Here is a 60,948-nt window from a genome sequence, read left to right as displayed (position 1 = left end):
TATGCTGATCTTGGATTGACACTCAAAAACTTGCAAAACGTGATCGCTTGTGGACATTTTGGGGAGGATGACAATGTAATAAAAAAACAAGAACTGTTTAAGAGACTGAAAGGAAAACAAACACATTAAGTTAATTTATTTTTATTTCTGTAAGCTAATTGTGATGAAAAATAATGCCAGATGAATGCAGCTATTTTTTTTACAAATGTAGTTCTGAACCCATTTATCTGGAAAACCTGAAAAGAACATTTACAACAAGACATCTTAGATGTTTGAACATTTGTTGTGTGTGGTGTAGTTGGTGGTCGAACACCTGGACGTTCCTCTTTTTGCTGCACACACACTTTACTGTACTGTCAGATGGTGCTTCAAAGGTGAAATGTGCAATGCATGTATAAAAGAAAAGCCCTTTGCTCTACACTTTTCTTCCTCTCATCTGTATTCAGGCACAATTCTGGATTCAGCCAGTGAATTTCTGCAGTCCTTTTCTTTCCATGAAAAGTGTCGGACGAGCATTTCCCAGAGATGCTCATCAATTAATTACTTTTTTTCAGGTGGAGGCCTGAAGTTTCATTAGAACATTTGCACAAAGACAACACTGTAACAGGAGCTGGAGTCCATGTTCCCTCAACCAACACATCACCAGCACACACACACACACACACATAGACACACATACACATACACACACACAAATAGCCAAGCTAAATATTGCCCCAGAGGTGCCACTGCTATCGGTGCTCTGCATCATAAAACTCACAAATTTCACTCCGGTCACAAGCTTCTTTAGGGAAGCAGGAACATCTTCAACCGAATGTGTGCCTCATGTGTCCACTCACCGTTGGTTCTGTTTAGTTATTTAATTCCAAAAAAACGTTTTTGAAGGCAACACCTAAAACACTCTCATACATCATATGAAATGGTATTGGACGATATATTCTGGTTTCAACCATCTGGAGTCCTGCTGACATCAAAGCAGGGTGAGAGTGAAAGGACCCGTCCTCATGCACCCAACCCAGAGGATGATGATGTCATCAGGACAAACACTGTTGTCTCACACAAAACACACACATACACACACACACACACACACTCACACACTCTGAGGTTCTTACCACTTCATCATCTGGGAAAATAAAAGAAAGAGAGTCCCATCCTCCTCCTCCTCCTCCTCCTCCTCCTCCTCCTCCTCCTCGCTCTCTGTTGTTTTTTGTTCAACAATGCACACAGTGCAGTATTTATTTAGTGTTTCTAGGAAGAGGCGCTTGTCTTGATCCTTGAACACAAACTCTTGAATGAAGCTTCAAGGCAAACATCCATCAAGCCTGTCTAGAGGATTCTATATAGAGTCGTTTTTTAGAAGACAATTCATCAACTTTTGTCATGAATACAATAAAATGGAACTGAAACTGTCTCCATCTAACTCGGTGCATTGTTAAAAATATTGTTTGTGTTACTCTAAAAATATTGTTTGTGTTACTCTTAGCAGATTTGTTGTATTTCCACAATACAGACGTATTTCGTGCAATAATTTTGCACGTCTTACATATGGCTTTGCTTTTGTCCGGCTCTTCTCTGTCTTCAGAGTTTTTAAATCTGTGAAACGCATCCAGACATTTGGGCTCGACAGTGCCTTCAGCAGCTGTTTTGATTCAACTGAGGTTCGCTGGTCTCACACGTAGTCAGATCTTGTCGTGCGAAGAACCAAAGGCTGACAAAAGCTTAAAGCTTCATGTATCCACTTAAAACATCCATCTCTGTATTTTTATGAATCTCACATGAAGATCGACTTGAATCAGAATTTTTTTTGCACACAGATTTTGTGGCATTCCCTAATTTTCATGTATTAAGAATGTTATGTTGTATGAATTATGTACAAAGAGTCTAAGTCACTCCACAATAAATTAAAAAAAATACTCACTTGACTTAAGAATCAAAAGGCCTTAATCTGAATGAATTTAGAGTTTAAATATTATATCAAAATGAATTAATAGTGATCTAAAATAGACTTTAATGTAGAATCACCTCTTTTATGGAACCGGCTTCCACTTTCAGTCCGGGGGGCAGACACAGTCACCTCATTCAAGAATAGACTTAAGACTTTTCTGTTTGATAGTGCTTATAGTTAGGGCTGAATCAGGTTTGTCCTGGTCGAGCCCCTTGATATGCTGCTATAGGCTTATAGGCTGCTGGGGGATGTTTTAGGATACACTGAGCACCTATCTCATCTTCTCTCTCTCCTTATGGATGAATTTACATCTCTCCATTGCACCTTATTAACTCTGCTTCCTCCCAGAGTCGTTGTGACTTCACGTCTCATAGGGTCCATTGGACCTGGAGGGGTCTGATGCCTGGTGAGCCGGCCTCCCGCCTTGGCCCTGCTGATCGCCCCGCCCCTCCTCCTCTCTACCTCCTTCTGTTTCATGGATTGGAGTTCCATTCATACATTGTCATATTCATGTAATGTGTTTATGTAACTTTGTAATGCTGTTCATTCTGTACACATGACATCTATTGCATCTGTCCATCCGGGGAGAGGGATCCTTCTCTGTTGCTCTCCTGAAGGTTTCTTCCCTTTTTTCCCCTGTTAAAGGTTATATTTTCTATTTTTTGGGGAGTTTTTCCTGATCCGATGTGAGGTCCTGGGACAGGGATGTGTTTCAGATTGTAAAGCCCTCTGAGGCAAATTTGTAATTTGTGATATTGGGCTATACAAAATAAACTGAATCATGACAGCCACTTTACTGAGATTACTATGGCCATATTTCTTAACAAAACCTCACAAACGCAAACCTCTTCAAACAAACTTCACGTACAAAATATGGACATTTTGGACAAAAGTATGAAAATGTTACTGCATGAGACCCAATGTTACTGGAAAGCAGAGGTGACTTTGAATATCATATTGTTCACAGCTTTGAAGAGGAGGATGTTTTACTGTAGTTTTAAAGTTAGATTGAGGTTAAGATCAGGATCAATTGAGGTGAGACCTGTAACTGTTATGGGTACGGTTTTGATCAGGAGCTATATTATGTCAATGTTTAAATAAAGGAACTGCCCCATCTTTGCATGAATCATTGCCTGGGCTCTGACACCAGCTGAACGGAGGAAGACATCTGAAAGTGTGTGTGTGCGCGCGTGTGTGTGTGTGTGTGTGTGTGTGTGTGTGTGTGTCCTTGGTTGCCATGTGCTGACCCAGTTCCTCTGCTGCGAGTTGGCATCACCTCAGATGCCCAGAGAGAGAGAGTCTTTCACACATCTGCAAACAGACAAAGACCAAAAAGCAGCAACGGGCGTGCATGCCTGCGTGCGTGCGTGCGTGCGTGCGTGCGTGCGTGCGTGCGTGCGTGCGTGCGTGCGTGCGTGCGTATTGACCTTGGCTGTCTGAAAGAGAGACTCAGCGCTCCTGGGTTGCCAGAAAGAGGCCATTTTCCAGCAGGTTTATCCAAAACACACACACTAAACTCCAACAATTTGGTGCTCTTTAGTCCTTAATGTTAATTCCGTTTGACTGTTGCTGAAGCGCCCCGCTCTTGTATGTTGTCTGAGTCATAGCTTTACATAGAATTTACATATTCATGGGGAAATTCCTAGAGGATGAATATTAAAATGATGCAGGAAGATCAAGTAGAAAAGGATTTTAGTCCACATTAAAATGCAAAATCAGACATTAATGTGAAGGAGAAACCAGGTTTTGACGTTAATACATTTAGTGAAATTGATGTTAAATGTTTAGTAGAATCCATTCAGGACCCAATCTTCATAGTGCATAAGTAAACATATCTTGTATCCAATACCTGACCATCTCTGTTGCAGCCAATTTCAAGCTTAAATACAACTTTAACATTTTAGAAACATCCTGAATCCCTAATGTTCCTCTTACAATTTCCCTTAACTAGTTGAAAAGGTGCCTTCGCCCTATGTCAGCTGGGATAGGCTCGACCCTAATGAGGATAAGCGGTATTGAAAATGGATGGATGGATGGATAGTTGAAAAGGTGCATCAAATAATATATGTATACACACATTTAAATGAAATGCTGTGACTGTATGTGAAGATGATGTACTGACAATCACCCTGATAATCAACTCTCCTCTCTGCACCTCCTTTGAACACCTTTTGCCTTCAGATTCAACAAGGTGTTGCAAACATTCCTCAGATTCTTGGTCCATATTGACATGACAGCAGCACGCAGTTGCTGCCGATTTGTCGGCTGCACATCCGTAACTCAAATCTCCCGTTCCACCACAAACCAAAGCTGCTCTATTGGATTGAGATTTGGGGACTGCGGCCCATCTGATTTAAGGTTTCAACGTGTTGTGTGTTCAGAGATGCTCTTCTTATCGAACCGGTCACTGAGATCATCTTTCTTCTATAGCTTCTGGATAAAATAAAAACTTAACAGCACAATATGTCCGTCCAAATGTTGAATGTAAAAAGATGCTAACTATGGATAGTTAATACTTTATGTGGAAAAAGGAAAGACAAAAGTTGTCTAATGGCTGTACAGGATGATCAAAAGCAGAAACGGACTGTGTGTCCCCTAGCAACACCGGCTCTCAGATGATAGTCAAACACGCTGTCTCCAATAACATGTCAAACCCGTTTGATCCTCTTTTGAAAAATGTCTACTTATGTGCGGTAACTGTAGTATCATTTGAGTTTAGTTTCGCAAAATTAGTTTGAATCTGGCTTCACCCAATGTTCAGATTTTTGTACTGGAACTGTATACAAATTAGCACATATTTAATAAGACAATGCCTTATTTGCACATAAAAAATAATTATTTCAGAAAACTCGATTTGTCTTAATGTAGGTAATCAACTGGGAAGTGTAATGGTGATATATATTACTAAAACAAAATCCCTTTTCATCTGCATGTCTCCCTTAAAATAAAGTGGATTTTTAACAATGTTGTGACCAAGACTAAACACAACCAGGTTTGCTTGTAAAAGTCTAATTACACTGCTCAAACAAAAACAGCATTCAGTAAAAGCTGGTCTTCTGTGACATGATGAAAAAACGGCTGAACATACAGAAAACAAGAAACAGGTGGGCGGTGACATACTCCAGGTAGAACAGGAAATGCAAGAACGTTGTTGTTGTGGAATAGAAGGTTGGCTTCCACAGAGCCTGATGTTAAAGCAATGTCTGCTACACACACATCCATCTCACCGCGCGTGTACTTTACATTAACAACAACATTCATTCACTGAACAATGTGAGGCGCACACGTTTGGAAGAGAATGAGTTGAAAGTGTTTGCATGACTTCTGTGTGTGTGTGTGTGTGTGTGTGTGTGTGTGTGTGTGTGTGTGTGTGTGTGTGTGTGTGTGTGTGTGTGTGTGTGCGTGCGTGCGTGTGTGTGTGTGTGTGTGTGTTTTCAGGCTTGCCGTCATTGTGCTTCTTTTGACTGCGGCTGCTGGTCGGTCAGTAAAACAGCGGCGGTTGGCTGCTAAACCGCCACAATGGTCATGTTGTCACAAAGCTGCAGTTACATCGCTGCCAAAAGACCGAAACAGTGTTCGGAGCACGAATCGTCAGGACAACGAGGCATGAGCACCCACTCCATCACCAGCTCCTTGGCGCTGCAGGAGATGGGCTTTTCCCTCAGTGAGATGTTTTGGACTGACAGCTTTATTTTTTAACCGTTTTTAGAATTTATGTTGTTCAAATTCTCATTTATTATATGATTGTTACATTCCTTTCTATCTGCTGGTGTAGAGTAACAATGCCTTGACATTTGCCCACTGTCCCTTTTCAGTATGTGGGGTTAACTAAGAATATACACCTCATATGGGTGTGGCTCTTGACAAACTCTGCAATTATATACCCAAGTTAGCGAGAGAAATTTAAATCCAGATTATTTGGGATTGATTTAGATTTAAGAAAGACAGATGAGGATGCGCATCCCACACCTTCACCTGATGAGTGCATGTTGTTGAAGGTTGGATGAGAAAGTGATCCTGAATCCGAGTCTGTCATTGGCGGGATTATATGTGAGGGCACAGTGAGAGCAGATTATTGTCTTCCAGAGCAAACCAACAAAGTCGTGTTTGGAAAGAAGAGTGTAAACCGAGGATACCGAAGATACAGTGGGTGGGTGCACAAGCTGTGACTGTGCACTCCGTCACGAGCAAGTCAGTGTGCCTGTCCTTAAATATGTGGTGCTTCAATGCATGCACATGATCCGGTTTCAGATGACTCAGATGAAACTATTTAGGAAGTCGGGAACTTTAATCATCACTCATCACTTCTTGCATCCAACCACAAAGGGGAACAGAGTCTGATGGCATGATCGTCATCCTTTCATGGCCTTGAAAGGCCTTTACACACCGGGGCTTTTCTTTTGTGTGATTTGCACTTCAGTATGTTTTTTTGAACTGTTTTACTTTCACACAGAATGAATGCAAACATTTCATGGTGAAAAATCATAATGATTTTTCAGAACGAGGAACATTTTTCTGAGCTTTTGCACCAACCAACCACATTGTGCAGAACTTCGTTGAGTTGCACCTATATTTAAGAAAAACAGTCCATAGTCCGGACCAAGAATTCAAACTATAAGTCTCATTTCAACCTTGACAAAGACCAGACCAGATCCAGTCCTTCCTTTCTTACCTTTTACATTAAAAAACATGTACATATAATATTCCTATACATGTTGCTGTGGGCCAGGGGTCAGATAACCCTGTCCGCTGGTAAAGACACATTGACCTAGAAGATAAAATCTGTAGCTTAAAGAACACCTTTTGGTTGTTGTGATATTTAGAACCAACATGCAGTTATATTGGTCACGTGTGTCAAAAGAAAAGAAAACCTATGATAATTGTCAAAACCCACAAAATTCTGCGCAATGTTTAAAACAAGGATATTTTCATCAAATCACAATTTCTTTTAAATATTTTTTTCACTGCTGTTGTGAGACGTACACACACACACACACACACACACACGCACACACCTCAAGGCAGTCCTTGAGTCTGGCATTCAAAGTGGGTCATGGGGGGGGGGGGGGGGGGGGGGGGGGGGGGGGGGGGGGGGGGGGGGGGGGGGGGGCCTCACTCTCCAGGTCTCTGGGGACAATTGAACCAGTTTACGTGAGTGTGATTCCTGGATTTATCCTGCTCCTCTTGGTTTTCTTTGTGTTGGCGAAATCCGTGGTGGAGCTGCTGACCTCCCCATCACCTTATAAGTGCACCATTTGTAAGGAAATACTTTGTTTTTTGGAAAACGCCCAAAACATCAAAGTCAGGTAAAAGGTACATCACTTCCTATCAAAGAAAATGTCGAGAGAACCTTCACCTTGACATATTTCATTTTAAACTGGTTTTCTTTTTTATTTCACTGCCTCCTCATCCTGTATATGATTCACTGTTTTTGTTTCATCGTGAAATCTTTCTTTTTGAGAAATATTTATTGATTAAAGTTTATGTTCTTTGAGCGTCTACAAAAAGCAACCAATAATGAACTAAGTAATAATGACCACCAAAGGAACACAGGCTTCATTCATCCAGAGATACTTCATATCACTGAATGAATGAATGGCTTCTTTCCTGTGCCACTCTTCTCCAGGGCTACGAAGCCAACAAGAGCCTTTCATTAGAGACCAGGTTCAGTCATCCATCTCCCATAAGATGGCATGATGCCGTTTGTTCGATCCCTATTAAAAACTTCAATAAGCAAAGTTTATTTCTTGAGAATACGCCACAGACAGGAATGACAGAGGTTATCTTTGAAATAAAGATGAATACAAATAGGAGTATAAAACTGTATATATGACTAAAAAAACACTGCATTGGGCAACAGCACGCCTGTCTACTTGATAATAATAAGTTCACTGTTCAGGTCGGAGTAGCGGCCGATGCAGTACGTGGAAATATTGGCTTTAAACTTTAGCTTTGCACAAAGGAAACATGTTATCATTCTGGGCAGACAAAACCTGTTAGATCATAAAAATATCTTTGAAGAGGTAGCCCACTTTTGGATAACAGGTCATAACCCTCACATTTAGATTTCCCCCTACAGTTAGCGTGGGAAGGCCACAAATGGCCCTACAGCAGTAACATCATGCATATACTGTATGCAAGATGCAACTTTATGCTTGTGACTGTGACTTGATTTGAGTATAAAATGAGTAAACACAAACAAACAACAAACAAAACAGGGACCCACATTTAACAAGATGCTCTGTGGTGTTAAAGGTGGTCATTAAGTGCCACATTACACTTTATAACATGTCTGAATGGGCTGTTAATTTACATGAAGTTGAGTTATTTGCATCACAAACACCAAATATGACCATTTCTATTATAGAATTGGGATTTTTTTCTCATGAGAACAAATTTAGTTTTGAGATAAGAAAGATGTTATCAAACTGGATATGTTATTTCAGTGGCACGCATTGTGTATTTTTAGTAAATCATTTTCAAAGGCATGTTTTTCTTCTTTCGGAGTGAAAGTCCTGCCCACCTATTTGACTGTGTCCCACCGATGCTGACAGCAGAGACATTGAACATTTGTTTGCCAACATGAAGTAGACTCAACAGAGCTACTGGTGTGTGTGTGTGTGTGTGTGTTTGTGTGAAATGAAATCACAGATGAAGCTCTGTCTCGCCCGGCAGAATCAAGTCCAGTGGGAGTGGGCGAGCAAAAGAGCCTGGTGATCAAAAGAAAAGCAGGGGGCTTGCTTTGAGGCGTGATGAGTTTCAGCCCAGCGACCCGCCTCCATGTTTTCATACAGAGCTTATTTGGTTCATGCCACACCCTCACATGCAGACATCAAACACACACCACTCCACACTGGTCCCCAGTCATCTGAAGTCATTTCTCACGTGTCTGCCCTGCTCTCAAGAGGTGGTTCAAAGGGTGCGTTTAGTCCAGGAGAGCAGGTATTAGGTGAACAAGTCACAATTTAGGTCAAATATTCTCAATGTTACACTATGAGTGTGGGTCCAGAAGAGCATGCAGTTTTCTGACAATGGAGATGCTTTGAAGTGACAGTGGGTGGCTTTGCACCGCAGTGGAAGTACATAATCTCTGTGTGTTTTTCCCTGATTTTGAGATGGATAACTTCTCAACATCTGGCCTTCTGTAAATGGATATGTTGCACGTTGAGCATTGCTTGCTTCTTTGCTGTCAACGAAGCATTTCCCCCGTCACATTCTTGCCGATTCATAACTGACTGCATTTCATTTCAAGGCCATTATGACAGGAATGGGTTGTTTTGAATACTGAAAAAAAAGAAGAAACATGTCCTTCCTCCTTTCAAAGCGATTTTTTTCTCGACCCTGATGAAATAAATGTTTTCAAGTTTGAGGAAAGCTGTAAAGAATAATTTATGAGGGAACATGTTAGGACAAGCAAACCACAGTGCGGAGAGAAGTTGGCTGAATGTATAAGGCAACATAAACATAACACTTGTTGTAAACCTTTTATATACAGCACATCCAAAATATAATGGACAAACAAATACTAAACACATATTTCAAAGAAATCCAAAAGCTCTTAAGACCATACCTCTGTACTGAACAACCATGCCAGTTTTCAAACTGAATGTAGCCTCATTCAATTAAAACTAAAGTAGAATATATAAGATGAAATAAACTACTCAGATGTTTTTATATTTGCATTTAAATGTATTTTTTTATTTTTTTTTATTTTTATTTTTTTAATTTTAACTTTGCTTCCATCTAAAGCTAGAAAAATGCAATAATCACTGTGAGACAGACACCTTTTTAATTAAAAATGTTATCCGTCAGCTATCAGGTAACACACCTTTTAGGTGTGGTTTTTGAAGCAAATCTGATAATAAACTAAAGGAAATATTTTCTTATTGTCCTATTGTCCTAGCCCCTCTCACCACTCTCTTTGTTTCATGCCCATTTTGTTCTTGGTTTACTCCTATAGTACAACTCTCTCTCACACACACATGCAGAGAGAGAGAGAGAGAGAGAGAGAGAGAGAGAGAGAGAGAGAGAGAGAGAGAAAGAGACCCCGGGGATGGGAAAGAGAGAAGCCAGGTCATACATTGATGGTGAATTTGAACACAGGAAGACATTTGAGCTGCAGCCAGGTTGCCTGTTTACTTTCTTACAAATACTTACTGTCTCTCTCACACAGGGGGGGTTATTGTTACGCTGTTTCTAAAGACACTAAAATAGTTCCAACATGTAAATCAAGCTAAATTCATTCATGTTTAAATTAATTCCTCCGTCTGTATGGGTTCACAAAACAAGAGACAACATAATTAATTAGCTTTATAGTTGTGTGTGTGTGTGTGTGTGTGTGTGTGTGTGTGTGTGTGTGTGTGTGTGTGTGTGTGTGTGCACATGCGTGAGGGGGTGATTTATTTATATTCTGACATGAGACAGATATTGATCCTCTCATCTCACTATTGTAAAGAATGTTACTCCCATATTTTCCAAAAAATGTTGAACTGTTCCTTTAATGAAGCAATAACAGATTGTAGATTGCTTTTGAAAACTTGAGTCTGCTGTAAATTGACAGGATTCTTTCCATGAAACCATGTATTTTCAATAGTGTGGAGCCTAACCCAGAATGCACTGGGGGTTCAACAGGACAGTCTGATGTTCAACCGAAGGAATCCTTCTCTTTGTGCTGATGTGTAACGCACCTGTAAATCCACACTTAATTATGAGTCGCTGTTTAGCCGAGTGGGACTGTCTCCTCTTCTCTTCATTGGTGGACTTTGTGTGTCCCTACTCAAGCAAACCCTTTGATGCAGTTGCTAGGCAACCTCAGCTCTCTCTCTCTCTCTCTCTTGCTGCCCTCCTTTCTCTCTGAGCAGCAGCTAGCTGTCTTGTCAGATGGAGTGAATGATGTAAGTCATCTGTAAGTGATTTGGAAACATGTGCACATCACACCGAGTGAAGCTCAGTGGTCATTCACCACATTAGCCTGAGATTTCTCATTTCCTTTTTTAAAGCATTAGAATTGAAAATAACAATATAGCTCTGGATGATGAGACCAATTTCTCACCCTTTTGGTAAGAAAACATGATGGCACATACTCTCCAGTTAATTAAGTACAACGATCAATGCAGTCCAGTTTATGATGTTCAGAGTCTATTGAATCTGGTTTAGAGAGGTATTTATTTAGCTTTAAGGTGTGGAGCCTACATTAAAAAGGACTTTTGTTTTAGCTACAAATGTGTTCTTAATAAACAATTCAGTGTTCATTGCAATGATAACTTATGGTGTCTGTGATACTATGTCTCTACTTCTAGAAGCCTATATTGCCATTAATAATATGTATCTACAACCTCCTGTATTTGTGGGTTTTTTCCTCCTGTTTGTTAGCCTGTATAATATAAATATATTATAATACAACGAGGCAGCCACAGCTTTAAGTCTAAGACAAAAATATCCATCAGCCAACATTTTCACTGGGTTCCTGAGCACTCCAGCATCAGATCCCATGCAAAATATACCGTAGTCACAAAGAAAAGAAAGACAATCAGTGGAATTGAATGATTAAATTGCACCGTGAAGAGAAGCAATCAAAGAAAAGAATTAATATATTTTTCATCTCCAGTCTCAATTTTGGTATTATTACAATCTTCCAAAAGGGCCATATATATATATATATATATATATATATATATATATATATATATATACTGTATATATACTGTATATAGCATATGCATATAGCATTTGAATGTTTTTATTTATTGTTCTTCTTTATTTCCTTCATAATAGATGAATAGGTCTGTATGAGCTTCCTGACATTTTCGTTTCTTGTACTGTTGTAAAATGCTAATCTTAAAAAAATAATTAAAAAACTGCTGCAGACAACAGTCCCAGTTTTGTTCGCTGTCTCTTGGTTTACTTTGTAAAACATATCATGGTGAACCCCTTACCCGCGTGAAGTTTACCAAAATGAAGCACGCACGTTCCGGTGATTGCCTTCAGAGTAAAAACACTAACGTGTATATATATATATATAATTTATTTGAAGAATTTGGCAAACACGATGGCATAATGTGGCGAACACAAACACACGTGCCGGGGTTTGCAACAACTATAAAATATCGCTTCGCACTTCCTTCTTGACACGCAAACTCTGCAGCGCAAATACCCCAACGCTCGTATTTTGAAATACAAATTAATCGCGGTTTCCGGCGATATTGTGTCAGAGGTCTCCTAGCTTGATGCAGGGGTGCTGTCGACAGCCTGCAGCTTGCAGAAAATTAATCAAGACTAATTCATCCCGGGTATCATTTAATCGTTGCGGAAGATGGTGGCTAAACAGAGGATCCGCATGGCCAACGAGAAACACAGCAAGAACATCACGCAGAGAGGAAACGTGGCCAAGACGCTGGTGAGCCGTTAACTGACAGCGAGATGCCAGCATGACATTAGCCCAGATAGGTGACGTTCACCCCGGTATGAAGACCGCAGCATGATGGTGACGGTGGTGGATAAGTGTGTCCTGCTTATCAAACATGTGTCATACAGCCGCGTCCTCCGTGATGTAGTCAGTGTGCGGCGTGACCCGCCGAGCGGAGCCGCTTCATTACGGTGTGATTGACTCTCTGCTCGTTACCGCCCTCCGCATTGTGTCACTTGACGTTACTTTGTTTGAGACAGTGAGAAGAGGAAAAGATGAGCAGGTTCTCGTGCAGGCTGGGGAATAACGGAAACCAGTGCTGCTGCTGGGTGTACTGGATGAAATACCAAATCGTAGTTGTGAAGCACTTAAACAATTTTTTTTTAAAGTACCCAGGTCAAGCGATTAATCGATCCAAAAGATTAACCAATGCCAATCAATCAATCAAGCATGATTTCAGACTCAGGGTCCAGATAAGACGGTACATTAAATAGAATAAAATACATCAAAAAGCACAATTAAAATACGAAACTGTGGATAGTTTCAATCATTTCTTAAAGCAAAAATGTCCCAAATGAGTATTTTTAAAAAATATTTCTACGATAGCAAATTGAGTACCTTTTTTATATTTTTTTGATGGTTATACAAAATAACATGAGCTCTGGACAATCATGATACAATTTGTTGCGAGTTATGTTTTAACAGAAATACTCATTAAACAAGTTTGTATCTATACAAACATACAGGCATACATATGAATTTATTAGCTGCTGTTTCATGGTTGTAATTGTGATGCGAACGTGTCCAGAGGATTTCAAATATGTCTTAGCTCGTGCTGAAACCATTATCAAGTAGTCAGTTGAGATAACATTGATATTTATGAACACTTAATTTCATTATTAAACCAGTTTGCCAAGCATTTACTGTTTGGATTTGCCGGTTCTATATGTTTTACATACTTGGAAACTGAATATCTTTAGGTTTTGGGAAATGCAATGCACATTTTTTCACTATTTTCAGACAATTGACTTAACAATCCCACTTTTGATTGTATCGACATTTGCTAGTTTATGTAATCTGCCGCTCATCTGAGCACTTTGAAGACATTTCATCCACGTTGGCTTAAAGTTTATGGTCCATTTACGAGCTGCTCTCATAGTTTCCAATCTAAAGAAAGGACGACTGAGGAGGATTGTGTGACGCAATCAAAGACTCCAGAGCGAACATTTATTTTCCCATTCATCTCTTCATGGAATATGAGACATCTTCTTCCTGAATCTGTTATTCATGGATGCACCTTCAATGTCGACATCTTTCTATTCTTAATACATGACCGAAAAAGAGGGTTCCTGCCAACTTCTCTGCTATAATGTTTCATCATAAGAAGAGAAGACATGTTTACTTTATGTAGGCATTATACTTCTTTTTTGTTCTTTACACAATATATAAAACCTATGTTTATAATATAATATAATATAATAATAAAGGATATTGTATTTAGTTGATTTAGACACTGCTTAATTAACCACAAATACACAGCAGTTATGTGGTTTTAACTCAAGAGTATTGATTGAGGGAGACTTTAATATGCTTGTTTATCCCTTTGCAATCCCAATTTGGCAATTTATTCCTCTATTACTAAATATAGTCAAAAAATCAGCTTAAACATCAAATATTGAGGCTGCTCAGGATCTGTTTTCCACCTCCTGCAGCATCATGGAGATCATCACTGACTTTAACAACTTCCCACAACGACAGCAGACAAACATGGTTAAGTATCCGAACAGATGATGTCATCTGATGGAAGCTGATAGATTCTCCCTAAATCTAGACTGTCTAGACTGACGACTCATGCTGTTCCACTCATCTTTTCCACATGAACCACAATTTGAAGGAGGAAAAAAAAGCTCTAGCTCTGCATAATTAGATACTTGGGTTAGTTCCGTGCAACCACAGAGTTGTTATTGTGGACATTTCGGTGAGAAACGACACAAACAAGACAATAATCTGCGGTGGCAGGTTTGAGGAGAAAGAGTGACCGACCAAAAAGCAACAAAGACACCTGAGCAGTGGTGTAGATGAGAAAGCTCCTTGTAAATCTATCCACGTTCAAGTTGTTGTACTTTTGCTCTGCGGAATCTGTCACGATTCTGTCGTATAGCAGTAATGCTAATGTGCTGACGCAATTTTGGAGAAGTTGGCAACCAGTTACCGTACCGGCCTTTAACAGCTAAACGTGACATCCAAAAATAATGTATTTGTTTGCATTAGTGATGTTTAAATACTGCTTGTTTGAATCGGCACAAAGATCCTACAAATACTCGATTTGAAAGGAAGAGAATGGGCGAACAAGCAGCCCCTGACTTGCTGGATGCATTTTGAGGGAACAGCTGCAAACTATAGGATTTTCGGGCCGGCACGTTAGCTGATAACCCCTCAGACTGAAATTGTGTAAAGTACCAGATAAAACAAAAAATACAAATAATTGTGAGATTACTGTAATAAAGCTGTTTTATGTTACATTATGAAACTCACCTATTATCTGAAATACTTTTAAAAGTTAATGTTAACCCCTGTTGTATATGTGTGTTTTCCCCCATAGCGACCACAAGAGGAGAAGTATCCTGTGGGTCCCTGGCTGCTCGCTCTCTTTGTATTCGTTGTGTGTGGATCAGGTATGCATCGTCTTTTTATATTATTGATAGTGAGCTAATGTAGTTAATATCTGGTTGATTACGCTAATATAGCAGTAAGACAATATGGTAGTAAGCAAGTGTCCCAGTAAGCTACGACAGGGTGAACTATACCAGGACCCTGATCATCTGAATGTCTTCTGAGGAACTGCCCCGTGCACATGCGCTGTTTTAAACACTTTGGTTTCCGTATTTCGGTTGTGCTCTCAGCCATATTTCAGATCATCCAGAGCATCCGTATGGGAATGTGATATATAAAGAGCGTCCGGACTCCCGTACCCCCCCCCCCCACACACACACACACACACACACACACACACACACACACACTCCCTCCCACATGCCCTCACTGAGCCTGGCTAGCCCCCACCTGCACACCCTCCACCCCCCTCCAGAGGCCCAGAGACTGACACCAAAGCATCGGATCCAGCAGACCTCAGAGAGAGAAACCCTCCCAGACCATCGCCTCCACCCGCTCATCCTGGGGACATCTTCCCGCCCTCGATCAGCGTTTACAGTGTTGCAGTCTGTGGTACTGACAGCTTTTCTATGGACAATCTAAAACCACGGCGGCTGGAGAACATGTGTATCTCATTACTCACTTGGCACCTACATATGCGTGTGTGTATGAAGTTTTGACTGTTGATGTGAGAGTGCGTGCGTGCGACTGTTGATGTGACCAGTGATTCCTGCTGACAATGTGCCATATCTGTCTGTTCAAGTCTCTCTGTTCGTCTGTGTTATGTGAGAAGAATCTTTTTTCAAATAAATGTCAGAAATGTAGGGAGCTCCCAGTTTTACTTCTACTTTTTGTAGACTCGCTGTTTATCAGTGCGCACACACACACACACACACTGTGTTCTGTTGGGGCATTTTTTAAGGTCTTTACTTCCTGGATGTCATGAATAACTGATCAACTTAAGTAGTTGTTAGGTTGTTAAATATATAATTAAATGAACGATCCATACTTCAACATGGCGTTACTTTATATAGAAGCATGAGGATCTCTTTTATAATCCTTGTAAATGAGTGACAAGATCAACTAATCGATGGGGATGAATCCATTATACAAGGCAACAATCTGAGGCATATGCAGCACTGAGAAATACTATGAGCTGTATGATAATTTGAATTAAAGTCCTTATAGTAAACTAAAGACAAAGTTATAGTCCAGAGGAATTCCCTTTAAAAAACTTAATTCAAAACCTCCAACAATACACAGTATATTCATCATTTAGTTAATATTATAAATCTTTGAATATTTGTTCAATGGCATGCTTGCAGATTATACCAAAAAGAAGAATATTGTCTCAATTTAAGTGGTGCCAAATGACAAGATTCCAAAGTACATGATCAGATTATGACTTGGTGTGAAGCTAAGCTCTCCGGTAACAAGGGGGTTCAACAACATGGTAGCTGATTAACCTCGACTTAATCTTCATCTACATGCCATGTGTGAGGGAAGCAGCATGACTCCACACACAGCACTGGATTCTCAGACAGTTACTGCCCGTCGGTCCTCGGAGGCTTGGGTTTCGTAAGAAAGAGATGGTGAACAGGCGGTTTTAGTCTTCCTTAAGCATGTTTATTGAAAGTTGTGAAGTGCAGCTGTCAAGTGCAATTGTGGTATGCATGTTACAATATCTCATCCGGTCATTGCAGAAACATGCACAGAACACGAGTATACAACCGATACACAGAATGAAAAACAAAAACATTGAGAGTTTGTATTTGTGGTGTTGTTTTTTTAAATTTTTTATGTTGAGTTTTAAGATATTTTGATCCAAAAGTACTTCACTGTCAAATGAAAAAAAGGTGCAATACTCCAGAAAGAAAAGTGAAATTGATTTTACAGTTATTAATGTTGCAGTAAGGGATATGGACAACAGTGTTGGCCGTGTGTTGTCCGTTAAATAACCTAAACTCCTGTCCATCCAGTCTTGAAAATACAGCATTAAAAATAGACGACACAGACGGGGCAAGACCAGCATCTTCCTCGCTCGCCCGCTTCGACCTGTGCGACCAAGATAAGCTCTGTTGTTTTTCTCCTTCTCCTCACTATTTTACATGGTACTTACACTATACAGAAATATACATCATCTTCTGTCCATCAAACTTTTAGAAAAGAAAAAAAATGCAGCTTAGCCCAAAGTTTCAACCCTGTCAAATAAGGTTTAAATTACATGCCACTGCAGGGTTGAGAGAACAGCAATGATGAGCTTTCGTCGAGGGCAAAATGAGGAGCTTGAAAGAGAAATACTGAAATAGAATATCGTCATCTCAATAGGAAACCACGTTTTGTTCATCCCACCAACCCACGGTTGTAGTAACGTCATCAATGCTGCCAAGTCTTGTTCAAAATAACCCACCACCCTCTCCCCGGCCCACCCCCCGACTCCCCCATTCCAGATGGGGTCTTTGTCATAATAATTGCTCACATTCTTCATTTGTCACTCTTGAGAAGGCTTTTTCTCTCTCTCGCTCAAATCTCCAGCCTGAAACTTTACGATAGCCTTGAGAGAGAGAGAACCACTTGTATTTACATCGTTCAGCAAAAAAGGTAACTAATACAATCCTCCACCTCCTACTCTTCCATCGTCATCAGTAAAGCCGACATCACTTAAAATCCAGACACAGGCACAGTGATTTTTTTATTTATTCATCCATATCTAAGTATATTGTCACCACTGATAAGCAGTTTTGCTTCTTCTTGGTATGACATTCTAGTTGATATGTCCAAGGGTTATTTGGCAAATGTTCGATGATTCAATCCTCCTCTGAAAACAAACCCTCCCACACAGGATCTCTAGATTGTCACCCTCCACCGCCGTGCTGCTCGTCCCGCTGGATGCATCCTTCTGAGAGATAAATATGTGCAAATTCTTGTCTTGACAGCGGAACCTCAGGCTGCAGAAGGCAAGGTTTAGCTCTGTTGCTGGAGCAGAGCTGAAAAACTGTCCGTCAGTCTGTCTGTCTGTAAAGAGCAGGCTACGCTGATGGGCCAGAGCTGTGCGAGGTGGGCTGGGCGAGGGTGGCGCTGCTTGGGGGCCCCGGCGTGGCAGCGGTTTGAGGGGTAGGCGGGGAGCCGGTCTGGACCTGGGCCTGGAACTGGGCCATCTGCTCTGGGCTGGCCAGGGTCTTCAACAGGGTGTTCTCCTGCTCCAACTGGGAGTTGCGGTCGATCAGCTCCTTGATCTGCTCCTTTAAGACCTCCACCTCCTCACGCACGGCATACATGAGGTGACTCTTCACCAGGTCCTGAGACAGACAAGACATACGGGGTTGTGACTAATATTTAATCAAATACACAAGCAAGGTCAGGCTCTAACCCATGACCCATTTGTTATAACTCAAATGTATCTCTCACATGTGATTATGGCATCAGGACATTTTTTTAACTGTATCAAGCCAATCCAAATGGTTCCTAACCCCAAAAAATGTGAAACTGCATTTACGTGACAATAAAATACACATCAAATGCTGTTCATGTGTGTGTCTGTGTGTAATGTAAAATATATATATATTTTTTATTTTTTCAAACTTGTATAGATTTAAAACATTAAAAAGATTTTTGGCTACAAAGATTTTACAAACATTGGTGGTCAGATGCGAGGCACTGTGTGGCCTTGCAACCTACTACAATTTGCAACAATTCATTCCTATGTTTCAAATTTGGATTCAGGAATAAACTAATAAATTAATAAATTGTGTTGCAACTAGTGCTCATGTCTCACAGTAGGGAACAAACTAGGTATAAGACAATTGTGTGTATTATATGAAACATGGGCGCTACCAACAAGTTCATGACACATGGAAATTCGCCTCAATTCTAAGCGGTAACACAATAACAGACGATTAAGGGAAACGTTAATGAGTACATTCCCAGAGTGACACGTCATTAACCCAGCCCACATTTAAGCGTGGGCCAATCAGAGGGTGAGGTATTTATAACTAGGCGTGAGAGCCTTCTAGTTTGCCTAGCAACAGGTATGACAGCAGCAACAACAACAGAGACGGGTGAAACAGAAAATAAATCTCCCATTTCGTTTTCTAAGGGAAAAGGTCTCGGGAAATTGCAATAATAAAAGTGAGACGACAAATGTTTCATATTAAGAAAAGGAGATAAACATTTTATTATTATTTTTTTTTAAACTTAAACACGTTGGTGACGTCTCGAGCTGGGCACAGCGGTTGGTTTGAGGTGACGCTAGTAGAGAACTTTAACACTAATTTGTATATGCAATATATTATTACAGTATAACTTATTTATCAAGTGCCGAGTACAGAAAAATACCAATCATTTTACGCCTCATAAAAGGCTCGTTTTTGTTGTTTTATATTTAAATTAATACACACATTAATGTCCCTGCCCTCATATGTATTACGTTATAAACTAAAATATGCAGAAGAGCGTGTAACGGAATGCAATAAACTAACGTTAGACAGCAATACTTAATCAGATGAATCCCTAAATGTTTTCCTCGTGAAGTTCGCCACATCATTATTTCGTTATAAACGTCACTGAAGTTGAAAACTTACCATTGCTTGTTCAATCTTGTTGTCTATGGCCACAACGCTGGCTCCTGACGAACTGCAAAGAGAAGTGGAAAAAAACCCAGAAAATTAATAAAACATTTACAAAACCAATCCGTGGCATAAAAAAAAACGAGATGCAGAGCCGGAAGCGAGCGGAGAACCAGCGGAGAGCAAGCCTCTTTGTCTAGAAACGTGGGTCGTTTACAGGAAGCCTCTGGAAATGTCTATAAAAGCCAACGGCCTGTTTTCGCTGGGTAACAACTCCTCCATCCCTCCCCGTCCTGGTTCATGTCAGCGTGGCTTCTGAGGGCAACGACACCGGAGCATCCACAGACCGAGCGCCACCTCCATCACACAGCGGGGACAGAACCTCACTGGTGCGGGGACCGAGCCTCGAACACGACGCGGTGTATTTTAAAAAAAGGGAGCTTTTATAAACGCGGTGTTTACCTTTTGTCGAGCTTGACGTGCGAGTTCTCTGCCTCCAATAACGACGACAGAAACGATATGGAGAAATTCCTCAGCTGGCAGACGCCTAGATCCATAGCCACGGTGTAGCACGGCGTACTCATGCTGGTCATGTTTCACAGACTAGTCTCCGCTAACAAACAAGCACCGCGTCCCGACTCGACCTCCACTGAGCGGCTCCGCGAGACTCATCCAGCACGCGCTATTCTATGTTCTGTCCGGTGAAAGCTCGTGCACCGACAGCAGCGGTCCGAGTACAGTCCAAGGTCAGCTCATCTCGCCTCTATACACACACACACAAGCAGAACAAAATCTGCAGCTTTGGACAAGCCCGCATGATTTATGCAGCGACGCGCAATGAAGCCGGTCTCCAATTGGTCGAGAGAGAGGCTCATTTGAATAATCTAGTCAGAAACGCCCCCACCTGCCGCTCAGCTGACCCACTTTCGCATAAAATATTCCAAGAGCGGAGGATGTGGATGAAACCGGGGAAAACCGGATGGGAAGGGAAGAAGAAAGAGCTGAAAAAACAGACATTATGAACACAGGAATTTCCCCTAACATTAGAGATGCAATCTTGTTTTTATCTCCAGAACCAGTAACAAATCTCGGGAATTCTGCTAACCATTCGGTTTTATAGTAACTCATACGAAACAATATGTGGGGTCAGTTTTTAATTAATTAATGTATTGTTGGAATACCTTAGATTAATGTGTAGTATTGTTCAACACCACATAAAAATAAAAAAATGCCCTTCTGCAAAATAAAATTGCCCTGTTTTGGTAACAATAGAGTAGTATGCAGAAGCACGCTGTCCATGGTTACCCTGGCAGTGTAAGGACATAGGTACTCAACACATACCAGCATTCAACACTGACAACAAAAATGTCACATCTAATTTTCAAAGCATTGCAGAAATAAAACATGGCAGCTTATTTCCAGAGGATAATGATATGATAGAAATAAACCATGAGCAGGTGTTCAACCAAAATGCTCCCTGCAGAGCTATGATGTCCATTCGTATGATGCCCTTATGTGGCCCTGAACTGCGCTGCAGGACTGTGGGTCTGAGCCACATCAGCAAGAACGCCTCAAGTCTCACTGAACACAAAAGGGCAACAACTAGATGTTCAGGCTGTTAAGTGTGAAGCTGGAGAGGGGCTATCGACGCAAAGAGTGACATGTTCAAAAACCTTGTGTAGATGAACACAGACCCAATGGTGATAGGATATTATCTCGATGGCTACCCTGAATTTCTGTTGGCCTATAGGACATTTGTAATGACATCTTTCATACACGTATAGCTATATGTGGTTTTAATTTATAAACAAAGACATTTTTGACAGAATAAAAACATCATACCTCAGCTTAGCAGCAACATCCTACTTACAAAAAAAGTGTAACAGGCATATTCTCAACTGCCTGGACTGTCACTGATGTGATTAAAAAATGTCTAACGTCCCCCCTGCATCCAAAACCCAGGTTTCTTATAATGAGATCTCTTTTAATGCATCGGTCAAATGTCCTAAAGACACTGGAGGCCATGTTAAATCAATACGGTCAATCTGACGCAATCTATTAAGAAGTTCTACGTAGAGTTTGTATTGAATCTTTGAAAAATTGTCAAAAAGCCACGTGTTGACCTAATAAAATAAGCAATCAAGCAAATGTGTGGAAAAACAGAGGTCACCATTTTTAAGTTTGTTTGTATGCATCCTTTTTCTTGTTAAACACACGTTTGTTTTATACACAGCTAATAATTGTTTTGCAGGCTTGCCTGATCCTGATCGTCCATTGATAAAGAGGTTGATCACCGTCATGCCCCTGCAGTCTGTACTATAGTAACTGTCACCAGCGTCATAGTACTTGATGTGGAGCTACTGTATTGATTGCCTGAATGGCAGAAAATGTCCAATGCTGTCTGCCGTAATAATGAAGAGAAATAATTAAATCCTGAACACAGAGCACAGGTCGAGTGCCTTTTAAAGTTATTTAAAATCCAGCACTCACCTTTAAAAAAAGGTGGACTCAAGCTTATTTCGGTATCACAGCACAGGTCTGGCTAATGTGCCCAGAAGATCAAACACATCCTGATGTCAGCTGCTGCTCACCTCCGATACCAAACACTTTAACACTTAACAAGAAGCCAAATAGCTTAAGAGATTCTAAGCCACGCTTATCTCTTCCTGTCTCTTCTTTGATTGGAGGAGGGGTTTAGCTCATTATCCAGACTCAAATAGCTAGCTCAACTGCAGCTCGTGAGGAATAAAAACCCACGTTGAACGCAGTCACACTTGAAACGCACACAAGCACACAGAGCTACATGGTTCAACTGTTCCACTTTTAAAAAGATCACGTCAAGGACGGGCTGTTTTGAAGCACACATTAAGAGTAAAAGCACTGATAGTAAGGTTTGTAAATTATTGTTTTAAGTTAGGAAATGTACACAATGTTGACTTTTTCCTTTATAACCAGTAACATTATACAGTAATATCAACACGTGTAGTTTCCAAAAGTGTATATGACTAGTTGTTCACGGGTACATGTACTAAATTAATGGCCTTCCTTCTTTGCTGAGAAACAATTGCCCAGTGACCTGCTGTGACCCAAACTGTGTGCAGACCAGTGCACTTGGTAGTGTAGTGCATCTTAAGTACATATGTGGACACCCTTTTTTTACAAAAACAAATTAACAGTTTTCAGTGCAGTTTCTTTGACAAAACTGACAAAGGTGTGAGTGGTGCAACATTTTAGCCATGAAGATCAGCCGCAATACAACAATAAAAGGAGAAAAGCTCCTCTTGCAAGCACTTATAATGTGGTATTTATACATTGCTATACTGTTGCAGAAGAGAGGGTGACTTAATGCGAAATGATGGACCAGATGGAGCAACGTGATGGAAACAGTCGTTATAGAGCATCGGAATATGGCAAGCAATTCTGTGAAAAAAAGAATGCTGTGGGTTTGATTACTCACAATCCCACGGATATATCACTAGTTGGCACGAATATAGGTACGTCGGCTATGTTTCCACACTTTTCTAAATCGGCAACTATATATTAACGCACCCTTAAATATTTTCCCTATAGAAATAAGCACACGGCAAATGTGTGTATCAGCTTTAAGTATCCCCCTCAGAGTTAATGCTGCCCCTGAAGCAGCGTCGGAAATACACGAGGGCAAAGGGCAAAACTGCCCCTAAGAAATATAATGTTGCCCCTGATATCACTAGGAGAGGGGCAAAAAATGCCCCCATAATTTCCTCTAATAATTATGATAATTTAATGAACTTGTCAAAAACATCGTAGCCCTGACCCGGTCCAGTTGCCATATCATGTTTTGGATTTTTGCCTCGATGTTGCGTGTGCGTGATGAACCGAGTGGAGCGCTTCTAGAAATGTTCGTCGTCATCCAGCACACGTTGAATTCTTCTGCGGACTTCATCAAGGGGAGCGACAACGTCAAGAAATACGTGGCCATCGCCTCCGGTGAGTGATAACTAGTAGTAATTATTTTGAACTTATTTAGTTCGCTTTAGCTAGCTAACAATAGTTAGCTAACGTTAGTTAGCTAGCTAGCTCTGATGGTGCGTTAGCTCCAAAGGCTCGCTTGCTAGCTAGTGAACGTTAGCCAGAGTGCAGCCACATCCTCATAAGTTACTGCCATCTTGTGTTTCACAACAATCCTCTATTTGGGGATAAATACAATTAGTTGAGACTGCAGTTGACTGGGGGTTTCAAGGGTTACATCTTTAGATTAAGTCCCTTATCACATGTAACATACTATTTGTTTTTGTTTGTTCAATCTCAACACAGTGGAAGACATCATGATGATCTCACTGGAGGGACCAGAAGAAGATGCAGCATGTGTAGAATCTGCTGTGAGAATAAAGCCAGGCGGCCTCACATAAAACCCTCTGAGCAAGGCAGCAGGTCAGACCAGCAACTTCTCCAATGACAGTGACACAGATGACGATGATAAACTGGTGCTCTTTTACAAATAAGCCACTCATATGTATATGTACATATTTATTATTTGTCTACACTGTACATATAATTTAATATTTGTTTTAATTTTCTGAAAAATTGGTTGTAAATTGAGTTGAATTAATCTATGTATAGGCCTTTTATTACGTTTTTTTAAAAATTGTTATGTATGTTATAATATATAAAAAATGTATAATTGTTAATAGTTGTTAAAATGTATAACAATAAATAACTACAAAGAAATAAGAACAACATTTAATATGATTGTCTGATTTCTGTGTTAAAAAAAATCTAAGAAAACACTTCTGTAGACTACTGCCTAATAGTCTTCTTATTGTCATTTGCTCATACTGTAAGCCTAAATAAGTATATTTATTATTTTGAACAAAGGTTAAATGTTATTTCACAAGTTTCAAAAAGTGCCCCCAATTTTTTTATAAATGCCCCTGGATTTCAGTCAGTGGGGGCAAAAATTGCCCCCGGAAAAAAAATTACAATTTCCTACCCTGCCCTGAAGCCAAGGACAACTGAATGAAAGGACAATATAGCCACGCAGCCCTTTGTGTGCAGCTACTGTAGTGATTGGCTCCAGCAGCGACACACTGTACCGACTCCCAGGGGATTCCCTGTCTTTATATTACCTTTTGAGATGCTGCTCCAGCTCCCAGAACAAAAGCTTCATTGCCATCTTGTCATGGCCCTGCGCTCGTGCTCCCTGCACTCTCATGGAGCTGTCCGTCAGCAGGATCATGGGCACTCCAAAGTAACAGAGCAGTGCCTCCCGAGCGTCTTTGTTTAGTGTTTTCTGACACCCCTCGCTCCTTCTTAAACTCAGTGAACAGATCTGGGTCGCGGCCTATGGATGCACAAGTGAGTGCGGTTGCATAGGGAATCAAAGGCAGCGTGCCAGGTTATGATGACTGTGTATGTGTGCTGCTCATTCTTCCCCTGTCTATGACATCCATTTGTGTTTGAATGGCTGACTAGTGAGTGAATTACTGAGTACAGACAGGAGCTGGGCGGGCTGTGACGTATGATCATGTGATACTGGGAGTTACATAAACCATCAACAGAGATTAGCATGTGGCCCAGTGATTTCCCTGCTCCTACACCATAAGCCCTCTGCCCTCTACAGCCTGAGACATGGGTGTACAATAAAAACATTGAGTCTCAACTCATCCCTTCAGCAGCACTCTTAAAAAAAAAAAAGTTTTTAACTGAGCCACATACAAGCACATGTTTTTTTAGAATAATGTTTCAAAACGCACATAAATGAGACTAACAGGAATGTAGTTGTACCGAACATCAACTATTAATACTTAAACGTCCACAGCCACGGGTTGAAGCAAGATTTGATGGTACAGATTGTCCCAAAAGTCAGGAGTGAGTGTTTACAACTAAGACTACATATTTTTCTTGTCACATAAAAGGTTGTCAGATTCACTGAGAGGTCAAAGCTATCTGGGTTTTTGGTCATCTCGTCAAAACTGCAAAAACAGCCCAGAAACTTAAACTTTTTAATCATAAAAATGAAATATGATATTTTTTGTACACTCTGTACTTTTCTATGCCAGCCCTTTTTGCGATAGACAAGCAACCCTGTGCCTCGGGGTCTTATCTTGTCATTTCTCATTGAAAGGCCCCCTTTAAGATGGCTTAGTGCCTCAGCAGACAGAAAACACAACATGCACTCGCAGGGCCTCCACCGGCTTAGAGACAGCCAGCCAAGAAACAACAGGTAAAGCATGAGCATAATGCCCGGGATTTCACTTGTCCTAACAGACTCCATGTGCTGGGGTGAATCAGTATCACATGACTTCTGGCTGGGTCATACATACAGCAGCATTCTTACTTCAGTTTCAGAAGAAGTTTCAAACACCTTGAATCAAACTGTGACCCTCTGTCACAGTTTGAAAAAAATAAAAGTCATACTTTTGCTTATGAACTAAAAGTGGAAAATAGAAAACATTTAAAAGCCTCGATATTCCCGATGTTGCATCCTAACATACCTGCAGCTTCATTGCATGGACAGACCTCCAACACACCTATTGCTGAGCCATTATCAGTTCCGATTTTGAAATTCAGATAAAACATGACATTAACAAATGTCCATTACATTTTTAACCAAAACTAGATACTTTTATTTTGTATCAACAAGGATACAATTGATACCAGGCTCCAATGAATAATGATGCTCAGTGTATGCTTTTTAGTTATTCTCTTAACCATGCGCCACAAACTAGACTCGTAAAATGGATTCTGGGTTTGTGAAGCTACAAATCAGCAACGGTAGTTGCCATTAGAATACATGTAGATAATACACAAATAAATACCAACTGAAAACACTAGTTAATGTATGCAGCCATGAGCCGGCTCATGTATTAGTGCATGCCATCTACTAAACAATAGCCTACTTTGTAAAGATCTACCATGAAGAAATTAAATAAAAAGGCAATCTAACCAGACAATAGTATGTAGTGCAGCAAAAAGCATGCCAGTCTAGTTTATTTCCATGGTAATGTATACTAGCACTGCTGTCCAACACTAACTGCATGACGGAAATAACAGAAGAGCTATGCAAAGACACCCATTGGATTATGACGAGAGAAGTCCTATGCATGGCGGTTTTGTCTCGTTTAATTCTTGGATTTCTTAGCAAAAAAAAAAGGTGTCTTACTCGCAGGAAGAGGAACTGTGCTCACATCTGCTGTGTTTTCAGGGGGAAATGCAAGTTGATAAAAGGGGCCTGGCATGTCCCAGAGATGAAAAAAAGAGGCCTATTGAATTGCTGAATTGTAAAGGCTTTTGGCTGAGCTGTAGTTTGATAGTGGAAAGCACACACAGACTTTACCAGTAAGCCCTGGCAGTGGTTTTCCATAGTCACACCCTGACTATGGAGAATGACAGAGAGCTACTGAGTGAGTCAGTCAAAGAGGCAAAGGAGGAATGATGAGTGGCCATTTTGGCCTCCATACGTAAGAGAGAGAGAGAGAGAGAGAGAGAGAGAGAGAGAGAGAGAGAGAGAGAGAGAGAGAGAGAGAGAGAGAGACAGAGAGAGTCTATGGCAGCGTTTGGGCTGACAGCAGCAAGTCCTTAGTGCTCGCTCTACACTAAAAAGTCAGGCACACCCACTGGGGGAGAGGCAGAGGGAGAGAAGGAGGGAGTCAGCCAGAGACACAAGAGCCAGAATGGCCTCGAATCACCGCCTCAGCATTCGTACTGTCTAAAAGAGTCATAGCCACTGAGCGAACTGATGCAAAGGCAAATAAATGGTTGGAATGTGTTTTTTTTTCTTCCTTTCATTTTCACTATGCTTAGATAGATATTTAATTTGATTCTCAAACCTGACATTCTGACTGATCTTTCCACTAAATATTGCTAATCATCAGGACTAATTTGCAATAGAAATGCAACATTTAAAATGTAAAACACGTGGTTCTGAATCCTAACAAAATACACCTTGTGGATGCACGATTAAAGGAAACGTATCCTCTCACACCAGAACAACTGGACTATCTGACTTCTCATCTAGGAAATGGGCTTAACAAGCAAAAACCCAAGTGCGGTACTGGAACATCCATGTAATGATTCAAGACTAAAGAAATGAGAAAATGATGTCAACATTGTAGTGAACCTGCTGTTAAATGCTATCTGTAAGAGTCACTTTAACACCCTGAAAAAGAGCAGGGACCAAATATCTCACACGCACACGCGAGCAGAAGGTTTGAGTAATGTGGAGTGAAACCTGGCATTAGAAGGATTAGCAGCCAAAGAACACACAGCGTTCCGAGTCCAGACTACAGAGGATAGAAGTAATGCCGACCGCAGCGATAAAGACGAGGAGAGCCGGCCGGCCCACTGTTGTTGGGTTGGACGGTGAATGTATCTCCAACAGTTAAATTGAGATTTGTCTTGCTGTTGCGACTGTAGTTACGTCTGATTGCACAATAATGTGTCAGATTACTACTTTCTAATATATCTTAAATTGAAACGTAAACTCGAAATGTTTGGTCCAAACAGGCCAGTGTTACACAATAACACCTCAGAGCTATGTTTATATATTCAATGGCGTCAGTAATGGATTATGAAAGTTGTAAAGCACTGATGAATATCCTGATACCAATAAATAGAATACAATCAAAACAAGATTGCGCCTGTTGTGCCCCAGGCTTTTCTGAGAAACTTTTTCAGGTCAGCTGGGTTTTCCTTTCAACGTTGGCCAGTGTGACGTCTTGGAAAACATCTCAGACACTGTCCTTTCAGGGTCCTCACAAAAGATAAGACCGTTTCCATTTCATTGAACACCTCATTTTTCCCCTAGTAAATCGTATCTTTTAGAATCTGATTGAGGAGAATAGATTCCTCACACTGATGTCTGGGAGTCACACACACAGTGATAAAATGTTTGTTGGCTGTTGGGAGGCTGTTCTCTTCATACTCCACCGAACCACAAGACCAAGTGAGTCACCTCACACTCATGCGCTGGTCTCCCGCTCAAACCTTCCCTTTAACATGATCTGCAGGCCTCGCGGCCAAATCAGTACAAGCTGGATGCACTTGTAACGTATACAGATGTTTTGTCCGACAAGATTAAGACAGTCTGTCCGTACGCTGATGAGCTATACGTTGACGAATGGTCTCCCTTGTCTATTTCAGGTCAATTATTTTAAGAATGTGTACCTACTATAACCCCTAGTGTGTCACCAAGCTCACTTTTCATGCAAAGCTAGTTCAGGTAAGTGTCTTGACAACTTCTGTGGGGTTTCTATGGTTATATACCTATAGAAATACACAATATCTAATGAATTCTACAACCAGTGAAAAAACCTCATACATTATTCCAATTTGCTCCTGGCAATTATTTTAGGTTAAATAGTTGTTTATTTTTTCCAGTGCTAATTCACCCAACCACCCATGGTCCTCTATATACAACCTGTCTAACATCACAGTTGCTCTGCTCTATTCGGATTTGGGCTGGATCCCTGAAAGCAGCGCTCGGGAGTCAATGAATGGTCAGAAAACTGATGTTACCGCCCTCTTTGATTAGTTTCACTCTTCCAAACATCTCTGAATACCAAGAATGTCGCTTCAAAGCAAACCTACTCTATGAATCGTATTTGGCAACTGCGGGGCAACAGTATATGCATGTGTGTGCATGCTCATGCAAGATTACAAGTGAAGAGAAGAGGACAGAGCAGTAAGTGGATTAACTAACGATGAATCCACCGTCAAGGCCTCTCTGACGACAGCAGAGCTATCAAAAGCACAGCTTAGCTGAAAACACCCAAACTACTGTTGTTCAGAAACACTGGAAGTCTCACCACCATCACACCACTTTCAATGAGGCGTTTCTTCAGTGTATTTCTGCTCTCATATTCAGGATACATGCATGATGATCAGTATGATATCTGGAAATAAATGCTAGTCACATTTATAGTTTTCAACCTCACAAACTGCCTTAGTGAGTATGATAAATTCTTGACCACAAACGTGGAAAAAAAAAAAGTATGAAGAAGCTACATAGGAGGAACGGTTTGCCGGTGTGGGGGCAGAAATGCAAATGTCCACTACAACTATTAATAAGTATCATAACTGTAAGCCGAAAGAGTAACTGCAATCCACACCGCCATCTTCTGGTGTGTTCAATTCAAGACTCCCAGATAAGTCTTTCTGTAAAGGAGCAACTGAGTGGAGATTTATGTTTTCTGCCACAGTGGACCTGAACTTAAGATGGATAATGAAGTTTCATCCTTTTGAGCTCCTAACTCATTTTTCAAAAAGCACTTAAAATCAGTTTAGATTCTACCCTGTTTGATGTTAGTGAATGTAACATTGTTGACATACTTAAATGAGACCAGTTGGTTCAGCATATTCAGTTGATAGTCAACAGACGGACGACTTTACTCTCCTATTAACCAGAATCTACCGCATTCGTAGAAGTACAACTTGGATCAATGAGTCAAAGCAAAACATTTATTCATTCTTACCCATTGAGAAAAAAAAAAACCACAACGCCAAATTTAAAATCGGATTTCCTTTTAAAGCACTTAGTTAAACAAACTGAGTTCCCAGTCCACCAAACCCTCAAAGATGATTCATTAAAATTCCTCCTCAGCATAGCACACTGATACAATAGTATTTAGCTGTAAAGGCCTTCATTTTATAGGTTCTTTGACATTCAAGAAGCCACAGTATTAACTCCACTCCAGTTTCCTATTTGCACCCAATTGTTTGTATTATGTGCAGATCATTTTATTTGACAGTTGAAAATGAGTGAAGGTTTTCAACCTTTATTTCTCAATCTGTCCCACTGAAAATTAGCCCCACATTTAAATGATGGATTAAACATAACCCCAAATGCTCCATTATTACACTGTACTTTCTCGGTAGGTATGTATGTACTGCCACCTAGTGGCCAATACAGCCCTTGCTGCTAATTAAACTTTCACCAACAACCAGAATAGACCTCCTGTTTTAGAGTTTAATTCCTGCTGAGTGCTCACGTTCTACCAGAGTGGAATCAATTAATCCCAAACTCCCTACCCAGTGTTTTCCTTTGTTGTGCAGACTAAAACAAGCCACATGAAGTCTGCAAGCTTGCATCTCTGTTTGGTATTAGACAGAAGGAGTTTAGCTAGTTTGGATTGGTGTCACACTGAATCAAAGTTACTTCATGGCAGTAGTGGAATTCAGCCTGATGTGGTCATGATGTTATTCAATAGCTGAACAAGTTATGTTTAGTTTTTTTAAAGATTGTGTCATACTATTACTGTGCTCAAATGTTTATAGAAACCCTTTGTTGGGACACAATGTGATGCTCACGGAGCTAACAGTACTACGATCGCAGTATTATGGCTTTGGTTTCAATTGGCGATTCAATTCATGAAGTGCATTCTTAAATAATCATTGCTTATTAGCAAAAGAAAGGTTTAACAAAGCCAAAACGTAGTGAAGCCTTTAAAAATATTTTCTGTTATTCTGTAATGTAGTGGGGTTTTCTAGCCACTAGAGGGACTTGTATCACGTCTTTAATTCAAGGCTCCTTAAAATCGCCTCTGCTTCCAAATGTGGCTCAATTAAAATACATCACAGCATTCAATCTAGAGCTCTGACCAATCTGCACATGATGAACTCATTCCTCACCATCAGATCTCTGCACACATCTGCTCATCAGATGTGTCTTGTTCAATGAAATCACATCCATATTTCCACTACTTCGCCCTGTTGGGAGAAGGTGGGCACAGTATTTGTGGAATGCAAATTATATGTATGAATCTTAAATACTATAAAGCAACCAGGCAATAAAGACGTGTCATTGGATAATTCTCAAGGAACCAGCCTTGAGTATTTGCACTTCAACCCTCCCTTCCAGTTTGATTTGAGATTTGTTCTGTGAAATGCTGTTTTTAAACTCTAACAATGTGCTCCCTGTGAACGGATTGCAACACTGTTCATGAGTTCCTTTCCTCCTAAAATCATGAGCCCAGTTGTTTCATAACAATTCACATTGCCAATTCTGCGGCTATAACGACTCCAACAACATATTTGTGACCTCAATAACTCTCACATGACTTGTTTCTCAAGTCGAGTTGAAGCATACAAAAGCACCAGCACATGAATGCACATTGAAAATGCATTTTTTTTAGAAAAGTAGAGAAGAATTAGTTCACGCAATCCTCAAAAATCGAAAAGTTGATTGAAAACACAGATATGAAAAACATATAACAAGGAGATAATTGACACAGAAACTTTGCCAGTAGAATCATTCCAAGTCCAAGCATGATAAAAGTAAATATAGCATGCCTGAAAAAAGGCGTATCACAGAAGTGATTCATCAGCATGTCATTTGACCAGTCAATGTTAAGACTCATAGGGCTCGACATCTATGGCATTCACAAGACCCACACACATACATGTAAATAGCGCACAGCTTGCCAACCAGCAGGTGGTAGTACAGGATGAATAAAAGAGCTGAAAATGGTTTGCAGGAAGGCAATAGATGGCATTAATGCCACAGTGAGTGTGGCAAAGCAAATGTATGACTTCAGACTTGTGTTCAGTCCAAAAGAGAAGAGGGCGGTTAGAGCGAGCTGGACTTCCAAACAGCACTGAACATAAACAGTCTGCCTCAAAACAGTGTTAAATTCAGAATTCAAAAGATGAAATGTAAGTCTGTCTGTCTGTGTCACACACACGGAAATAATGATTACAGTACACAATAAAGTACCAGACCTACGCGGGATGAAGAGTCTGTGCTTTATTCATGCAATTAAGAGAAGCAGCTGGCTAGACTTGTAAGGAAGAGAGAAATTGAAAAAAGAAAACTTCTCCCCCTCCCTGCTGCAGCCTTCCTCATTCAGCCACCGAGCAGAGAGAAGGGGATTAGCTGACACAAAGAGTGAATGAATATCAACACCTATGGGAAGAGACACTCACTGGATAGAGCTCTCATGTCATCACCGCAGAAACTATGAGACTCCCAACATAAACCACATAAATCAGCAGTTACCCCTGAGACACGGCTCGAGGAGGATCATCAGATTGGTTCAAATATTTCAGCAGGAGAGCTGTGTTGTTCAACAGAGCCCGGCTCGCCGTTTCCCTCTCTGCTCACAGCTTCTTTGCTGAACCAATCTTATTAAATGTTTGGGAGAAAATTTCATCGATACAAAAGTTTTGAAAACAACTGCTGCAAGTTGAATTTTAGTAAAACAACATCTACCTGCTGGTATCTGTCCCTCTGCACTTCTTTGCAGTTTCAAGACAGAGATTAAATTAGTGCAACTTGAAATCCATAATCAAAATCAGAAAATATTTTGATCATTAATACGTTAGCTAACAGCTAATGTCTGGAGGTTCCATTGAGTTGTGATGGGTTCATGCTCTGTTGAGGAAATATTTGTATTGGCAAAAGGTACATTATAAAGTTATGTGTTAAATTATGATCTAGTAAAAATCTAGTTTGGGCAAAATCTTGACTAAATCCAGTTGTTTGAAAGAAGTGTTTTCACCACAATATAAAATGGATATTAGAGAGATAATGACTCTTGCTCTAAGCAGCTTATGATCATTAAACTACTAGTGCCAAGACTTTTAAAATTATATTTCCAAATAATTTGAATTTTGTTTTCTTGCAAATAACCACTACAGTACAAGTAAAACTTTTTGACTTTGGGGCAGTTGATTTTTTGATGCTGGTGAAGATCAAATTTGCCTAAAGTCTTGTACACCAGCTGCTATAACCAAACAAAAACATTTTGATATGGCTCATTATAATTGGCAATGTATATATGTATATACAGTATCAAAGAAATGCAGGAGAAAGAAAAACAGGAATGTGTACGTCGATAGCAAAGTCATCCACTGCATTCTCTACATTTGTGTGAGCGTGTGTGCGTGGTTGAGAGTGTGAGATTCCTGGAGCTGACTGGACAGTGTTCTAGCCACAGGAATGCCAGCCATGATTCAGCACATGGCCTGCATGTTTAGGGCCACTGGCAGCCCACTGAGGCCTACAAATAAAAGAAATGAGTGGCTGAACATTAAACCTCCAACACAACTTAATAGTGTCATACATACTACACAGATGTTAGGGTGGTGGGTTTGGCGATACGACGGATTATAACGTGCAACTGTAGAAATCCATTTCCGCATCTTGGCAGACATGGAGGAGGAGAAAGCAGGAGGAAGCGTCCCAATCAACTCAAGATGAGAAATAGCTCTGGTAACATGATTACTGGATATTATAGTGGATTATAAAGGTACGTTATGTTTTTCATGAAATCTCAACCCCTTTTTAATGTTATTTTAAAAAGCTAGGCCAGCTTTAAAAAAAGAAAGAAAAATTATATATATAAAAATATATAAGATAAGCAAATCCTGCAGGAAAATTAAAAGGCTTTTTTTTGGGGAATTTAATTTTATTCTTTTGTCAAGTGTTGGTTTTGACTTTATGCAAGTTCCAGATAAAAGAAGAAAATAATAAACTGTGATTAAGTACAATATGGTTGTTTTCAACCATTTCTTTCTGATATATAGCGTCACCGTGAAATAAAATTCTATCAAATCTAGCGACATAGAAGATTTGGGCCACATCACCCACCCCTAGCTGTAGATAACAGGAAGTCAATTGCCACAAAATAAATCATTCCATCTTTTTGTTCAATAAGCTTGCTTCACCAACACATGCTGAGACTTCGCAATTGTTACTTAGGTAATACTAAGTACCTTTAATACAGCATGTTACAATAATACAGTTGCATCTTCAACATGCAGCCATTTCCCCTTTTCAAACCCCATGTTAACAACACTACTTTCTCAAGGGTCTTGACCGTTTTAATCCTTGGACCAGTTTTTCCTTCAGTTTCCATATAAAGTGAGCTAGAGAGCATCAGAGAGGTACTGTACTACTTTTTCTTTGCAGTACTACAAACTGTCTGATACAAACAGGAAACAAAGAGGCAAACATTAAACCTCACAACAAGACAACGCATTTTGAGAGGGATTATGCCATCATGACCAAAGAGATGCAATCAATTGATTGTGATGCACTACATGACCCCTCAGTGGAGAGACAATAAATAAATAAATAAATAAACAAATAGTTGAGACAGCAATCCAACTGCTTCTGCCAGTAATGAACAGCTACAAAAAGAACCAGAAAAATTGACACGGATAGATTATCGTGTGTGTGTGTGTGTGTGTGTGTGTGTGTTGTTCAGGGGTGGGAGGGTAATTTTGCCATAGATGAAAGGCGGGCTAAAAACACAATCCATTATCATCCATTACAGACCATTAGTTTTCCCCCTGCACTCTTAAGTGAAACAATCCTGTTTATTGATGGAAAAATAAACCAAGGAAGGGAGCGGAGATAAATGAAATCAATGACGCATCTGCACAGAGCATGCAAATGGGGCAAAGGACAAAGACCACGGGTGATTTATACAGAGATATCCAAATATGAGCGTTTTTTTATTAACCTCTATATTTCATCACTACAGTAAACTGCTCATAATCTCCTCGTTTGGTTTCATTATGCCATTCATGCTTCCACCGCTTGGCTTAGAAAGACATAATAAATATTCAGTGGCATGTAGTGAGACCTCCCTCCCTCCCTCTCGTGCTCATACACAGCGGGTTGCTGCTCTGCTGTGTTCTGGTGTTCTCTGGCTTGGTCTATGTAGTGGGAATGGGGGAGGTGTCAGCAGCATAACAAATAACAAATGCTGTTTACTTTTAGTGGAACACTTTTACTGAAACTGTGGCCAAGCCAGAGCTCAATATGAAAGAGAGGAAAAAAGTGTTTTTCATGACATCAGTAGCATTAACAACTCTCTCAGCGCCTGTGTGCATATCAAGTCCATGGAAAATGTTCAGATCAATATTGCAAAATGATCTGGTAAATTTGGCTTAAACAAACAGCATCTCAATATTTTGATTAGCTTGATTAAATCGTTTTAACAAATGGATTTACTAGGAGGAATAGTTTGGATTCGCAGCATTTAATGAATCGGTTTATGTTTACCAGTACAAACATTATCATAAATCATCAGGGCGGTTGTAATTATTAAATATCAGAAAGCACATCATAAAAAATTACAAAATAAATTATATTTATGTTGTTGTGAAAACATCTTCAAACACCTGGGTTTATTTTAGTTTCTTTTACCAACACTACATTTTACGAGATTACATGTGAACAAAGCATGAACATTTTACCCAATACTTATTTTCACAGAACAGGACCTGAACGCAATATAATGCAAGTGAACAGAACCTTGGTTAGTTTGCCGTTAGAGATGCTGCTAACGCTACTAGCCCTGGATTTCATAACATATTACAAGAAACCATCTATGATAAGGCAACGATACCTACTGAAGAGGAACAACTGTGCTGCCTCTAAACTCATACAGCTGCGGGTACTGCCTTAACAGAAAATGTGGCCTGAAAAGACAAACAAACCGTTATGTGGCCAATGACTGCAACATCTGCACATCAGGTTTGTCAAAGTCTATGGTATAACCTTCCCCAAGCCAATGCTCATACTCAACTATCTACAGAGCCGAAGCTAGTGGAGCAACGCAATGGCCAGATTTATCAGAGCTGGAACACTGATGCACGACTCTCCTCAGTCTGGTTCCATCTGGTCTAGTCTGTTGTGTCCTCAGAGAGCATCAGTAGACCTGACTAAGTTGGGTTGGGTCAGGTCGGGTCACTTCCTCTGCGTGTTGTACATTTTGGGGATCTCGTTGATCTCCGCACAATGAGCAGCGGGCCCAGCACACATTGGGTCTCTGCACTGCCAGAGGGAAGATTACATTCAAAATGGCCCACAGCGGAGATAGCCATCATGTTGCCAGCCAGGGCCACATTCCCCTGAACCTTCACACATTCAAACACACAGCAGACCAACAATGGCAATGTGTTGCAGCATCCTCATTCATTTCAATGAGACCATTGCAATGGTTGTGCTTCAGCATAAAGATGAAGGCCAAAAACCAGACTTAACTTTTGCCACAATGCAACATCATTGGCAGCATGTTGGTCAGTCAACAAGTCTACAACCATGGTAGCTGAAGGAGCACGTCCCCAATACTTTAAACGATGGGCTGTTTTCAGTCACAACTACCAATACAAATTCAAATTATTAAAAAAAATATATATATATATATATATATATATATATAAATAAATAAATAAATAAATCTGATATCGAGATCATATCACATGCTGATAAAGAACATTAAAAATTAGATACAAAAAGTACTTGGGACCAAATCTCAAATAGTCAAAATTGCTTATAAAAACGCTTTTTTCTCCAGATATACTTAAACTTGGTGCCACTTGGACACAAAGTATAAACTGGAAGTTAGTCTCAAAAAGAAAAACATTCATTAACAACCGTAAACAAGAAGCTTGTATCTGAAGTAAGTTCACAGCCAGATCTCATCACAACATCTACAATAATCAATAAACCCAATAGTGGTAAAAAAATGTGTTTTAAAGGGCTATACATTAAACAAAATATAAGGCTGTGCATTCAAGTTAAACCATAACTTCTGTCCTACTGAACTTAGCTGGCCAAGTTTGCTAACCTACATTATTACCCCTCTACAAAATAAATGTCTTCCACCTGAAGGTCTGAAACAAGACTTCAACTACATGACATCAGCGTGCGTAAAATTTTTAGATTTCCTTACGTAAAAAGGAGGTGTGATATGTTAAGCTTTCTATAGAGATAGAGACTTTTTTTCCCCTCAACTACCCTGGCTGTGCAGTATGCACTCGGTTTAGTTTCTCCTGAAGACAAGAGAACATCGGCAGCCTCAAAAATGTCCAGTCAACAAATCTCACAATAAACGTCAATAAAACTCAAATATGACAAGCCTCACAATATATAATATTGCTTATTAGATTGTGTAAAGTATGCTTTTTAAATCATTATGCTATCCCCCTTTTTTGCCCCAAATTCCTAAACTAAACAAAGCAAAGTTATTCTACCATTTAAAAAAAGCCTGCATCTTTCTCTTTCAAACTATTTCACAATACCATAAACAAAAACTGCAATAAACTTCTAAATTAATACTCAACTTGTATAAATGCTGTTAATAATAACAAACCATACAAACTCTGTCATGAATCAATGGAAGACTATGGAAGCTCATTTCCACCACTGTAAGAAAAAAAATGAGGATCAAGTAAGTCATAATAATGAGATACTATGATAGTAAGTCGAAATAATGAGATAGTATCTCATTATTTTGACTTAAAGGATCATAATTATTTTCTTACAGTTGCGGAAATGGGGTTCCATATATATCAGAAACGGATGCTGGAGCGCTTAAGTCCAAGCTGGGAGCAATGCAAATAGCCATGTGGGTGAGAATGTAATAGCAACACCGATCAGTGAAGCAGATCCTGAAAAGAAGGCTGTGCTGTCATCTCAGAGTCTGCACAGTTATTTCATCAATAGTGGGGCTTTGGTTAAGAATGAGAGATAAAAAGACAGTTACAGTTGCAGCTCCATATGACTTCAGCGGACGCCGCCGTCAACTACTTGCAATCACGTGACAGCAGGTAAACTACTAAGAAATTGACCGTGAGCCTAATTCACCAAGACATTCTCCTCATTTGAAACAGGGGCTTTGGTTTTCCCTAAATGCTACTCATCATCAAAGACAATAATCCACCTGATCCCCATAGATTTCACATTCCTCAGTGTTAAACATCATGTGATAACAGTAGCCATCCTTCAGTAGCCATCTAACTGGCTCATAAAGACAGACTGAAACCAACCCAGCCTCATTACATCCATGGTACCCTATACATTACCAGTAAGGGCCAGTACAGTAATCAAATTATCTTTAGAATTATAACTCAGGTATGTAAACATCCTAAAACCTTCGGTAATGATGACATTTTCAGCCATTGGGAAAATGGGCTTAAGATTTAAGAGCGACTGAAATGTGGTCAATTTCCTACTGATGCTGGGTGATTAAAATTCCCCTGAAACCTCAAGATCAAAAAAAAAATTAAAAAGACATTCGACTGGTTAGCAAAATTATTCAGTAGCAAAGTGTAATGACTTGGGGAGAGAGAGAAAAATCAATACGCTTTTAGTGGGGAAATAGATTTCTTTAAAAGTTCATAAATAGAAAGAGAAAGGCTCTAAAAATAAATTAAATATGGTCTTTAATGTTTTGTTTTTTGCGTGTAGAATTAGACTATTTCTTTACTTTCTATAACATGTTTAGCTACCTGCCTTCTGGTATCTCCAACTCAATAATTTCTGCCTTGTTTCCAGTTTGTAAAACAACAAAAGTGCTGAGAGAGAGAGAGCGTGTTCAGCGAACTGTGAACCCAGCAGAAATTGTGCCCTGTAAGGCATACAGTCAGGATTCAAGCAAGGAGTCAGTCTAGTCTCGTCAGGCTAGGTGAAATGCCGAATCACTGCAGCCACTTTGATAAAGGAGATACGAGGCGTCACATCCAGCTGAGTCCTACACTGTGTCCCACTGACAGAGGACAGGAGCAGCCTGGCAACTGTCTGCTGGCTATCGAGGAAAACAATAACACCATTTTCTTCCCTCACAGCTGCCACAGCAACCACTGAAATCCACAAGCTTCAAACTGAATCTGAATGCAGGAAGCATCTCTCAGTAATCTAAATTAGATTCCCGACTAGTGCTAAACTGTGGGTCAATTGGGCCAAAATGAGGTTACAAACAATCAAATAAATAGAAACCAAGTAGGGAAAATAATTTCTTACCCATCCTCCTCTCCATCAACAGTCTTGAGACCAGCTGATGCATTTAAGGCACTCGCGGTAGTGGCGTTGCCCTCAGCTTCTTGACCCTGGCCAGTGTTGGATCCAGATCCGGCCTCCCCACCGGAGAGTTTGGGCAGACCCAACAAAGCCGACTGGTGCTGGAGGAGCAGGCGTTGGGCATCCTGCAGCTGAGTGGTGGTGAAGGTGGGCAGACTAGCGTAGAGGGCACTAGCCTGGGCAGCATGCGCCAGGGCCAGGATGCTGCTGTGGTCCTGGGACAAGTTGACACAGGACAGTTGGCTCTGTGAAGCCCCCTGTGGGAGCATCCTACCACTATTCCCAATGTTGTGGGTTTGGGCCTGGGGAGCGCTCTGAGGGTTGGAAGGAGGCACACTTGGGGCAGACACTTGGCTCTGGTGGACTGTTGTGGGCAGCTGGGTTCCCACGCCCAGGTTTTGTATTTGTGTTGGGAGTGACTGTTGCTGCTTCTGTTGCTGGCAATCTTGATGAACTTGGTGGCTCTGAGGCTGTTGGCCAAGACCTGGTAGTCCAATATGAGGGGTCTGAATGGAAGAGGGCTGCTGGGGCTGTGTGTTAAGGAGTGCATGTGACTGCTGCGGGCCTCCCATCATCTGACATGCTCCATTAGCTGATCCGGCTTGGTGGGACAGAGGTTGAGAAGCTGCAGCTTGGTGTGGATAGGCGTACTCGGGTGGCCTCACCTGCACTGCGGCTGTTTGGGGGGTAGCAGATGGTTGCTGTGGCAGGGTTGCATAGCCCACCTGCTGCTGAACATTGACTAGGCCCTGTGTGGTGCCTGAGGATTGATTAGCAACTGCTTGGGCATAAGTGAGCTGCTGATTGGGTAAAGCCGGCGTAGGGTGACCACTGGCCTGCAGGCCTGGCTGATGAATGTTAGTGGGAGCCGAGGGGACCACAGTAGTCTTCACATGTGAATGGGTAATATCCGTGGCGTGCATGTGAGGTTGGGAAACAACCATGCGTAAGCCACTGGGGAGGATTCCTTGAAAGCCCTGAGGAGGAGAGGTATACTCATGGGTATGCTGGGATACTGGGGTTCCCCCAGCCTCTCCACTGCACAGACTCTCAGTATAATGACTTAATGTACTCATAGTGCTACTCACAGAACTACCACTTGTGCTTTCCCTCTCTGAGGCCCCGGCAAAGCTCTCAGATACAAAGTGACGCATGCCAAGGGACCCGGTATCGGATGCAGAGGAGCTGGGAGCAGAGGCTTGGTTCTCCTTGTCGTAGAACTCTGAGCATGTCCATCTGCCCTTCTTAAAGGGTTCAGAGCTGGAGTCCAGCTTCACCACCCTGAAGCGAGAATTGGTGGTAGCCACTGCAGGGGCTGGTGCAGGCTGGATAGGAGCAGATAGTACAGGGGCTGGGGCCACAGCTGTGTCGGGGATACTCACAGGCTGCAACATAGCAGGTCCAATCCTCCCCTGGACCCCACTGGAAAGTCCAATCCCTCCAGAGGCACTGACGGCAGGAGACGTAGTCGTCATAATGATGCTGGAGTTGGTGTTTTGGTGTTGCTGGCCGATATTAGTGGTGGTTATCAGGTTACCCCCGACTGAAGCAGCACCAACTCCCCCTGCGCTCCCCCCACCGCTGCTTATCACATTGAGAGGAAAGCCACCACTGCTACTGCTAGCGCTCATGCTGATCCCCCCTCTTACAGGCACGTTGGTAGAGCTCAACATATTCACATTACTAACAGTGCTGGTCTGGGGATTAACTATGCTAACGGTAGTGCCCGTAGCAGAGCTGTGCATTCCAGGGGCCGATCCTGGGGCCACAATCCCCACAGGCTGAGCAGCAATACTTGGAGGGGCAGTCTGGGAAACGTTCTCTTGAGGGACCCTCGCATTTGAAGGCACTTTCTGGTTGACACAAGGTGAAGCTCCAGAATTGAGGGCAGACGATGTGCTCCCAGGCCCAGAGGACAGAGGGTAAACCGGGGCATGGTTGGGATAATGAGGATGGTGATGGTGCACCGTGCCGTTCACCATGGCCCCACCATGTTGTTGAGCCTTGTTCAGGGCATGGGGGTGTGAAGGCTGGTTGGGGGAGACAGCTCCGGGGGTCTCTGCCTCGTGGAAATTATTAAGCGTCTCCTCCGAGGAGCTCCTCTCTGCTCCCACTATGTCGTTGGCCCGGGAGAGCGACACATCCAGGATCTCAGAGGAAGAGAGGTCCTCTGTGTGGGACTCATCCAGGTCATCGTAGCTCTCCGTGTCCTCTGCAATACTGTTGTTGGTGCTCACAGAAATTTGTGCCGGGGTGACACTTGTGATCTGGAAGCCGCTCTTCTTTTTTATCTGGGCTCCGACCGACTGTGTGGGCTGTGGCTGCGGATGCAGATTCAGGCTGTGGGGTGGAATATGATGGGGACCCGGGGAGGAAGAACCAGCAGGTTGGCACTGAATCAACAGGGAGGCTTGATACTCATCGGCTGGGACGTGGCTGTTGTTGACCACCGGGTTTGCCGGCGTTGACAGCGCGGAGCTGCTCCCGCTGCCCGTGTTGCTACCCCTCATGTGAAAGACAGCCGGGTGCGCCATCTTTCTAACACTGCCAGAGTCTCCTGCGGCGTCCGGATGATGCATTTCGAGAGAATCTGGAGGGTAGTTGGTTTCCGACAGTACGCAATAATGCTGCGATTCGTTAACGTCGCAGTCTTGACGAAACTTGGATAGACAGACAACACGATTAAAAAAAGAAAAAGTAAATACGTGAACCAAGTGTCGGCTGTTCTCAATGTGCCAATATTCACAGCATCTCACACACACGAGTCCCAGACGATCCGGTGACAGTTAGCGAGGCAAAAGGAAGCTAGTGGCCGCTCGCAGAGAAGCTAGCGACCTCACACGTCAGCTGGTGCCACCGGCGGTCTCAGTCTGCGCCTTATTTACGAACAAACTAACATGTTGTAGAGTTTTCCAAAGAGAAGCTACGTCGGAATGACGCCTTGTGCTAAAAGCGGGACAGCGCGAGCCGAGTAAGTTGGCCGTGTACCGGATGCTAGCCTGACAGGAGAGTAACGTCAGCTAGCTAGCCGCCAGTCTCCATCACCGGCTAGCTAAACACACACTACGGCTCTTTAGCTGCTGGATTTGTTCAAAGGAGACAAATAGTAATTAGGCAACCTTTCAACCGGTGCGCGGCGACGTGAAAACCGATCACTTCACGGACGCGTCCAAGTGTTTAATCCATTCCAGTGAATCCTTGGGTTTTTTTGGTCTTGGTTTTGCTGTATCACTGGTCCTCCCCAGTGGTAGCGTTGTTCGGTATGTAGCCTCCTGCAACGCTGCTGTGGCTCTGTGCGCGGTGACGGGGCTGGAGGGGAGGGGTGCTCCGGAATATGGCGACCGCGCATGGTCTCTGCTGCCAGACATAAAGCAGTCTGGGAGAGGCGGGGACGAACCCAACGTCAACATGGACGGAAAGAGCCGGAAAGAGCCGAGGAGAGGGCTCTATCTACCTCAGGAACCAGTATGAGGACATTAGGGTTGTTTTTTTTTACTATTGAACGCAAATAAATTTAGAAAGATAGATTTTTACACAATAAATCATTTAATCATCTTTTATAGTATGGTGTATTTTTTACAGATGTAACTAACTAATATAGAAAAAAGTATATTGTCAAAGCTGCAACATTGAAAGACCAAATAATAACAATACAATAAAATTGCATGCATAATAATTAACTGAAAGAGGCCATCCTGAATAATCAGTACGACTTATTATATGTTTTTATATATTTTGTTAAAATTACCACTGTACCTAAGATTTTTTTTTAAGTAACTTAATGTGTACATGATCTGAATACATTGTGTCTATACTCACAGGTAGATGCTATTTAATAAGGGATTTGAGTTAATCACTGCAGAAAATGTGAAATAGTAAAATAATTACCCAATGAAAAACAAAAACTGTCCTGGTTGTAAATATCCTATCAATGATCAACCTACTGAACATTTGTTGTGGATTGAGCAAAACATCAACATCAACAGGGTTTCTGAAACAAAGCTGGACAGAGCTGCTAGATCTCTCTGCAGACACAGGTGTTAACTACTAAAAGATTATTCTACACACAGGTACTGTTTAGGGCCTCTCTCTCTCTCTCTCTCTCTCTCGCTCTCTCTGTCTGTCTCTCTGTGTCTCTCTCTCTCTCTCTCTCTCTCTCTCTCTCTCTCTCTTTAGTGTGTATATGAGCTTGTGAGAGGCTTAGAGAAAATGTACACATGTGTTGGTCTGTAATGTTGTCACTCTATAGGTCAATGAACTCTGGTGTTAAACTGATCAAGCGTCTCCATTTATTGTGTTCTGGTCTTTTCATAAATGAACATGCTTTATATTCCATGTATCTAAAAGCATCAAGAAGGCAATTAAATTGAATGGTCTGTCAGAAGCAGGAGGCAGTCAGAGATAACACCCCATGAAAATGTTCTAACGTCTTACATTTTGCAGCCTGATTTTGGGCTCAATGTAATGCAGTATATATGTAATAATCATATTAATAATCATAGCTTGCTCTGCCCATGCACCATAGTACACTCCATGAATCTGTATGTATTGACCAAATAAGCGGATGCTTTAATTCAAGCAACTTCATTTACCTGAGACTTGTTTTCTTCAAAAAGGTCTGCATAGTGTAAACATATGAGGTGTTGAGTTCAGTTTGCAAGGTATAGCCATTTGAAAAAAATCTTCTTTAAATCTTGTGAAAGTCTGTGAAAGCCTTGAAGAAAGCGAGAATTAAAGAGAGCAGGAGTAAGAGAGGAAGGACAGAGTAGACCTATAGTGATCGGTGATAGAGGCGGGGGAGTGAGAAGGGAGAGAAGAGAAGTAGAGATTTACTGTCAGGCTAGCAGACAGGCTATATCCATCGATACAAATGATAGAGAACGAGAGACAGCAGGAGCCTAGTGCAGTGTAAGCGTCTGGTGCTGTCAGCAGCTTTAAATCACACTGGCACTCCACAACAACAACAAAAAACACACAGCGCTATTGTGCCACCGCCCCGACAATAATGAACAATTTATACTCTGGACTCTGGTTTTATTTTGTAATCACTTTGGTGTTCTGAGTGAAAATAGTAATCTACAGTGTATTCATATAAATAATAACAATTGTATGCTCTCTAAATGACAGATTGAAAGAGATCCAGCTGTTGTGCCTTAAATTAGTTGTATGTAATTTAATTCAAGAACAACTGGGTAGTTAGGGGCAGCTTTTGCTCAAGCTATTACTTGCTTCCGGCTCCTGTCTACAAGCCATTGAGTAAGACATTGAAGTGGCTTATCAAATGTAAGTTGCTTTTGAAAAAAAACTTATTTTGAATGAATTGCAAATAATTTCTGGGAACTTCAGCGCAAACCATGTTAGGGACTGAAAATATGTTAGATACTCAAATACTGCAAATACAATTTTGCCATTTTACATCATTGCTGCTTTAAACTTTAACTCCACTACTGCACATTGTAGAAGAAAACATTGCACTTAATAGTCCACTACATTTATCTGTAAGATTAAGGGTTAATAAATGATGAGGTTATACAATATAATTCCTCATACATTAAACAACTCAACACCACACACAGTTGATAAAATACTTTTATTATTGATTACATTTTGCAGAAACTTCTGTACATTTCCAATTATTTCTATTTAGCATGTACTTCACTACTGTGGATACAGTGGGAATTTAAACAAAACTATTAATTTGTCTGTGGCCTTATTTCGGCCAGCTGGAAGTATTGATTACGATATATAGTCAGTCATTGCCTTCTGAAGTACAAGCAGTTGTCGAGTTTTAAGCATATAAAGATAAATCTGTTGGAGCAGAGCTGTGATGACAACCTAACATTCTTGAAACAACAGAGGCTTTGGTCGTGGAGAGTACAGGGCCAAGCCCAGTGATGCGGGGCAGGGTGTCTGTGTCTCCGTCTGGGACTTGTGTCCACTGAGCCTCCCAGCTCTGAATGGAGACTCGAATAGATGCTGGCTTTATTTTCATTGGACAGCACTCCCAGTAGAAAATCACAGCATGTGTTACTGGATGTCTAACCCAGGACAACCACATTCATTCAAGAGTTTTTCTTCCCACACATACTGTAGTCTAAACCCATCTTGGCACTGCTGTATGTCACTGTAACTGTAACAAAGAAAGAATAAATATTCAGAACTATAAAAGCCAGTAGAAGATGTAATGGTTCGGAACAGAGTAGGCGTTCCAGTTTATAATTTAGTACACTTTCACACACTCATATCATGTGGATTACTTATGGACAGGACAAAAGCATAATGCTTCCACTTTTACACGTTATTAGAAGTTGCAATTTATTGTATTTGATCATTCAAACAGCAGAATCAATGGCCTATTGTAGTGTAGATTGCTGCGCTCTGCATTCACAATAACAGGTCATTTCAGCCGTGATATGCTGAGGCACATGCAGGTTGTCTTTTCTAAACAGTCCAAAAAATATCAATAATAAAGAAACAGGCCTTAGTGAGGTAATGTTATGCGTTACTTCATAACCATGTTATGTTCCAGGTAAATGTCACATGGAAAACCCTCACAGTCAGAAATATACAGTCAACCTTTCAGTGTTTATTTTGTTTTTGGAGCTGAATGAGGGTAAATGCCTGAAGACGTTCTTTCCTTGTGTGCAGCAACAACCATAACATGTTGTGGTATGTATTTAATGATTAATGTATGATCTCACTGTGAAATAATAATATGGAAAGATGATACACAGTGAGGCTTTACTTGACAGCTTATTTGTGTGAATGTCTTGAAGCATAAATGTGAGATACGCCTCAGTAAGAGCACATAATAATAATGTTCTGTGTTAGGACTTTAAAGTTAAAAAGCCATGTCATTATAAAATGGTGCTTATTAATTCATTACTGCATTGACAGGCAAGCAGCACAATGAATTAATCAAAGCAGTAACCTTAGATCTGCATGCCTGACTAATGAGTGAAAGGAGAACTTGATAGCAGCTGGTGGAAATACTGTATTTAATAATGAAGGAGAGAATCTAAGATGGTACAGACTCACGTTCAAGGCCACATAAACAATGTTTGGAAAAACTACTTTGAAAAACGGAGGATAATGTTGCTAGGAGGCAAAGAGATGTGTTTGTAATATGTGTTTGAGTTATGTATTTATATATGGTATGTAAATTATGTCATGGTTTGTCTTCAAAGGAGAAAAAATCACAATTGAATAGAAGCATATCTTGCTGATCACATATACAAACATGACTTAAGGTGTTCAAATCTCTCAATTTTATATAGTTGGTCCGTATAAAAGCTAAAAAGTATTTCCTTTGATAAGTTGTGATATTTTCTTTTTTATAGCACCCCCATCAGGCCAATCCATGTATTTGTTAAATGCTGAAAAGAAGATGCATCCTCTGTCAAAGTTTCATATTGATCAGGAATGCAATCTCAACAATGGAATATAAAACGTTTATATATATATATATAATGTATATAATATTAAACTATACTTGTTGACAGTTGTTACTGTCTCTAAATGTGAAGTGTAGTGTATGCTATTGATGAGAAATACATACAGTACAGCATCTGTGTACCTCATGGAGGGTTTTAGCTTGAACAGCTTGGCTTAAAGCTGCCAGATGACCTCACACCTCACATAAACTGTTGACATAGAACAATATTAAACAGTTCTCTATAATTGCATTGTTCCATACCGGCATAAAAGCACTGTTCTCCCATGGAGACGTCCGGCAGGATAATGGACCCCATCACAAAGCGCCCATCATCTCAGCATGGCTCCAGGAACATGACGTCAGCCTGGTAGAAAACCTTTGAGACAAAGTGAAACAGACTGTCTCAGAACGTGTCACCCTTAACAACAACTAATGTAGAAACCAAATGAGACAAACGAAGAGATTTGTCAATTTTAAACAAGGTGGTGTGATAATAACAATGACATCTGCATCCATTTCTCTTCATGGGCAGATCACCTTCTGTGCATGAAAATCAAAAGACTGGAGAAGCAGATTCATTTGAAATCTCTTTCTGGTACACACAAATAAAACGACTGCATCTGTATCTGCGACCTAAGAGCTGCCATGGCAACAGCCCTGTGTAATGCACTGTGTGAAAGACATTATAACAATTGGAATAATATGTATATGTTTGTACATTAATGCCAAACCATGTCAGGTTTAGGTGAAATTATCATTTTACTGAGACATGTGCTTGATCAGGCGATCACAAATGTTATGATGCTATTGATCAATGGAGGTGTTTTAGCATCTGAAGGTTTGGGTTTGTTAGTGGACACAATTTAGTATGAATCAGTCTGGCATTACATTTTGTGGTTGATTTATCTCTGTAGTCTGGCCCCTGAAATACACTCACTGTTGACAAGAAGTGCCTACCTCAAAGCGAGGATGACCTTGGAAGGAAAGCCAAAACCCTCAGCTTGTGCCAAGCTCATTTTATCCCTGATGAAAAAAGGCATGCTGAATCCTTCAACCAGCACAGGACTGATAGAGGGTTCCTAGAGTTTCAAGCTTGGGTAATAAGAGGACGTTCTGGCTTCATTGTCCAATAGACATAAAAACACTCTTTCAACACTTTCCAATGATGCAGATAAACTGCGGCCAGCAGCTGGGACACTTTGTAAGCTGTGACTCGATGTCTTGATGCGGACGAGCGTTTCCTGTACGTTAAGCTTTCTGTGAATGTGCTGACGGCTGGTCAGCCGAAAAGAGGAGACTCTGAGTTTTCTCTGAGTGAAAACTTTGTGATGCCTTGTTTGTTATTGGTCACACTGATGAGAGATCCATTTGGGGCACAGGGAGGTTATATTGATCCAAATCCATAGATCAGTGCCTGAGAGTGCAGGTTGAATGCCGATGGCGACACTTTCGGCAAGCTGATTTGAAACAACAAGAATGGCATCTGTTGCACTAGAATCATCTTCTTTACACATCTTTAAAACAAGCATGGTGCCCTATGTGAAATAAACACATTATATAGAAGAGGAAAACAGGTCTGGCTATGGAGTCTATAGAAAGCTTTTTACTGCTATTTCATTGCTCCATTCATTCGTACAGTATCATATGCAGTTCTGGTAGCTGTCCAAAAGGTGGCAATACATACAAATCAGCTGCAGAGGTAAAGGGAGATGCTAAAGTATTTAATTACTCCTGATGCTATCCACCACTAAATTAAGATTCTGTGTTTATGATAATGTGTGCTTCTTTCCCTTCCAAACAGCTCTTCACTCTGACATTTACAGAAATGAGAGAATGATCTTCCAGATCTCTCCCGAGATAATTTTAATTTAGACAAAACCTTCAGAGATTTCTGAAAAAAACTAAAATCTATTGTTTGCTTGCTCTCAAAACCAGCCAGCAATATTATATGTAGCCAATCAAATAAAATCATATGTTTCAGATTGCAGTAATGAAGAAAGCTGGCCCCACTTCTTGATTTCTAAATCCAATTACTGTTTGTATATTCAATATTGTCATAAATGTTTCATTTTCACTCTTTGTATTTTCTGGTGCAGTTTTCAAGTGCACTAATTACATGTGCGTCACACTCCAATGATTCATTTTAATTATCGTGAAAGCTAATCTTGATTCACTCTGGTCTCAAGCTCTACATACATAATTTATTAAGCAAAAAATAATGTGTTATATATAGTGTTATATATGAGGCTCACCTCCTCATATGATCCATTACAGTGACGTCAAGTGATGGAAAGCTCTTAAAATATTATTTGTAAAATCTTATATTTAACAAGTGTCTCATATTAATGGAATATAGAGAGGAACAATTATATAAACAAAAAAAACTTCCACCCTTTTGTATCAAAGTGAAGAAGTACCAGAAGACACAATCTCAACAAAAAGTTTGTGGATTTATGTATTGATTTGTTTGGTGATAGCCTTACATTTGATGGTCTAAGTCTGTTTTTCTATTTGTGAATATATGCGGTTTAAAATTCTAACATACAACGTAATCATACATTTTTTAATTGCGAAGCCAACATGTAGGGGCAGAAGAGTGATGCTGCAGGACCAACTGGACAGTATCATTGTAAAAGAGTGCAAGTTGTCTTTTGATCCACATGGTGATGCTACAAGTCTTTTCAAGAGACAACAGTTTAAATTGATTTTATTGAAATAAATACATATTCATAAACATTTTAAACAATGACAAATGACAATGTATAGAAATGCAAATAAATGGGTTGATTCTAGTAAATCAAAACAATATGTATTTATAGAAAACCGTAGGCTACAAGTGTATTAATACATCTGAATGTTTAATTTGTTTAATTAATTGAAATGTACTTGTTGTTTGTTGTCTCAGTCCAAACCCACTGCCTAGTAAATCATTTTCAAGTGTGTTAGCACTGATGCATGTTTTGCGTTGTTCTCTTGGGTATTTAAACTGTAAACATGGTTGATACTATTACGATAGTAATTGTGAGCTCGGGGCAAAAATTAATTGCTCTTCCCTTTTTAACCTCCTCATCCTCCATCTCGCTTTGAAAGGTGTGTTTCTTCTGTGTGGGAATTTTATTTAATGCAAACAAATCTATAGCCGACATGTATACCATAAGCACGTGTCAGATGAAATGATCTCGTAGGATGTCTTGAAGCTAGATTGATTAAATCACATCGCAATTGATGCAATTGAAATATTAACACACAGTATGTGATTGACTAACTAGTAGGATGTCATGTAATTTTAATTGGTTGCCTGCAGTTCCCAAAACCACACACACACCTGAAACACGTCTTTGACTTAATCAAGATGTTGTCAGTTGCAAATTGTTCCACATGGGTGACTAGACCAGATATTGCAAGAGTGACAACATCTTGGCGATCTTTGAGCCTTTGCAATCATCATAATTTAAATAAACACCTGAGAAGCACATATATAGGCTACATACAAGTTTGAGTAATCTTCCATTCATTTAGATTAATTAAAAAAACATGTAGACCTACATAATCTTCCAAAATGTTGTCCCATATAATGGAGGAAGAACATTAATAAATAATAATTACATTCATAAACAACTCCATAGTCTTCCGATGAAGTATTTCCATCACTGTGTCATTTATTGTGAAAGGTCACAGGAAGTTTTATTTTGTAGTTCATCTACTTAATAGGCCTTTCCTGAAACCTGACTAAATTGAGACGTTAAAATCGCACCGTGCTAGTTCTTCCTCACCTTATCAGTACAGTGTTTTGAAACTCACGACATTTAAACTATGGCAAACAAAGCGGATGTTAATCTAACTGGAGTCAAACAAAGCAAAGGCGTGTGGCTTGTTAAGGTTTGTTCACCTTCACATTCAACCGACTACCAACGGAAAGTAACGTTAACGGTTGGCGTTATGCTAATAAAAAGTGGCCACGGACAATGTCACCCACGTCAAAAACAACAATTTGATGGAATTTCATCGTCAAAGCTCTTGTTGAGTAACGTGTTATTATTGCGTGAATCTTTAACCGTCAAACTTAGCTAATGATACAAGTGAACTCTTTAAATTGCCATTTATCTCTCATCAGGTTCCCAAGTATTTATCTCTGCAATGGGACAAGGCCACAGAAAAGAGAGAAGTTGGAAAGATTACCATCGGAAAGTATGTTGAAAAGATGTTTAATACATGTTGCTTAAATCCTGTCCTCATGATTATCAGTTTCAGTAATGTTTATTGTTTTTTCTGTCTTCCCATCCACAGGAAACAAGGCAAAACAGACGTGAGACAGCTTCATACTATACTGCAGACAGCCAAGTGCTTTTTAAAAATTATTTGTTCACCCATTCATACTGCATGTATTGTGTATTTTTTTTTTCTCATCAAAGTTATTCACACATTATTTGTCATATTTTTCCTTTCGCCCCCTGTCTTTGTTGTATCCCATCACTATTTGCTGCTTCGTTGAACAGTCTTCCTCACTGCGATCAATATAGTTTGATCATATCATAGTAGACCATATTTGAAGAATCAAAGTGTTGGTTGTTAGTATGAGTAGTCAGCAGAGCCTTGACTCAGCTGTGTTTCCTCAGGTATGTTTCAGTCTGAATGAGGATCTGACGACCCTGTGCACTGCGGGGGACAAGGATGCATCACTGCAGGTCCCGAGAGAACACCCCTTCACTATGCACACAGAGGGTGGACAGACCATGGCCATCTTCAGCCAGAGCGACACAGGTCAGGCTTCAATTCAGCCCTTTCAGCCCTAGTCTCTGTGTTCCTCCTGTGCCGGATAATGGCATCTGAAACGCATGTTTGATGGGGGCTGGAGGATTCAAACTGAAATAGATTTGACAGTGTATGATTCCCGTGTAGGTCCACAGGGCAGCGTGGTTTGTGAGTTAAACGAAAGTCGATATCTTACACCGATATCATCTAAGTTGAGCAAAAATAAGGATTTACACAATCGTCTGAAATTAGGTTTAAAGGGGAAAAGTGTTTGCTTGTAAAACTTTTTTTTTGTTGCTATTTCCCAGAAAAGGGACAAAATATATAAAAGTTTGAATGTATTTCAGACTCAAGGCAGAGGTTAATTTACCAAATTGAGTTGTTGATAAAGCTAAAATCAGTTAAAAACAATCCTAGACCTTTTTTGTTGACAACTAATAGAGAGAACCAACACTCACAGGGCCTTAACTCAGGATAGTGGAACATTACTTAACATATGTATCTGTTCTGAGTTCTCCCAGTGTCTTAGGTTCTCTTGCTTTTAAAGAAAGCTGCCGTAGATGGATTCAACATTGATTGCGCTGTAAAATTCATGAGAATACTCAGAGTTGCTTAAGATAAATGGAGGACATTTACTGCCAGGTGTGATGTGTCATACATGAACCAGAGGGATTTGCAGGGATTTGCATCATACCCGGCGCTTAAATAAATAAATAGCTGCAACTGTATGGTTCGTTGTCTCTGAGCATGTGACCTGATAAATTACAGTAAATTAGGGTGTTATTTTTTATGTGATACTTATATTTGATTACATCATTTGTCAGACTAATACTAATATACATTTTTTTATGAAGGAAGGCAATCGAAAGGGAAATGACAGAAATCATGTTTTAATTGCTTCTGAAAAGGAATGAAATCCCATAATTCAGTGATAACTTTAATTTAGGGAGACTGTAAATAACTAGCAGGGTGCAGGCCGTTCAAATTAGTAAAATGTCAAAAGCAATTCTGTACCTCACAGGGTGACAAGGAAATGACTGCCTCCCACTGTATTTTGCTTCTTGACATAAAAACAAAAAGCATATTTTGAGCATAAGCCAATCGTGACCAAAGTAATGTGATGTTTAATGCTTAAATATTGACTGCATGGCAAGTTGCCAAAGCTCTAGCCATGATAGGAAGTGTGAACCAAATGGAGCATTGAATAATTCTCAAGTAAAGTTTGGAGTGACAGGAATGAATATCTATCTATCTATCTATCTATCTATCTATCTATCTATCTATCTATCTATCTATCTATCTATCTATCTATCTATCTATCTATCTCTATCGGGCGGCAAAGAAAAGAGGAGTTTCTTGTTGATCTATATAGAGTGATCAAATATTCTCATTCAGCAGAATCATAGGTAAGTGTTGATGAGGTGGGAAGGTTTTGCAGAGAACCCAGAGTAGTTCAAAGAAAGGGGAAAAACAAAGTGTAGACAATATTAGTGCAGAACAATAGTGGTTCAATAGGCAAATCTATTATGTTTACGGTTCAGATAATCTATGCCTGTGCTCGAACTGAAAGTAGAGACACTCACCGTAGAGTCGCTCCTGTTTAATTTTGTTTTGATTTATGTGGATGGCAGTGACGGTAGATGTTTTATTTTGCTCAGGATAATGAGCTGCTTTCTTTCCCCGAGTGTTTTGTAAAGAGTAACAATGTGTCTGCTGTGTTTGGCTGGAAGTGGCTGCTAATGCTGAACCGTGATGGCTGTGGGTTGCTATAGATTCAGAGGCCTTGACCCAGTTCAATCATGTGTTCAAATCAATTTCCATATATCTGCAGTTAATGTTGATTGAAGGTATATTTGTTGCTTTAAGTGGCCAATTGCATCTGTGATTAACTTTGGTGGTTCAGATCTTCAGTGGATCTGTAGTTTTTCTTTCAATATTTAGTTTCTAGTTGTTTTTTTTCTACTGTGACAATATCAGGTTGTCGAAGAGGATCTCTAAGCCAGCCCACTGTGCAAATAGGTTTTTGTTCAGTAGTGAATTCGATCCTACTTCTACATAGAAAAGAGTAAAAACTCATACAATTTCCCCCGTAAAGCTTTTGAGGTGCACGTTTGTACAAGAAGCAAAGGGAATTTAACATGAATGATCTCATTGATTTAATTTGTGAGTAACAGCCAAGACAAACAGGAAAACATAAAGATAATGTTCACATTAAGCAGCTGAGCAGACGGTAAAACAAGATGCAGGCAGACCTTTGAGCACATGGATTAGATTATTTCTGTTTGCAGCTGCGGACATGGCAAGAGAAATACAGCACACTTGGTAGGAGAAGAAAAATACTGGAGCTTTTTGGATTTGGCATCTCGCGTTTAGTCCAATCATAATATAGACAAGCTAACTGAACTAATTATGCTGTGGATGTAGTGACAATGTACAAGATGGAAAGGAAAATATAAAAAAGGGCAAATTATAAATTATTCAGGCCACATAAACTAATCAGTTCCTGTAGAATGTGTGAGAGTCCACACTGGATAAATGTATCCTTCAGCATTTGGAGTCAGATAATATTATGCAGTCCTTTTAAATGTTTCTATTAAACTCTATTTACTAATGGCACTTCAGGTGAGTACAAATCGTGTAATTTGGTAAGAAAAACATTCTTTAGTTTTGAACATTTACTACTGTACTATTAAAATAACAGTAAAGTCCTGCACTCTATTTATATTGAACATGTATATTGTGAACATAATTGGTTCCGATCATCTTCAGTGAAAACCTTATTGTACATTTTATCACTAAGTCAACATGGTAATAGCAATATATTAGTAGTTTTTCACCCAAATCATTGTCTATACTGGTTTGATTCCAGTCTGGGGCCCCTCTTTCCCTATTCATGTTTCTGATACATATCTATTGTTTGTTGTCAGTTAGGGCTAAATGCCAACCCTCATTGATATAAATGGGGTGGACAACTGAATGCAGTACAACAGCATCACAAACTGCAGCCATATCAGTTTCTGTGGCCAGTTCAGTTTAAAAAAAAACAAAAAAACGTTATTACTTTAAATAAAGTAGGATTTATTGCAGGGCTGGTGTATTAGACTGCATTATCTAATGAACTGCCGAGATGAAAAATAACCAGAATTTCAGCATGTTAGTGCCGTAACAAAAGATGGTTTCTCATCAGCTACAACTCCAGTCTTTGTCAGAAAACTGACCCTCAGAACTTTAATAGATAAATAAAGCTTTCTCTTGATCAGGGTGCATCCTACAGCCACAAGGTGTATTATATCACCACCCTCGTGCACTTGAAATTCACCCACATTTCCGTGTGCATTAATACCGCCTACATGTGATAATGGATTTTTCTTTTTTAGCAGCACTAGTAGAATTATTAAAGCTTTGGATTTTTAAACAGGTGTCTGAAAGGATTATCAGTATAACATTCATGTGTTTGAGAATGTGGAAACATGGCATTCAGAGGGTGTAACTCTTGTTTTTATTTCTCTTAAATGTGTGAGTGCTCCAGATGGCTGGCTTGACTATGAAAGTGCACTGGAAACAAGAAGAAGGATAATGTCCTCTGAGATGTGGTGGTGTGTAGTTTCTATCTACCTGACCGACACTCGACTACTCGCCCACGAGAAGGTGTACTGTATGACACGGTCTCCCACTTACTTTTACACACACACACACACACACACACACACACACACACACACACACACACACACACACACACACACACACACACACACACACAGACACAGACACAGCCTGTACTTTTGCCTCACACCTACTCAAAGTTGACTGATTCTTGACATCTCGGACAGAGCTTAAAAAAAACAACAATATGAGAAATCTAGTAAAATATATTATCAACCATCCGCTTCCAAACATTTACCTTTTGCTGTTAAAAAATATAAATTTTAAGTGGAAAGGGCATGGGAAGATAAACAAAATAATTATCCAAAAGTGGATATTATTCTGATTATTATAGGATATGCTTCAAACTAACTAAACATCCTTTTTTTTATTTTCGCAGAAAAACAATCTGAAATACGGTCAACATAATGCAAACATAAAAAACAATCAGGAACATTGTGAGAGTCCTTGCATTCTTCCTGTATTTTTAAAACAAGGCTCTATTTTTCACTTCTCTACCATAATGGATCTAAAAGATGGCTGTGAAGATACTAACTATTATTCTGATAATGTAAATTCACCATGATTCACGCAATTCAACCCTATATTGTCCCATCCTTAGTGTCAGACTCACCAAATGTACTACAAAGCACATATCCCATATACTATTATGGAACCAGTATTGTGTTTAGGGATATCAATGATAAACCATTAATCGGTTAACCTCAGAATATCTTTAACTGGTAAAGCATGCTGCTTTATAGGTTAATTTAATGTTAACCAAGTGTTCAGACGATGACGCATTGAGTCATTTAAAGTATTGTTTGACCAAACAAGCGCCGGCATTTGTTCCTATACCAAACTCCCCGAAATGGGCTAGGTTAGCCCTTGTTGGGAAATATGTAATCCAGCCAGCTACGTAGTTTCGAATCCCTATAATCTAAATATTTCAGAGTGCATCATCCATTCCTCCACCTCTGTCATTCAAGTATTCAATGAGCCCACAATAGCGAAAGGTTGCTAATGGTAACGGCCAATGATTGATACATGCACAAATGGTGTTTGACATGGCTTTTGTACTGTAAAGCTGCTAGCTTAATGTTTCTCCATTATTTCCTCCCCTCGCTTTGTTCTGGCAAGGACCAGGTATTGATTAAGAGGTTGCTAAGCAACAGGCTTAGTTGCCACAGAAGCGTGCAAGGGAGAACAGAAAGCCAGATGTAATGTACTGCTGTGTTACAGTATGGCTTTCCTTCAGCTGCCTCTGCGAAGCTTTTCAACATAATGATGCAATCCATGAGTCCTTTAGAAATGGCTCAAGACCGCAGAACAGAGTGTATGCATTTGAATAAAATCTCAAATGTACAAGCCTGTGTCCAAATACAGAAACCCAACAGGAGAAAAATACTTCCAGAATCAGGGGCTTCTCACTTTACAACTCTGTAACTGTAAACTTAAATGCAGTATGTGTTATATGTCACACCGCTTGAAAAAGTCAACATCTTTTACCACTAGTACCACTGACAGCCGTTTGTTACACCAACCCGGAAACAGACCTTCACGAGAACCACTCCAGACCTCTTCAACCGCTGACAAAAGTCGAGATGTAGGCAAGAATCAGTCAAGAATATAAAACAGAAAATGCAATAATGTTTGCGTAGTTTGTTAGAAAAGGATAAATATCGATTGTCCTGTTACGTTGTTTATTTGAATTTCCTGTTGTGTAGTAGCATCATGTTTAAAACCGTTGGAACACTGCTGGATCCTGTGCAGACTGTTGTAGGCTTTCTTATTGCGTATGTCTGGCTTAGCTTTGTGGTTTCATTCCAAAAGAGTGGCTCATGAATCGCTGAGGGTTTAAAGAGGAATATCTCTTGACTGGATACCTCCTTGAAAAGCATGACTGTAGTCGGACGACGCTAACGCATGCGTTCAGGACTATATTTTACTTAATTCACAGGGATTCGGCAGTCTCACAATATGAGGAGTGGGCATTCAGCAGCTCCTCTCGCTTTGCTGCACGTTGTGCACTAATTGCTGTGTGGTTGGGCTGTTTCCACGGCTGACATCACTGAGAAGTCTTGGTGTTTTGTTGGAGTTAAGGCGGTGTGCTGCCAACTTCATCCAATGGGAGGCTTTTAAAGTTCCTGCTGTCTGAGAGCTCAAGCCTCTTGGGCATTCTCTCTGTCAGAGCTGTTTGAAGCCGTCGGCTCGCTCCTGTTGCACTGCTCTCTCGCTCTCTCTCACACAGCACCACCAGAAATTACATGAGAAAAATTCCATTCTCAAAATACGAGTATCGTAGATATTGTTAACAATTCATGCAATTTTTTTAATGACAAATATTTATGACACAAAATGAATTATAGTCAAGCTTGAAGGCTCTCTATATACAATATTCAGAGCATTAATATAGCAGCAAACAGCTAATTGCTTTGTAAAGTTATAGTGATGTTTACCTGAGCAGAGAATGAAGGGGCTCTTCCTCTTAGCTGCAGGCTGCTGGCTCAGTGGAGGTAATATATGGTCTTAATATTCAATTGATCACCTTTTTAGAATCACACCTCTACTACCCATTACAAGTCTTTTACTAACTGGACCTTTTATAAACTCAATTAATGCATTTTAGTGTAAAGCATCTTGTTTGAATCATCTTGATGGTGGGTGATATGCGTTTACACCACAAATGTCACCTGTCTCTTTGAATCACTGAAATATAGGAAATGTTTTTTTATTTTTCAGTTTTCCAGTACCCAGAGAACATAACTCTATTTAAATTGGGCAGGCAGTTGGTTTTGTTGCTGTGCTCTGACTATGTAAATAATGTGCTATATTTGACCAGAAACCAATGGTCTAAATGTGGGGATTCAAATGTATTGTTTGCACCCCACAGGTTCCTAAAAAAAAATGCAGATCTCACATTTGCTTTCCCCTGTAGTCACACAGAGACAGGGGGCTGAACAATTGTGTCTCAAGGCTTGCTATTCTTCTCAGAGATGCATGCTTGTTGTTGCCCAAGGTTAAAATAGAGAGTGAGCCAGCTATTGTTTTTGCAAGAGAAATGTCATCTTCGTTCTCGTTTCTGTTTCCCCAGCGCACAAGAGACACATGAAACCCAGAATAATGATAGAGGGCTAAAGTGTGATGCTCTGTCGCCAGTCTATGCAATGACAGCTCCTGTCAGTAGTTTGGTGAAAGACTGAAAAGGTTGTAGAGGAGTACATTGTAAGAAGATACGGGGGAAGAAACCTATTTAACTTGTGTTTTCTTTGAACTTGCGGACCCATGTCATTACGCATGCCGCTGTGTCTTCAGAGCACATTGTGTTGAATGTAGTCTGTAAACGAGGCAAAAGAGCGAAGAAGGCTATGGACCATGGTCAAATGTAAGGGTGCAACGGATCACACGTTTACTATCACGTTTTTTGTCATGAATCAGATCAGCAGAAAAAAAGTGAGCAAATACTAACATGTTCACGTTTTTTTTTTTGCCATCGATACAAATTGCTGGTCTCAGAAAAGCCATATTGGTTGATACAGATTTTGTTTTGTTATAGCAGCTGGTATGCAAGGCCAGTCAAACATCTTTTCAACCGCTTCAAAGTCAGTAAAAACAGACAATTCTTAATGTTATCCTTTACTTACTTACGAATAACAAAGTAAGGATATTGTTGATGACGATAATACATTAATTAGTTCATTAGCAATAAGCCGATTAAGAATATTCTGGTTTATAATCAACTAGGGTCTGTTTCACCACTCGTCAAATGCTGTGATTAAACATTTTTCTAATAACTTCATCTTCTCTCAATCTCTGTAACTCTAGTATTACAGCTCACTTTTCACCAATTTTTCTATCAGAGAGAGTTGAACAGCTTGTTCTGTTATTTTCCTCCCATCACTGCTGCATTAAAATGAGGAGTCCAATTTGCTCTAACTGCTGCCGAGACTTGCACCTGTGGGTTTTTAGAGGTAGATCTCTGAGTGCCTTTGTAGGGAGTCATGCACACTGACACTATAATTATATTATTGTTCGACCAGTGCATGAGCAGGTTTCATTAAAAATTGAATAATAGCCGTAGAGTGTTGTCCACATCTGATATGATGGCAGTTCCTCCACACAGGTCAGGCCATCCATATGGTTGTATTGCTTTTGTGTGAGATGTCTGAGAAAGAAAATCCTTTAGTGTTGTGTGGGAGGATTTTACTCGACGGTAACAAAACTTGCTTCACTCGGCCTTAAAAACATTAAAAAAGCTGCTCACCCACCATTAGTCTGTCTGTCAGTGGAGAGCTGCTGCTTTGCATAGTCCAAATGAGGCCCGAGCTTAATGTGCTCCGATTGTCGTGCCCCAGCACTCCCCAATGGAGCAGTGTTGCCTTGAAGGAAAGTAAAACTGTAAAGCTGTCTGACTAATGCTGCACACTGTATGTCGGGCTCTGTGCAGAGTTTAGGTGTGAGACCTACAGCAGCCTCCAGTTAGTCATCATCAGGTTTGACAGACAGGTGGGAGACACGGTTTAGAAGGGAAAATGCAAAACTTTCTCACATTTAAATTAGTCATTATATCCTTTTAAGAAACAGATATTTGGTACTCACACTTACTAAATCTTGTCTTGCAGCCACGTATTTTTATCCACTACTTGGCACGTGTATGGTTGCATCAACCAGTTGGAGGGCTGTGGGGTAAATAAATTGCTATATTTATAAACAACCCACCCACTCCCTCTCACGCTACTCCACTTTGCAGGGTGACTGTACCCTGTGGTCCATTAAGTACAGTGCATACAGCAGATGACACATGGCAGCTTCATTGTTTGACAACAAACACCGTAACTAACCAGTACTCCTACATGTATAGTGGCAAAATACAGCATGTCGCCAGGTTATCTGTGTGTCAGCCAGTTTGATGTCATTTTGATTGGAAATGCACCCATATATCATCTGTTGAGATATATGGGTGCTTTCATACCCAACTGGTTTGTTGTGGTTAAACCGGGTGGAGTGCGTTTTGTTTTGACTGGTGTGAAACCTGTCAACTAGTGCGGACCAGACCAAACAACTGATACGAGGATGCTTGAAAAAGGTGTCATTCCACCTACAAGCGAACTCGAGACTAAACTAAAGTTTGTGAAACATTGCTCTAAAAGACAGAATTTATTGGTTGAAAACAATACGTCATTCATAACATCTCTGTTCAAATATTGGTATTGGTTTTAATGACTATTTACACAGATGCACACACTGTAACGGCAACACACACCAAGTGCGTTGATTGCCATCTTTTGCAATATCCTGAAACAAGAAGGTACCTGGACTTGGAACAAGGTGATTTATCTCACTTCACTGGCAGCATGCTTGTAGTCTTTAGAGCTGAATTTAAAACCAAAGGACTTTTGAGTGTTTTTTACACTCAAAAGTACAGTTCACAGGGGACACTGTTTAAAAGAAAAACATTTTTTATGAAAGCGCTCGGCTTTAAAACATCAGCTTTAATCTAAAGACCTAAAAATGTATTAATGCGTGAAAAAACGATACTTTATTCTAACTGTTTTGTTGTGCCCACCCCTGCCTCATCTCTCTTTTTGTAACTGAATAATGGTTTGCTGCTGCCTCTTTTGTCTGAGCTGAGAGTGGAAGTGAAAGGGGTCGGACATTCCCTCCTCCTCCTGTTCATCACCTTGTCTCTTTCTCCCAATCCTCATCCCCCTACATTGGCCATTGCTTCTCTTTATGGATTTGAAAGATACAAAT

At 40.3% G+C, this 60,948-nt stretch overlaps 3 protein-coding genes across 4 annotated transcripts in view; 2 read left to right on the top strand and 1 right to left on the bottom strand.

The window, feature by feature from the left end:
- The first annotated feature begins 12,167 nt into the window (after nucleotides 1-12,167).
- serp2 (stress-associated endoplasmic reticulum protein family member 2) lies at nucleotides 12,168-15,331 on the top strand. Its single transcript, XM_034562131.1, has 3 exons — nucleotides 12,168-12,344; nucleotides 14,956-15,028; nucleotides 15,257-15,331. The coding sequence occupies exons 1-3, from the start codon at nucleotides 12,261-12,263 to the stop codon at nucleotides 15,295-15,297; spliced, it is 198 nt and encodes a 65-aa protein (XP_034418022.1). The 5' UTR covers nucleotides 12,168-12,260; the 3' UTR covers nucleotides 15,298-15,331.
- Nucleotides 15,332-16,609: 1,278 nt separating this feature from the next.
- On the bottom strand, nucleotides 16,610-42,716 carry LOC117750164 (TSC22 domain family protein 1-like). Of its 2 annotated transcripts, none has more exons than XM_034561190.1 (3): nucleotides 39,306-42,716; nucleotides 19,586-19,637; nucleotides 16,610-18,304 (listed from the first exon to the last, which is right to left on the bottom strand). In XM_034561190.1, the coding sequence occupies exons 1-3, from the start codon at nucleotides 41,939-41,941 to the stop codon at nucleotides 18,035-18,037; spliced, it is 2,958 nt and encodes a 985-aa protein (XP_034417081.1). In that variant the 5' UTR covers nucleotides 41,942-42,716; the 3' UTR covers nucleotides 16,610-18,034. The 2 variants fall into 2 exon arrangements, with proteins under 2 accessions (XP_034417081.1, XP_034417082.1); XM_034561191.1 differs by lacking the exon at nucleotides 39,306-42,716 and adding an exon at nucleotides 20,033-20,897.
- A 7,808-nt stretch (nucleotides 42,717-50,524) lies between these two features.
- The window catches only part of LOC117750557 (general transcription factor IIF subunit 2-like), a 32,039-nt gene continuing 21,615 nt past the window's right edge, over nucleotides 50,525-60,948 (top strand). Inside the window, exons 1-4 of the mRNA XM_034561820.1 lie at nucleotides 50,525-50,676; nucleotides 50,912-50,985; nucleotides 51,085-51,103; nucleotides 51,414-51,558. Coding sequence (XP_034417711.1) covers nucleotides 50,611-50,676; nucleotides 50,912-50,985; nucleotides 51,085-51,103; nucleotides 51,414-51,558 — 304 coding nt within the window. The 5' untranslated portion in view covers nucleotides 50,525-50,610. The remainder of the gene's footprint in view (nucleotides 50,677-50,911; nucleotides 50,986-51,084; nucleotides 51,104-51,413; nucleotides 51,559-60,948) is intronic.

The sequence above is a fragment of the Cyclopterus lumpus genome, chromosome 21, assembly GCF_009769545.1.
Source record: "Cyclopterus lumpus isolate fCycLum1 chromosome 21, fCycLum1.pri, whole genome shotgun sequence".
NCBI classification, from domain to species: Eukaryota; Metazoa; Chordata; class Actinopteri; order Perciformes; family Cyclopteridae; genus Cyclopterus; species Cyclopterus lumpus.
This window is presented reverse-complemented; position numbering and strand designations above follow the sequence as displayed.

What these genes read in the sequence shown, in the direction of transcription:
- serp2 (XM_034562131.1), top strand. Translation starts at nt 12,261, where the DNA reads ATGGTGGCTAAACAGAGGATCCGCATGGCCAACGAGAAACACAGCAAG. An exon ending in GAAACGTGGCCAAGACGCTG is followed by an intron (nt 12,345 to 14,955) that starts GTGAGCCGTTAA and finishes TTTCCCCCATAG; the next exon opens with CGACCACAAGAGGAGAAGTA. An exon ending in ATTCGTTGTGTGTGGATCAG is followed by an intron (nt 15,029 to 15,256) that starts GTATGCATCGTC and finishes TTGTGCTCTCAG; the next exon opens with CCATATTTCAGATCATCCAG.
- LOC117750164 (XM_034561190.1), bottom strand. Translation starts at nt 41,941, where the DNA reads ATGCATCATCCGGACGCCGCAGGAGACTCTGGCAGTGTTAGAAAGATG. An exon ending in GTTGATGGAGAGGAGGATGG is followed by an intron (nt 19,638 to 39,305) that starts GTAAGAAATTAT and finishes TTCTCTTTGCAG; the next exon opens with TTCGTCAGGAGCCAGCGTTG. An exon ending in ACAAGATTGAACAAGCAATG is followed by an intron (nt 18,305 to 19,585) that starts GTAAGTTTTCAA and finishes TGTCTGTCTCAG; the next exon opens with GACCTGGTGAAGAGTCACCT.